The sequence below is a fragment of the Neolamprologus multifasciatus genome, chromosome 12 (assembly GCF_963576455.1).
Source record: "Neolamprologus multifasciatus chromosome 12, fNeoMul1.2, whole genome shotgun sequence".
NCBI lineage: Eukaryota > Metazoa > Chordata > Actinopteri > Cichliformes > Cichlidae > Neolamprologus > Neolamprologus multifasciatus.
Genome location: NC_140450.1, coordinates 19,740,165 through 19,811,795, shown reverse-complemented (window position 1 = coordinate 19,811,795; position 71,631 = coordinate 19,740,165). Strand labels below are relative to the sequence as shown.

The following is a 71,631-nucleotide window of genomic DNA, read 5'->3' as shown; positions in this document are numbered from 1 at the left end:
TTTGCTCGGCTGCTGCCAGTAGCTGTCCACATCATGCACCCACCAGCAGTACTGCTGAAGGGAGTCCACATGTACAGTCATGAAAAAGAAAGCTAAGTACACCTTAACTGCTTCCACAGGAATTAAGATGGTAAGTAGCAGCCAGGCCCCGCTAATCACATGGAGTCGATTTAATGATCATCAGCAAGTGTGACCACCTCAAAAAAGCAGAGGTATTGGGAAGCTGCTGCTCTGGAGCATTCAGGTCTGTGTTAACATAATGTCAGAGGTGAGAATTGATGAAGTGCAAAAACTTTGTTTCTGTGCTCAAGTATAACTTTCAGGTATCTATACTTTATTTGAGTATTTTTTTTCCTAACAACTTTTTTTTCCACTCCCTACATATTCTGGACAAATATCTGTACTTTTTACTCGTTACACTTTCAATACAGGCTCATTAGCAGTAGGGGAGACTGGGGATAGTTGTAACGTGGGTCAGTTGTAACACTTCCAATTTCTCCAGTCAGGGCTAAGTTTCAAATGATGTGACTCATCCTGTGCATGCCCAATTCATTTCTGCTATCACATGTGAAAAATCAGCACATTTTGTCAAACACAGACAATTTAACATGAAAAAAAGTAATTTGTATGCCAAAAAGTAAGTTTTTCTACTTTATTTCATTTTCTAATAGCATTATCTGCTTTGCAGTTAAACTCATCAAACTTAAATTATGTTATTTGTATGTCCGTGGGGATATATTCTGTGTAGGTCTTTAGTGCTAATGTTTTAGCCGTTGGCTGTAATGTTAGCTAGTTCATGGCTATAGGAGTCTGGGTCACTTGTAACAGCAACAGTCTGGGTTAGTTGTAACAGTAATGCAGATGTTACAACTTACCACACTATTACTTTAACTTATATTAAACAAGTTGGGGCAACGACATCAGCAGAGAGAGGTTCACTGGTCGCTTTTGTATATGCGGTTAATGCCATTGGCAACACAATTCCTCCACTGTTTGTGTTCCCACACATACATTATGCAGACCACTGTGTCAGAGATGGACCAGTAGGAAGTATTGGTAGTGGAAATAAATCAGGATGGGTGCAAGAAACAGATTTCCTCATCTTTCTGAAGCACTTTGCAAACCACACCAAGGTGAGCCATGAAAAAAAGTAATGGAATTGCAATGCTGGTGAACAACTACATTTTTCAGCTTCATTGTTATGTTCAAAATTGGTGCAAGAGTTGTAGGTTATAATGCCCACTGAGCCAATGAGGCCAAACTCAAGGAAGACCAACCAAAATTAATGAAATATTCAGTTGCAGAAAATTCCATAATTTGTCTTTTTTGGGGGGTTGACATATGTTCAAAAGCTAGATTTCTGCATTCTGTCACACAAACACATAGTTACATAAATGGCTCTAAGTGCATTCATGTGTTGAATAAACAAAGATTACATGTTAATGTTATGTTAGTACCCTTATTTCATTGTGTTACATTTCACCCCAGGATATGTTACAACTAACCCAGACTATGGGGTTAATTGTAACATTTCACTCTTTGTGTTTGAGACCATACCATGCAATGGGTAATTGTGCTGCAGAGAAAATAGCTGCACTATTTAATAGCAGAGACATGTAAATACTTTGCATTACATTTTGAATCCACTACCTTAAAAGAGCTCCAATTTACAGACAGAAATGTCAAAAATGTTACAACTATCCCCAGTCTCCCCTATAATTTATAGTGTTTATACTCAGGGATCAGAGTGGGCTGGAATGAGTGCAGGTATCTGTAAGTTGTGGTCTCGATACTTTAGCATTTAGCTAGCCCTGCCCAAGAGGAGTGAACGTTAAGGAAATAAGTTTTTTTTTTCCCGATGTAACGTTTTTATCAGCTCAACAAACATCAGCAAACACAGAAACTGTTTATGTGCAGTCTGTTGCAAAGTGTTCTGGTAACTAAAGAGCCAGGTGCTGTATTTAACAAGGAGAGAACAAAGTGCAAGTTAAGTTCAGCGTTTGTGAACAGAATTTTGATCCTATTTTTCTTCCTTTCATCTGATTGGTCAATGTCATGTCAATCACAAATTTAACTATCCAATCGGAGAACAGATGGGTTTGGCTGTTGGAGGGGCGCTTTTTTGAACTGCAGGTCCTTGAAGGGTAATACAGTTTGAAGCTGGAGGGTCTCTACATAAATATCTAGAAGCTATATCCCCTAACTTTCAGCAGCTGTTGAAAGGATAAAGTTGTGGTATATCAGTGGTTAGAAATACCATTATTACTTTAGGATTAGTTTAATACAAAGTCAGGGCAGACCCGGGAGCATTGCTGTGAGTCACTGTGCTCAGCATAAAAGTCCTTTCACATCGGACTGCTAATGCTAACTAAAAGAAAGGATCCAGAATTTGTTGTGCCGGCTGTTGAGCTCTGTGTAGTGATGGTAAATTCGATTATTTTTACTGAATCGAGTTTTAATGAGTCACTCACCAAAGTGAATCGGGTTTCTTGAGTCATTTGAGTCAATGAGTCAGTTGACGAGAGAGTGCAAAAATGTATATTTTCACTCAAACTTAATTTGTTTCTCTTTTCATGTAAATCCTACTGCTAAGATGAATGATTGTAAAAGAAAACAATTATTTTATAGAGCAAAAAAGAGCAAAAAAAAAATTCTAAAGGGAACATTTATTAATTTCTATTTAATTTTATTAGTATTTTCCTTAAATGTGTCAAATATATATTTTCTCATCTAAATGTCCACTGAGCTGTGAGCCAGGGGACGGTAATGCGCCTTAACATTGGTTGTCAGCTAAGAAGAAGAAGTGTACCCGCGAAACGCTGTGCATTTATCGAGACTTTCAACCCCAGGTAGGCCAATTATGGATCTTCGGATTCACATTATGTCAGCAGCTATTCTCCTCCGTGAACTATGGTAAAAACAAACACCACTCACGCCTCACAGATGACAGCTTACAGTCCTGCATGAAGATGAAAGTAACTTCGTACAGCCCCGATTTGCAGACGCTGTGCGCAGAGGTTCAGGAGCAGAAGTTCCATTGTAAACATACCACGGCAGACCCGACGCTGTTTGCATGAACACGCTTTTCAGCATCTCTTTATTGACCACTTTTCACACAGTTGCTGTACGCATACAGCCGGCTGTAGCTTTGCAGCTCACAGCCCGACACATACCAACACAACAGCATAGATAGCACAGACGTTATGGCGGCGAGGCGTGATTGTGGGTGCCGCTCAGGTGCGTCCGACTCCCCTGCAGCAGCGCTGCAGACCACGCCCCGCCACACACATTAACCAGGTAAAATACATATTTAGGCAGAATTTTGCAAACATCTATTTTTCTTCTTCTTTTAGCAGCATAGTGCTTTTTTTCCAATAATTTTTTAAAAGTCAGGTCAAGGCTCCAAAAGCCCAAAGGCGATATAAGGGTGGCGGCTCACAACAGTTTTTGTTTGCTGGATCATTTTAGTTCAGCTGGGTGTCTTTCCTTTTGTTATATTTCTTTAAGAGTTCAAAATGTTTTAATTTTGAGCTCACTGCGGGCGACCGTGGCTCAGGGGATTGGGAACCGTATCTGTAACTGGGAGGTCGCCGGTTCGATCCCCGGGCTCTCTGTCCTGGTCGTTGTGTCTTTGGGTAAGACACTTTACCCTACCGCCTACTGGTGTTGGCCAGAGGGGCCGATGGCGCAATATGGCAGCCTCGCTTCTGTCAATCTGCCCCAGGGCAGCTGTGGTTACAACTGTAGCTTGCCTCCACCAGTGTGTGAGAGTGAATGAATAGTGGCATTGTAAAGTGCTTTGGGTGCCTTGAAAAGCGCTATATAAATCCAATCCAATATTATTATTAATTACATAAATAAAATGTAATTTTCTCTGTAGCACTTCAAGGATTTCATAAGCAACACACCTTAGTTGTTCACACAAAGCATAAAGGTAAAAAACAATTTATACAGTGTTATCTTCATTTTAGATGTCAAAAAGTATTTGCGGCTCCCAGTGTTTTCGTTTGCGTGGAAACCGGGTCCAAATGGCTCTTTGGATGTAAAAGGTTGCTGACCCCTGGTCTATGCTACGATTCAGCACAGGAAGGGAGGGGGTGAGTGAGTCCTGAGTGATTCGCTAACGCTATGATTCAGCACAGCAAGGGAGGAGGTGAGTAACTCAAATGTGCTGTTAGCATGTTAGCTGAGCAATGCTACTGTGAACCGAGGAGCTATTGTCTTGATGTGAGCTTCTACTCAGGGTTTTTTCTTCCAGTTCAGAGCAGAAATGTTTTTGTTAAGAAACTGGTTGTTGTTTTTTTCCCCACAATTTTAATTATAAGCTAGATATATTTCTACTAATGTAATTAGTTTGCTAACAGCAACAGGGATGAGTCAGTGAGTCAGTTGCGCTTGTGAATCATGATTCACGAGTCAGTAAAGTGATTCTCGAGCATTGAACGATTCGTTCACGAATCAAACATCACTAGCTCTGTGAGTTTTTGCAGCAGCTCTACCTGTACTAGATGCACCTGCTCCTTGTTGTGTCTATCTCAGACTTTATGTCCTCTACAACAGCGGTCCCCAACCTCTTTTGCGCCACGGACCGGTTTATGCCCGACAATATTTTCATGGACCGGCCTTTAAGGTGTCACGGATAAATACAACAAAATAAAACTAGTACTGGTACCGAAAAAAAGAAGATTTATTCATAACACACATTAAAAGACCCAGGAAAACTGAGTTAACAATAAAAACAATAACAAAATAACGCTGAAAACTGATAAAAACCTTGAAAACCATACATTTCAGACCTGAGCCTCAACTCTCGCGGCCCAGTACCAAACGACTCACGGACCGGTACCAGGCCGAGGTCCGGGGGTTGGGGACCGCTGCTCTACAAGAGTTTCTGTTTTTTGCTAGTTCTTCAAATGTTCAATAAAAACATGTATGCTAATTCATAACGAAGAAAGCTTTGTAACTATCCCCACTAGTGAAGACTGTCATTTCCAAAACTCTGCACCCCCCGCGCTCCGCAGCGTTGTTGAAAAGGCTGTGGAAGTCCCTGTATTAGGCACGTAAACCTGTGACACAAAAATCACCAAAGGTGATGGTGATGAAGGAAAACGCTGAGCTGGCATGTAAAAGGGCATTTATTCCCTTCAAGGACCTGAAGCTCCATAAAGCACCCATCCAATAGCCAAACCCATCTGTTCTCTGATTGGATAGTTAAATTTGTGATTGACATGACATTGGCCAATCAGATGAAAGGAAGAAAAGTGGGGTCAAAATTCGTACTTGCAACTTGCAGAGTTTCACACGTATTTCTTTTGGCTAAGTCCACATACAAATCTTTTTTACTCACACACAAATTCTTTTTACACATACAAAACTGATTTACAAGTGCAAAATATTTATGACCACAATTTGAGCTCATAGGTTTATTATCATGTGATCCTTCGAGCACAATTCAGTTCTTCTTGCTTTGTAAGTGCAGATTGCTGTTCGAGCTGCACCTGTATATAAGCATTTTAAACACCCCTCTGATCTGACAGACTGCTGTTTGGTTTGAGACAGAGGTCCAGCTCTTTTCCCTCCAACTCAATATGTTTGTGAGCTGCTCTGCAGTCTCTGCCTTACTCTATGCTCTGCCCCCATTTATTTCCCCCCTCGGCCTCTCAGTATTTTTGACAAGCTGGCATACTCAAAGGGCATTGTCAAACCTTAAGTTATGAAATATAGATATGGAAAAAGATGTACAGAGACTGAGGAAAAGTGGTAAAGATGATGAATAGAAGGAATGTGAGAGAAGTGTGAAAAAGAAGGAAGATGGAGTGAGAGAGTGAGAAAAGAGATATGAGCTCTCTGTGGTAAAAGACAATAAAGTGTGAAAGGTTCTCCCTTTGTTGGATGTCCTCCCCTCAGGGGCTCTATGACAGAGAATGCTGCAGAGCTCCAGTTAAAAGAGGAAAAATGACAGGAGCCATTTCTCTCCTTTTCTCTCTATGGTCTGCCATGATGGTTGACTGTGTGTCTGTATATGTGAGTGTGTGTCAGAGAGGGAGAAAGAAGAAGAATATGAGACAGACAGAAAGCAAGCAGGAGGAAGCCCTTGGGGTCTAATAAATCAGGCCTGCATTGGACAGGAGAGTCCTGGAGAATCTTGCGTGGGAAGACAGGTGTCCATAGCATTCTGGGGCAAAGGTTAGGATCAGACACATCACTCATTTTATACAACACGCACACACACACACACACACACATACAGACAAGACTGAACTTACTAAGAGTCAAACTCATTTCCTCCTCATGTACCTCATTACCATGTCAAGGCACTCGCTTCATATTTGGTTCAGTTTAAAATGTGAAATACTCCTGTGATCAAATACTGAACAAAAAGCAATGAAAGACACTACCGTTTATTGTCTTTCACAGTGTTCCTCATTCGTTTTGTGAAGAGACAGAGTCTGACACCTCAGCGCACAGCTGTGGTGATTTTCTCGACATTAGTATAAAAACAATTCACAAACTGAAGTTAGGAATAAAATAGATATTTTTAAAATGGTCTCTTATTCTGCAGCAGAATTACAATAAGTTATCTGCACGTAACAAATAGGAATTAAAGTTTTAGCTGGAATTAAAGTATTTGAGTGTCCAAAAGAATTCCACAATGCTGCCTCTGCAGTGTTTGTGTCTGCATGGCATGTGTTTGTGAACACATGTTCATATGTGAGAAATATGTGGGTAAATTGTGCAACCCTGGATCGATATTTTTGTTGCTGTTATATATACAGGAGGTCCTGGCAAAATGGAAGTTCATACTTGCTTCTGGGATAAAGCCAGAGAAGCCATTTCTGCGTGCATGCGCGTGTTGCATGAGCACGCCTCGGGGTTACGGATAGGGGAACGTTGCGTGCCTCTCTTCTCTGTCCTCCTTTTCACCCTCACAGATGTGGAGAAATGAAACTGCTACATGCCACAAATACGCACAAACACAAATTGTGCACGCGTGCACACGCACACCCAGGCCCAAGTACACACATGTGCACACGTGCAGACAGTCAAAGAGTGAAGGGTCCTGCAGAGTTCATGAGCTAGTGAATAATAAAAGCTCCACACTGACTTGGGCTGTCTGTCTGCTGTAAAAATGGCCTGTCTATGACATGAATATGATTTTTGAGTGTGTGTGTGTGTGTGTGTGTGCGTGCGTGCGTGCGTGTGTGCGTGCATATGTGTAACTAGATGAATTATTCACTGTTTACTGAAGAAGAAGCATTTATGTTCCCAGGAGTGGTGTTCAGAGGCAGGCCTCACCTCTCTCATCTGGCCCTCTCCATTCCTATCATTGCCTTCTCTTCCTTCTTTCCTACACAACCCCATCACACTTTCATCAACTATTTCCTTTATTCGAGGGCTTGTTTCTGGCATGCTGCTTCTATGGGATAACAGCACTGCTGCAGTTCTTCCTTTAAGTCCTTCTATGCCTTTAGCTCCATATCTATGCCTGTCTGATTCCACTGACCTAGTTGAGAAACAATGTTCTGATAGTGAAATCTCTGAATGAGGAATCCATTTGCATGCATTAAGTAGAGGGATGGGTTTCATCGCCTCCTCTTTGGGGCTACGTTAGCTGAATTAGCATCACTTCACTGACTACTCGGGCGCACAGTTTTAGCCTCAAAAGCAAGCACAAATTGCTGAAAGCCAACTTTAATCTCTCTCCTATACACACACACAGAAGAGGGTGCGAGCAAATTCACACACCCACAGCCACATTGGTTAAAACACAGTTAATACACCCACTAATCAAGCTCCCAAATTACCAGGAAGAGGCTTTCACACCTGGGGACCAAACTCCTTGCATCTAATTGGTCCGCTGAGAAAATTGCTAAGCTTCAGCACATCTGCAGGGATACATACGCACAAAAATGCACACGTACATACACACATACACATGAATACACATAGAGGCGGTCACTCTGAGCCAATCAGCAAAAAGCTCCTTGGGCAATGTGCACAGTTCCATCCTTTCCTTTATCCATCCTTTATCCCCTGGTTCATCCCTTGCTTTCAGCTCCATCGGTCCCAATTACCACAGCCAGGCACCCCAATCCCTGGAACAGAACCTCAACACACTAAAACACACACAGACACACACACCATCACATGCACACATAAATACAGTGCACTGACCATAACCCAGATTCCACCATAAGAAACCAGTGGTCCAAATTTTTTTTAGCCTATATTCATATCTTTACTATGTGGGTGTAGTGTTCTGCATGGGTGTGTGTGTGCATATGTGTGTATATGTGTGTGTGTGTACGGGAGTAGGTGGTTTCCCATCCGGAGCAGCCGTTGTGCTGCTTATTAAACAAAGCCTGTTTAAAGCTGTCCTAATCCTTTCCCATAGCTATCCCTGACTACACATATGGACACACACAGATTTCTGCACAGATGTTGAAGTCCGGTGCTCAGCAACACATTTTGTCCTCTGCAACCCCAGACGACAGAGAAAGAAAGGGTTAGCTGTGCACACAAGCTCAAATAAACACACACATATACACACATACACACATACACTCCACACTGCTACACCAGTGGGCATCGGAGGGTTATCTTCAGTCCCAGATGGGCGACTAGCCACCAGACCCTTAACAAAATATGGTGTGTGTGTGTTTAATATTGTTAAATATGCTTTAGAAGCCCTTGTACAACCTAAACCGGCACACCCAATGCAACACAACTCCAACAAAAGTCTGCATCATCTTTTAAGTAGTACTTATCAAGATAATTTCATTGCATAATTAATTGCGCACACAGTGAAATTATCATGACAAAAGAAGCATGAGCAATAAAATATATTGCTTAACAGTAAAGCTAGATTCTAGCCTATGAAGCCAACTTGTTTGGTTTGATTAAACTGTGAAATATATGCCTTGTAACAAGTAGGAAATCCCTGATTCTATCTTTTTGGCATTCGAATGTTAAAAATATTTTAAATTTTTACATTTGGTAAATTTGCAACATTGCAAAACAACATCTATGGATGCCCTAGTCATTTAAAACATATCACTGCATGGCATTGACCCTTAAATTTGCCAAATGCAGTTCTGATTCTGTGATCCTCCAATCAAAAGTAATGATTTCAGTTTGTTACAGTTCTTACTATTTGCTTAGATCATCTTATAAAACTGCCATAGAACCAGTCAAATCTTCTACAGGTGCTCAAACTGTAAAGCCACCTCCTACATTTCTCCTGTATTAGATGTGGGTGATAGCAGACTGTGTGTGGCTCTGTAATCAACATAAATAAAAAATAAATTATTACAGAGCAATGTTACATGCCATCAATTATAATAAACTTATGTGGTGGTACATTCTAAACTAATAGCTCAATAAACTAAAGTATTCAAATTAATATTCAATTACAAATCCTTGCATTTAACAAACATTAAATGGTCCTGTGAATGAGCTTGATTTGAGTTTTACAAACTGCTGTTAGGTGATTGCTAGGCAACGTGGTGATATCATAATATAATCATGCGTAATGAAGGTTATGTGGCTACAAATGAGATGTCGCTGTTGGGAAATTAAAATGACACAATGCTTTTCTCAGGTGTTGTAGGTGCAAAAACATTACAAAGCAGTCTTGTGAGTAGGTTGCTATGTGGTTGCTAGGCAACATGATAACATCTTAATATCTGATATAAAGAAAAACCTCCAGGAGCCTAAGATGCACCTGTGAACTCAGTTTGATTAATTAATTAATTTTTTTATTTAGCAGAAATCACAGCAACAGTCACATCAAGGTTCTTTTTATTGTAAGGTAAAGACCCTGCAATACTAAAGCCCAACAATGAGACAACCTTCTATAACCAAGCACTTGGTGACAGTGGGAAGGAAAAACACCCTTTTAACAGGAAGAAACCTGGGGGAAAAAAAGTTTATCAATTGACTGACCTGTTTTTGAGTTGGATTAGTTTGTTAGTACTGGGTGAAAAGGTGTAAACAGAAGCTATTGGCAAGTCACATCACACAAGCTGCATGAAAGCTGGAGTTTACCACACACATCTGTTGGAACTGGCTGAGAAGACAGTAATGGAAGTCAGTGTTTGAATAACAACTAAGGAAGCTCTGAAATGATTTGACTTGCTGATTAAGTTTATGAAACAGGCAAACATTAAAAAATGAATATATTTCAATTCACCTACATGTTAATGTTTTCCTTGCACCATATACGCAGTGCTTTGCTACAATGTACATTGTACACTGTATACAAACAGCTAACAACAATGACCTTGACTTGGGTTTCAGGTTGCACCTGGAAGGTCTGCTTGACGCCCAATAAGAAAATCCCCTCTTTATATCTACATCTCAGACATAGTTGTTTAGCGTGTGTGTGAGTATGCAAATGCAAATGTGTTAATGAGGCTTATGTTTGGAGCTGATAAATGTGCGAATAAGACATTTGCCCACATCTGTTTGTCCACAGCTATTTGCTGAGGTATTTCCAGCTCTGGTTTGTGAGAGCACACTGTGACATGGGAGATAATTGAAGCACATATGCCGACCCCCACTGAGTGTGTGTGTGTGTGTGTGTGTGTGTAGGTGTGTGTGTGTGTGTGTGTGTGTGTGTGTGTGTGTGTGTGTGTGTGTGTGTGTGTGTATGTGTGTGTGTGTGTGTGTATGTGTGTGCAGGCAACATTGACCAATAGACATAATTACCTCAAAATGTGTCTGCGCTCTTGAGTCATCACTTATGTAGATTACATCCCCGGACATGTTCTGTGCAATAATACACATGCGCACGCGTCTCTTTAACAAGCGCGAACAGAAGTAGAGGTGATTTGAGGAGGTCTGGGGTCTGTTTGAAGAGCTGCTTCAGAAAACATTGCCAATAATTGCAATGCATCTCAATGAAGAGTCCTTAACATGGACGCAGCTGTCAAAGGCACACACACAGACAGACACACACACGCTCACAGTTAGAGCTGTCTTTTCAAAAGTGTGTATTAGTATGTGCGTGACCACAAGGAGCGTGGCCACAAGCTGCTCTTCGTTTCGAGACAAAGAGCGGGTCAAAAACATCATTAGTCTGAGACTACAGGACACCCACACTCACACACGTTGAACACACACTGTTTCCCCAGATGCTAATACTGATGCCAGCAGGGGCTCTGTACCGCAGTGAGACCCAGTCAGGCAATCGCTCAACCCGCAGTAGGAAAAACATCACATAAACTCACAGAAGCATTTTTAAATTACATATTTTTTATGAAACTGATAAAGACAAAGAGGAGGCAAGAACAGATCTGTGCTACATCTGTTGTTTCAGCTTTGACAAAGCCACAAACCTGAGTTGTAACGAATCAAAGCATAAATCACTGTTCAATTTGTTTGTTCACCTCGGTGAGGCGTGAAACAGTGCAGTCAGCACCTATGTGCACACCATCACCTCATACATACACACAAACATACACATCCAGCACTATTCCCACCCATTCAGATGACATTCCATTCATTTAGAGGTCCTCACACTATCTCATATTCATCACCTACTGGAAACCATCATTGCTGCTTTTTTAATGAAAACTCTACATTTGAACCTAATGTTAACCCAACAAGCTTTAAACAGTTCATGCTGAGCTTGCTGTTTGTCCATAAAAGAAAAGCCAATAGCCCCCCCCACACACACACACACAAACACACAATGTGGCTGTATAAATAGATTATGTCTTCACAACCTGACCTCAAATGTAAAGCTCTGACATCAGCTTTTAGAGGCCAAAATATTTAATCCAAAGCATTTTTTTTCTTGTCACAGCTAAACATTTTATGCTGCAGAGCTGGAATATTTATTGTTTTATCTCAGCTGTTATTGAAGTGAAGCTTAGGTGAATTCATTCATTAGACACCCTTATTTTTATGCTCCTGTTTAACCTTTCCTCTTTCGCTTTTTGTTTATTCTGCCTTCCCTTTCCCCTGCATGACTGCATAATGTAATCCCAATCAGGGCAAAGGAATGAGGAATGCTGTGATGCTGTGAGCCTGTCCATACAAAAACACACACATGCACGCAAAGTACGCCTCTGCCACTATAAACACACCGAGCGGAGCGTCAGGTTCGTGCGGAAAAGAAGGGTGATGACAAAGAGATGTTACAACTCTCTGTCTATCCTCCTCCACCTCCTCCTGCAACTCTCGTCCCTTCCCCCATCCTTTATTTCCAGTCACCAAGGTCGGACCACGTTACAAATGAAACACTGCTCCACCTTTCTCTTATCCACCCCGCATGCACACACACACATAAACACACACGTAGGCTGATAAATGCCCGCTGCTGTAACTCACTCCCAGCTGTGACATCATTAATACGACATACTGTCCACTGTGACATCATTAATAAAAGCCAGGATGCTGACTCTCCCTTAATGGCTCTCTAAATATGACAGGCTTGACATATTGTCCGTGTGGTGGTCCTGTGTTTGTGTGTGCATGTGTGAGTATGTGTGTATAACGAACAGAGAGGCCTGTGCATGCACTGTTACCTGATTTACACTGCAGGCAGCTGTTTGCAGGGTGCAAGCAAATGTCAGCCAAAGCAGGCTTCCTGTCTTTTTCAAGCAATTAGGGAAACAGTTTCTGTCCTACCGTGTGACACATCACCGTGTGCACACACACACACACACACACACACACACACACACACACACACACACGTATATGCAGACTCTGCTAGTTTGATGGCCTACACTGAGCTGAAGATGGATTTTGAATAATTAGGGAGATAATTGCCCAGGCTGGGGAGCTAGAGAAGATCAATGACTGATCTTTGAGCAAGGTCGTGTGTGTTCCCCTGTAAGTGGGGCAAAGAGCAAATATAACTATATACATGGTTAAAAATCAGTTGGGTTTGGCTGTTATAAAATGCTCCACATGCTTTCAAAACTTCAGACAGTGTCCTACTTAGGAAATAAAAATCAGCATGGACGCAAAACAATGGTAGCATGTATCACAGAAAAGTAGGCGGAAAAGTGGGTTTTTGAAGCTGTGTGCACAAAAGGCAGTGCTACTACAAAAGAGTGTTTCATCCTGTGTCTTTGTTCAGCCTGACATCAGGAGAAACTGACTTCCTTGCCTTTGTTTGTCGGGAGGGGGATAAAATAGGAAAACCAGAGTGATGCAGTGGGGAGAGTGCGGCAGGTCAGCCTGCACCTGCTAAGCAACGGATATATTGTCATGGCAAAGCTGCTTCCCTCTTGTTCTGTCTCTGACGCACACACATAGACATACAAATCTCTGACAAAAAAAAGAAAAAGCTTGATCAGAGCCTCCTGATTCCTCTTAAACTTCGTCCAAATCTTCATCTCTCTCACGCTCCCGCTGCTCTCCGTCTGCGCTCCTCCCTCAGACAAAGGTGAGCACATGTCAGACTGACAATCAGACTTGGAGCTCGAAGCGTGCGTATAATTAGCACGCGCGTACACAAAGCGCAGACTGACATACATGATGAGTCGCAAACCTCCCATGGCAGCCAAACAATGAGCCTTGCTGACATTCATCTCCATCATATTTATCTCCTGAAGGACTAGAAAAACGCGGTCTGCTCTTCTATCTGGGACCTCTTTTCTTCTCCTTTTCTCTGTACTGCACATTTACATTTCAGGCCTTTATCATGCTGCCTTATTCACAGTTGCTGGATTTAGAATAATTAATTTAGTATCTAGGCTACCAACAAAGGCAAACAACTGGGACAGCATCACTGTCATCACTATTAATAGAGGTTCCTCTGCGCTGCGTGTTGTTATTAATATATATGGAGCAGACACAAAGGAAAACAGCCTAACAGAGGAGGAAGAGAGGAAGACAGAGGGGGCGGCTGCAGGTGTAATGCTGTACCATATATGCAGTGGCAGGTCCAAGCCTGAAGTCGTTAGCTACATCTCCATATGAAAAGGGCTCTTTGCCACTCTAAACACTATGTATGCATTTGTAATGCAGCTCAAACACAGGACTGGGAATTCATCCACTTCTGCATGTGTGTGTGTGTGTGTGTGTGTGTGTGTGTGTGTGTGTGTGTGTGTGTGTGTGTGTGTTTAAGCAGGTGCTCAGAGGACATATAGTAATCAATCTGATTTCAACCAGCCCTATTTCCACCTGGCACACAAAATAGCCATCAAATCGAACGGCCCTGAGCCCCATCACTGACAAAGGACACAGAACTTCAATGATATTAAGAACTGACTTTATGATGTCTGCATTACTTTTGCACAGCATGACACCTACCCTGTTTAAATCATACACAGAAAACCTCTGGCAGTGCAGGCCGGTGCGTCTTTGCGCCTCCATGCCTGTCAGCTGATCCATGATCTCAGACTGGAACGGTGCTGCTTTACAGTAAAACTGGCAGCTGACTGACAGCTGAAGTCAAAGAACATGAAATATGTTATGTTTTAGCATCTCCTGACAGTCACCACGCTGGGGAAGGATAGTTAACCTTAATGGTTTGTTTGGTTTGGAGGTGTGTATGTGTGTGTATGTGCGTGTGTGTTCCTGCATGTGTTTATTTTGAAGCATGAGGGCATTCAAACTGCAGCAGGGCTGTGTGGGCTGATGACTTCACGCACAGTTAATTGGCCAACTCGGTTATTTCCGTGCAACGCTTACTTCCACGGGCAGACCTGGATCTACCACACACACACACACACACACACACACACACACACACACACACACACACACACACGAGCAACACACACATGCTCAAATCTAAACATAAAGTCTCTTCGAGCCAGATGTTACTTTCTGCTTCCAAACTTTACTACTGGCATATGAGAGCTGTACTGATGTGACACACTGTCATGCAGTCTTGAGATACTCATATGACACTAATCTCCTCTTTCAAGTGTGGAAAACATGTCTGTCTGCGGAAACTGATGGAAGAGTGTTCAGCTACTGCAGCCAAATTGTTCCCTTAGAGATTCAAAAAGTGTTCAATAGATAGAAAAATCTCCTGGGGACCTTTATTCATTTAGCTCTAAAGGGATGCAGCACATTACTTTTTACATGGCAAAACATTTTCTGCAAAGTGACATTTCTGAGTTTTGAACAGGGCCAGAGGTATTATTGGAAACTATATCAAACCTGATGGGTAAAATAGCTTTTTCAGCAGAGTAATGTAATGTGCATGGGGAACTGTAAGTACGTACTGCAGCAAAAAAGAAAAAAATGGTAACCACACACAGTGACAGAAATGAGAAATAACACCATTATGCCTTCTCGGGAAAACACAGAGGGCCGTAATGGAATAATCCGCTAAACACATTAACTAAACATTATACTGTCACAAGGTGGTTGATACGCTATTAACATCCACCACTATTACTCAACTGTAGGGGCAGTATGATCATCTGTAGGGGTTCTGTGGCTGCAAAAGTTAAAGATTTATACACCCTCACTCTCTCTCACACACACACACACACACACACACACACACACACACACACACACACAAGGGTACAGTTTATTAGCTTCTTATGTTATTGTGTTTTTCTGTCCATAAACAGATCTGTCAGAGCAACAGAACACAACAGACTGGCAAATCCAGTTATCCTCCATCCACAGAGGAAATGACCTGGACCAGGCCATCTGTGAGTGAAGTGCGTGTGTGTGTGCTTTAGCGAGGAAGAAAGAGTAGGACAGGGCGGGGATAAGAGTTTGCCGTTGATTCTCATGTGTTATTCATGAGAGCAAGGAGAATTTGCGAAATAAAAGCTCTTTCAAACATTAAGCAAAAGAGAGGATGGCAATGGAAGGAAGTGTGTGTGTGTGTGTGTGTGTGTGTGTGTGTGTGTGTGTGTGTGTGTGTGTGTGTGTGTGTGTGTGTGTGTGTGTGTGTGTGTGTGTGTGTGTGTGTGTGTGTAAGACTTCACTTGGCTTTTTGCTGTTTTATCTCTCTCCCTCCATCTTCTGCTCTGCCTTTTGTTTCCATTCTGAGGCTGTCAGACAGAAGACAGCAATGTAGGGGACTGGAGGAGTCCCAGTCAAGCAGAGGACAGGGAAAGAAAGGGAAATAGACAAGGGGGAACATTTATGGAAAGGCCAGGCAAAGGAAAGGAAAATGGGTGGTGAGAGGCTAAGAAAGAGCTACTGGGAGGCAGATGGGTTAAATGAGGACAGCAAATTGTGTGACATCCTAAAATGAATGAGCAACATGCTGTTATACTGTTATTGCTGTGGTCAGGTCTAAATTACATTTCAGGAAACTGGGGACAAATTGGCTGTCTTGGTCTTTTAGAAAATCTCACAAATTTAAACAATTGTCATGCAAATATTAATATAGAAATGTGACGAAAATAAGACAATATCTAATCAGACATGAAAATGATATCGCCACCACCAGCAGCATGTAGCTGGAAAGTGGTCATCTGTGCAGCAGTTAGAAACCTTCTGGCTAATATTTTATGGAACATTAAGGTAATAGCGCTGCGTTAAAAAAAACCAATCGTGCTAATTTTAAGTTTGACATGCCAAATTTTTGTCTGGCAGTAATTAAAATGTGTAATTAATTAAATTCCAATTAGATTCTACTAACTAATTTCCCCTCCAATAATAGAATTTTTAATTGCTGTGATTGGGCTCAAGTAACTGCCGCAAGGCACATGTTCATGATAAATGTTGCTATTAAAGTTTTTCCACATACAAAAAACACTAAAAGAAGTGCAATCAAATGCACAATCACTGTCAAACACTGATAAAACCAAACAATGTCTTAATGCAATTTGTTTTAAGGAGGATTTCACTGATTTTACATACTCTGCTTGTAGAGTACTACTGCACATGTAATTAAAAAAAACAATTTAAAAAAAAACCCTGATAACTTGAAATTTGAAAATCACTCTACAACCTGAAATGGTTTGAGGAGAGTACACTAATGTGTGTTTTTTCTATACAGTTTCTTATTTCTCTCTTTACATTGTGAGATAGCTAACACCCTGATGCTGGTTCTTTCCTTTTAAAAAGAAGTCTTTTAGCTGCCAAAGGCAGAACCACAAAGTACCATCTTGTAGCAGTCTTAATCACCTTAAGTCAGATTATGTACATTAGCTCTCTTGCAGTCATTTTACTAGTTTCCTACAATCGTTTGATAATAGCAACAAGGTTTGGAGAGATTGGGAACAAACATTGCAAAGAACAGCTGTCTAATTTGACCTTTCATGCTTTTTGTTTTCACTAAGGTATTGGATCCAGCAGAAACACAAAGGGACTTAATAATTTGGTGACAGCTTTGCCCTTAACGTCAAACCAAAGCATGCCAATAATGTAAGGTTCACAATTATAAATCTGTGAGAACAAAGTAAGAGTAACAATGAGGGGAGTTACTCATTGCTTTGACATATATTGTCTCCAACTCTTTGGCCTCAGTCACACAGTGACCATCTGGCAACCGCTGCGAGTGGTTGCTGGAGGTTTCTGGCTGGCTCTGGGTGAGATCAGTCACACTATTTTATTGCGAATGCATTTGCAGCCAAGTTGGTGTCACCTGAATGGAGTCTGCCATGTATACAAGTGACTGCAGTAACCTACAAGCAATCAAAACAATTGGAAGGAGGAAGCTTTGTGCGCCTCTTTGCAGCTAGTTTCACACTAGTAGGTGTCAGGAACCAGTTGCCAACCGGTCACAAAATCCACATTTTTCTGTAACAACCACTGGCTGTCATATGGTCACTGACCAGTTTATAGGCTTGAGTGAATAAGGCTTTATATCAGTCCATTTCACAGCGACTGCCAGCAACGACTTGCAACCAGCTGGGGAAAAGATATTTTTCCCTCATGACACAAGTCTCTAGGTTTGTGTTGCTGGGGGCTATGGTTGGTTTTTGATATCAAAGTTTGGGACAACATGAATCTTGTTTTCTATTTAGCTTCTGATAGTTTGCTTATGTTACAGAAATTAAACTTGTTCTGAATTTAGCCACTAATTAACAACAAGGTATTTTTAGGCCATCATGGAGCAGTTTCTTTCTCCATCTGGGGAGTTTCTGTTTTCCGGCCTCCCTAAAACGGCCTATTTTAATGTAGACAAAAACCACAACATTGACAGGAATTAATAAAGGCAATATTTCTGGTTTTCCTGCATTCATTTTGATACTTTCACTCTGCTATCAATCCCAAGGTTGACAGTGTTATATAGGAACATTGCTCAGTCTGTGCAGTACTCTTAAAATCCCAAACAATACAGCTACACAGTAATCTCAAAAGCACCTCGCTGCCTTTTAAATGCCTTAAAACAGAACAATCAGTGTCTGGAACCATGAATGAGTAAACTTATTTGCACAATGATGTCAAATAAAACAAACTGCTCAGCTTCAGGCTGCACATGCTGTTTTTCCATCTCACTACCACCAACAAACTGAGTGCATTAAACCTGCGTCTGGAGCACAGTGAGTGTGTCTGTGAGGTCAATCCCATAAAAGTGCACCAGCAGGTGCCTGATACAGTACATCACAGAGAATTACACATTCAGTCATACATAAACACGGATGAGTGGATACATCCAGATGTCTGGCTGAAGGGCTCATGGATTGTAAGAGCTACTTGCTCCCTTAAATCATCCTTTAGGGAGAATTGTTATTATTTTTTGCTTCCTTGAGAGTATGATTATTCAGATCAAATAAGGTGTAAGGCACAATTTACCAGATATGTATACCATTTAGAAAACCCAGACATATGACAGATGAATCTAATAGCTGCAGCTTCTCCGTTTGATTTAGATGATACACTGTTATGCTGTTTCTGCCAGGGGGAGGTCTGGTGAGGACTTTACTACAAGCTCTGTGACTGGCTGGCCTCTGGGCGACCTGGAGCTGCTGTGAGTCTAGAGATTCTGAGGAGAGCTACACGTGAAATAGCACACTGTTCAATGTTACAGTAACATGTTTGGATTGATGCATTTTTATGCTTAAGGGAGAAAAAAAGTGGGGCAAGAGCCTTCACGCCATTGTTGTGGGGAAAGTGTGTCATTGTGAAAATTGGCTGCTTGTGTGACAAATGTATTCAGAGCTGTTCCACAATGCCACAATGCTTCAAGGTGAAAATGCTCATTTGTACACCTCCTAAAGATCCCTTCGCTGCTTTGAAATTTAGGCGCTCTACTCCTGTTGCTATCTCCTAAGAAGTAGAGGAGACTCAAAAACAGCCATGTCCAAGACAAATCAGGTGACCACTGTGTGTAGGTTTCACAAAAATTTGACCAATACTCTCAGACAGGGATCGACATCAAAATTTCCCATCTATTCGATATTAATTGTGTTTCTTCATAAACTTCATAAAATTTACTAGTAAGAGTAAATTATACAATTAGGACCTAATTGAGGAAAATGAAATTGCCCACCGCTGGCAGCAGTTCTTATGAATCGTGGACAGATGCTTCGCCATCACAGTGAGTCGAACTGAGCCAAACAGCACCTTGACTTGGCATTATTTCAAATAACAGGTCATAGACATAAACGTGACATAATTGGGCGTACATTGGGTGTACCTGTTTACTGGTGGTAAACCTGTAAATAACTCTGTGTTTTATTGTTGCATGCAAAAATTTTTACCCAGATATGTGTAATATAATGTAGCACTCTAAAGTCAACTCAAGCATAATACAGTTTGCTGGCAGGGTTTTTGAAACAAAGGCACAATGAATGCTCTTACCCGCAGTGCCATAAATGGATAAACAGAGGAAAATCCCAGATGCAAAGAAACTTACATTTCAGATTTAAAAACAAAAAAACATCAGCACAACAGAGTTGAGAGCACATTTTATTGATCTCCAGGAAGAACACTGCAAAAAGCAACTCAGCAAGGATCACTACACAAAACGCTGACGGCCACTTTCAGGCTCATGTATGCCTTCGATAGCTGTGCTACTGATAGCACTACTACAGAGGACAGTGCGGCTAAGTACTGAAACTACATGACTGTAAATAACAGCTATTCTGACAGACCTGAAAAATAACTACCAATGAATACTGTTCATCCATGCATGCATGTGCGTAAACATTCGTAGAATCAGTTCATTCATGCAGGCAGTGAAGGCAGTGAGCTGCTCTCCCCTGGGAGAGGCATAGCTGCTTCCTGCAGCCTTCAGTCATATTTTAATGCCAAGCCTGAAATTTGGGCTCCTCTTGTTCCCCCAACACATAGAGAGAAAGTTTGAAAGCTGTCTGAAATTGAAATAAAACCGTGCAGGATGCAATGGTTTGCAATGTATTTTATTTTGCTGTACATTACTGCATAAAAATTGCACGCACTGCATATCAGCAGCGGTGACCTCACACATATCTCTGCCTCATTTCTAGTCTCCTCATTTCTCTTCTTCCCCATTTCTTTATTCAGAAAAACATGTTTCTTCCACATAAAAGCTCACATCTCGCCTCCTGTAAAAGCTGGTTATTTTTCCTCTCCGTAGCATCTTTTTTTGTCTCGGTCTTCCTTTTGTCCCTTATCACTCTGCTCCCCAGCCTGTCGCTTTTTCTTCCCCTTTAATATCACCCCTCTACTCTCCACTCTGCACCCCTTTCCTTCGCCTTCACATATTTTCACATTTTCTCACTTTCACTCAGTAATGTCACGCTGTCCTGTAGCAAATGTCTTTGTGTAAATGTGTGGATGTGTGTGATAGACATAGAAAGAGGGGGGGGGAAGTAAACTGTGATCAGCACAGATGGACGGACACCTGCTCTGTAATGGTGTTTTGCTCCCTCTGTCACTTTCATGCCCACACACACATACAGCTACTTCAGAGAGGCAAAGCTGGGCACAACATGAAGGGACATCCTCCTCCTCCCATTGTGCAAAGAGGCAGAGTGACTGATGGGAAAGGAAGGAATGGGATTCAGATAAAAGAACAATATGGACCCATCGATGCAGGTCCAAAGGGAGAGGGGGAGAAGAGAGAGATGGACAAATGTGGACAGACAGGGAGTATTTGGCAGATTTGGCAAGTGAAACTAGCCGTGATAAATCCACAAGACTGGGCTTATCTGTGTTCACTTGTGTATTTCCCTGTGGTGTGTGTTGTCCTGTATGGCTAAGGGAGCAGATCTGTCCAGCTACAGGCCAGACAGTGATATATATCACAGCGCTTATATGTCAGCGCCTGAGACTGGACCTGATTCCTGTGATGCTGTTTTTGATTTTGAACATTTATTAGTCCAAGATAAGATTTCAAGTGTCAGACATCGAATTAAGCTATGAATGAATACTCAAAGTATCTCATTTTTAGTATTTCAGGCAGAAACAAAAAATCCAATAGACAGAACTTGCAGTCGGACACACAACTGACTCCCTCTCTTTCACTCAAACACACTCTAGCAATACAGTAGTCTTCAGTCACAAGTTATTTCTTTATATCTTGCTTAGAATTTTTAAAATAGAGAATGGGGTCACAATCTACCAAAATATGGCAAATATGAGCTGATCCCACACTGCTTCAATAATGTCGAGGTCTGGGCTCTCTGGAGGCCAATCCATGATTTATGGTGTTCAGTTGTATGTTTTTCTATCCAGCTATGCTCTTATTGCATTTGCATTGTGTTTGTTGAGCTGAAAAAAAGAAACCATTGGCAGTCAGATGCTGGGTTGTAAAAAGTTTATTTCTTAGAAAAGTGTAAACAGAAAACACTTGTCCAATGAGCTTATGGTCTCCATTGCTAAGTCTTCTTCAAACAGCACAATCATTTTATATTATAAATTATGGTCCTGTATAATGAAAAAAATACATGATAAAGCATGTATGCATTAGGGAATGGCTACCTTTTGATTGACAAGTTGCAACCCTACAAGAACACATTGTCCTTTGTTTCTCAGTCAGGTCTACCCCTCAAATGTTATTGTTGGTTTAAAAAAAACAAGACAGCAGTGATTAGATTTGCTGTATTCAAGGCTTTACAGCAGAAATGTTATCACAGTAGCTATCTCCAATTTTTATACTGTGTATTATTCTCATTTAACAAAAAAGATATAATGTATTAATTAGTCAGATTTAGGGGTATTGATAATCAGATTTTATTACTGATGGGTTGAGTCAGACATCCTGTTTTTATGCTAAGCTGAGCTAACCATCTGTTAGTTTTAAATATGATAATCCTATAAAACTCTACAAGAAAACTATTATACATGTTTCCCAAAATATTAAACTATTGCTTGAATGCTTTATGAATGACGCATGCAGTTCATCAAGTGCATCTATTCTGCATGTTAATGCAAATGTCTAATCAGCCAATCACATGGCAGCAGCTCAGCGCATTCCGGCATGTAGACACAATAAAGATGAGCTGCTGAAGTTCAAAGGAGCATAAGAATAAGGCGGATAGGTGATTTAAACTATTTCTAACGTGGCATGGATAGATACATTTATTTCTGTACCACACAACCATCTCTACAGTCTGAAAAGGAGAGAATATCTAATGAGCATCACTTCCCTGATTGAAAACGCCTTAAAGTCAGAAGCGAACAGCCAGACTGTTATGAGCCAATAGGAAGGTAACAGTAAGTCAAATAACCATTTGTTACAACAAAGGTATGCAGAAGACCATCTCTGAATGCGCAACACATTGAACCTTGAAGTAGAGGGGCTATAGCAGCAGATGACCACACTGACCAAACTGAGGCTACAGTTCATGCGAGCTCACCATAATTAGACAATTGAAGAATGCAAAAACATGACCTGGTCTGAGTCTCAATTTTAGCTGCAAAATTTAGATGGTAGAGTCAGAATTTGTCTTAAACAACATGAAAATATAGATTTGTCCTGTTTTTTATATACAGTTCAGGCTGCTGCTGGTTATCTAATGGTATGGAGAATATTTTCTTGGTGCACTTTGGGCCCCTTAGTACTAGTTAAGCATAGTTTAAACACAAAAGTCTGAGTATTCCATCTGTTCATTCATTTATGACCATGGCAGCTTCCAGTAGGATAACACACCATATCCCAAAGCTCAGATCATCTCAAACTGATTTATTAAACATGACAATGACTTTACTGTTCTCATATGCCCTTCACAGTCACCAGATCTCAGTCCCATAGAGCTCCTTTAGGATGTGGTGGAACGGAAGATTATCATCATGGAAGTGCAAGTGACAAAGCTGCAGCAACTGTGTGATGCTATCATGTCAGCATGGACCAAAATCTATGAGGAACATTTCCAACACCTCACTGAATTAAAGCAGGTAAGGTATAGCTAATTATCTGGCCAGTGAATGTATGACAGACTCCATAGATACTGTCAGATCTATAAGCAGTTTTTACATGAACATATAGCATGCTATAGCTTAGTGCACTTGAAAGTAGATATTTGAAATAAAACATTAAATAATTACAGTTTGCATTTACTTCAAGTGAAGGAAAAAACATGTTTCGGTGCAAAGTTAAAATTGAATTAGGTGTGGTGAATTTTCAAACAATACTTTAGTTCTCAGTTGTGAGGGGCAGTACAGCCCAGCAGGCAAATACGCAGTAAAACCCATTACCAGTAGTTCAAATGAGGTCCCTGACACCATGCATGTCAATGAAGAGAGGCAGTGTGTGAAAACACAGACATGCACACACACACTGTACCAGCACACTCAGACAAGGACGCAAATACCCTCACTGACAAAAAATCAGGCAACTCTCAAAAATACCCACAATTACGCATGCACTTCACTATCTCGTTTTATTCACTTTTGAGCAGATTCACTATAACATAGCCCACAGGTGTCATTAACATTTCAAACGTGAAAAATTATGCAAACACCCTGCCATGCTGTGGGGGCAAGCAGCTCTGCTCATTTAACACACTCCTCCAGCCGCTCAGACGGAACCGTTTTCTCATCTGTCAATGTTCCACAAAAACAAACATCTTGTCAACATCGTGCACTCTCGCATTTACATTAACACACAAGCAGACATCAGGGGTGGCAAGACAGACAAAAAAAATAGCACAACCACTGCTTTTAGGGAAAGCCAATTTCAGGAAACAACACACACATACCAACATCTCACACATGAAAGATGGTATCAATGAACATTTTCTGCTCCCATCATCTTTTCTGACCCTATTGGATAGACTGTCCAATCTTGTGCCCAGCAAAACCAATCTGCTCTTATTTCATTTCATCCAAATCAATTCTTTTGCTTGGATGAACTGACCATAGAGTGTGTCTCTATGTGTTTGTGTATGTGTTTATGTGTGTTTTTGTGTGTGTGTCCATCAAACCCGGTGGAGGTCTATGCGCAGGCCTTCAGAATATGAGGTAATCAATCACATCATATGGCCTTAGATTAGAGCCACATCGATCTGGTCTCAGCTCTGACAAACAGCCTGACCTAGAATATGTCCACCTGGACAGGGCGCACACACACACACACTTACACACACACACGCACACACAGCGTCTCTTTTTTCACAGCATTTCTAGACCTCCACACAGCACCTCCTCCCAGGGGTAGACGGTACCACATGCACACATACCAAGAATATTTAGTGTGAACCGCAGTCTCGCACAGTGCAGTCCCTGTGCAGTAAACATCGAAGGTGGGATGATTTTCCCCGTGGGTGGCTGTTCATTTGTATGCCCCTTTCACTGTCCATCACCTCCACTGCCCCTGTCCAGGAAAGCAAATACTCACTGTCACATTTTGATGTTCTCATCATAATTTTCAGCAGACCTGGGAATGTCAAACATATTTCTACCTGTGTGACTGTGTCTTCTCTCAGGTAAATGTGCTTGTTTTATTTACTAATGCTGTGTATCATCCCAATCAATGCCCAGTGTTTTGATGAAGGTCCTTGCCTGGAGGGATTGACCAACTGGAAAAGGCTTTGAGATGTGCAGCGCTCACAGAATTGCTAAATCTGAGCTCATGTCTGTGTGTTTGTGTGTGAGTGCTGTGTGAATGTTGTGCTTAACAAGTAATCATTAGCACTAGATACCCAGTGAAGGTGTGAGAGCTTTTTTCAAGCTCTCTAGATGCTTACCCTGTAGTGCAGTTTCCAGAGAATCAAAGCCGTGTGTGTGTGTGTGTGTGTGTGTGTGTGTGTCTGTGTGTGTGTGTGTGTGTGTGTGTGTGTGTGTGTGTGTGTGTGTGTGTGTGAGAGAGAGAGAGATAGAGAGAGAGGAGAGAGAGGTCTTCCAGCATCCCCCTGCAGGGCACAGACAGAAAAAGGGGCTGAAGGTTGTCCAACACCTGTTTTACAGTCTAAGGCAGTCAGCAAACAGTACAGTTAATTTTAAAATTTGATTCAATCTCTGCATTCTAAGTTAGCAACAAACTGCTTTGCAAAGGTCTTATTTGTTCACACAGGCCAAATGTTTGGAGTCCCTTTCATCATCTCGGTAATGTCAGTTCAAGTTGTTTTTGCATTTTGGTTTTGTATGGATTAAACAAATAAAACACAGCTGGTCAATTAATCGAATCTTGGCAGTCAAGAGGATCTTCTTTTGGGACATATAATATAACTTCTCAGCTTGCAAAGAAGCCCATTAAGAGATAGATACTATAGTTGCGATCACTTCAATACACAGCTCGAGTTTTGATAAACTGGTACTCTATTCCACTCTGGAATTGCCTTCGGTGAGAGGCAAGGTCCAGACATGAGTATATCTGAGGGCACCAGTTTACTGTCTGTATGTTAGCAACTTCCTCAGGTGATGGAAGACTTGTTTCTATACACTTATGAATCAGGGAACAAGTCACGACTTTTGTTTCGAATTGCTGAAGATCAGTTGTAGTAATATCAAGTCCCTGGTTTGGGTGCTGGAAGCTGCCCCAGCTGGGGACTCCACTGGAGAACATGAATTCCATGAGTTCATGCTGCTGGTGGCCTACTGGGAGGAACAGTCTGCCTCAAATGAACCTAAGCAGTGCAGTGTTATTGGACTTATGTGCTAATCAAATTGTCCATAAAGAACACCATGTTCTTTTCTTCTTCACTCACTTATTTTTGGACACCACTTTACATTCAATCATTAGTTATTATTTATCTCTGGCTCTCTTATGTCCTGTAGATGTCGCGCTGCGTGCAGTAGATGGCTGCTCCCTGAGCCTGGGTCTGATTGAAGTTTCTTCTTGTTAAAAGGGAGTTTTTCCTTCCCACTGTCACCAAGTGCCTCCTTAAAGGGGGCCGTGTGACTGTCAAGGTTTTCTCTGAATTTACAGTTTACAGTTTACTTACAATATAAAATACCTGAAGGGGACTGTCGTTGTAACTAGGCTCTATATAAATAAAACTGAATTGAATTGTTTCAATTTACCCAAATTACTCTTTTCACAATTTAATTAGCCAGCTCATATGAAGTTATTTCTATTTTTACTTTCACACAGGAGCCTGGAGGCAGTTATATCACTTATATGCCCTGGTGAGCAACAGCTGATACAAGACCTACAGAGATAAACAAGTGACCAATGCAGTTCTTCTGGAGGCGGAAGGAATGACCAATGAGAGAGCAGGAGTGATTGGAGTTGATTTACGTTCCTGCCATCTTTAACCAAATTACCCAGCATCCTTTGCGCTGTGATTACTGTAATGCAGTCTGTGCTTGTGTGTAAAATGTGCATTTCTGTGCCTGTGTGTGTGTGTGTGTGTGTGTGTGTGTGTGTGTGTGTGTGTGTGTGTGTGTGTGTGTGTGTGTTAATTCACTACTCACAGGGCAGCAGGCAGCTCTTGCAGAACAGGGAGATGGATTTGGACAGAACAAGCAACATTTAAGACTAACAGACAAGAAAAAAATAAGTGTTTTGGGGATGAATTTGTCTGATTTCTACTGTCTCTGGCAGATATCAGACATGCAGAGGAGGCCCAGACAACATGTTTAGGGTTTTATGTGGTAATGTCATTGATTGCATGCCAAGACTGCGGTTAGGAGTTCCAGCACTTCTTTGAATTCACGACAATGTAAAAATCTAGTGTTTACACTTCTCAGCAGTGAAAGCTAATTTCACACAAGATCCATTCTCTTTAACAATCTGAACTTGAGTTTATATTGATTTATGCTAGAAAAATACAATAAAACTATGCTGGCTCTATAAACTATGTGGCCTGACAATTTTGAAATAAACTGGATGCAGTCTGTTGACAGTCAGAGGTACATCTCATGTTGTCCATAATAACGTAACATGCATGGTATGGTTTTTTCTGGTTCAGTGTGAGATGACTCTCTTCTCCAGTTTCTTTACAGCTAAAAGGCTCATCTCACAGACAGCCTGCATGATTCATCACTTCAGTTCATCCTTTGCTCTTTGTGCTCCCCTCTTAAAGACAGATAGTGGGAGACCATCTCATTTCACGCTTGATGGAGTTAATGCTATTAAACTTGACACACAGTTACACTCACATGTGCATACATTCAAACAGACAGACACGTGTGGCCAAGAACACGCCAATACGATGCAGCTGCAACCTCAGTCGCAGTTGTTCAGATCCTGATGTTCCCTCAGCATGGCAGCTTTCCTGTTCCAGTCACTCACAGCCATTTTTAGCCTCTAGATGATATGTCTGTACATATATTTGTGTGTGTGAGCACAAATTTGCACCTGTGCTGTGACTGATGCAGGACCAATCCCTCACTGATCCCATTACAAGAGTCTGCCACGCAAGGGTTGCAAGTGTGTGAGTGATGGGGAAAATCAGCTCAGAAATGCTGTTAGTTAGCAGCATTCTCGATCACTGTGGCATGTTATTATCTGGCAAAAGCCTATGTGACATCACTCATGCTTACACACAAACACACATGTGTGCCTGTACGCACATAAAAACATGCACATCTACAGTCAAACAGAAACAGATTTGTCTTGATATTTTTGTATATACTATCCAGTCACCAAATCCTCTCTTTTCATGTGTTGGGAAAACCACCTTTTAGTTTTATGGTCAAGACTTAGATTAATTGACTGCCACTGCTCACTTACCTCTCTATTATATATGAATAGGTGGATCTCCAAGTTTTAATATAGCTGTCGATTTCAGAAGCTCTCAGAGGGAGCAAAATGCAAACATAAAACTCTTTTTTTTTTAATAACACAATCTCCATTTTTCAATATTAGGAAGGTTTAGTCTGCTTTCACAGCTAAAACAGAAGAGCTGAACGTTTAAAGGACATTTTGCACTGCAAGCATAGTGATAGTTGTAAATGAATGAAACAGAGCATATGACTGCATTTTTTGTGCACCAGAGGGACAGATAATAAGTTATTATGGACCTTGAATCAAGGAGATATAGCCACCATCCTGGACATGATCCAGGATGGGAAAAGAAAGCTGTCACAGCTCTGTCCAAAAGCTGTACTTGTTTAATCAACATGATCATATGTGTTTATAAAGGGAGTTACAAACTGGGACCGTTTCTTGGCCAGCCCCATTGGCTCTTTAGCATCTCCACTGTTAGGCTGGTAGTCTTGGCAAAGACATGTGCCAGCATGTAACTCCCAGTAAAACTGACTGAAGCTTGTTGAAACTCTATAATCAGTGAAATAAAATTTTAATCTCCAAAATGGTCATTATCATTTTGGGAGACTGAACATGTGTCACAGAGGCTCAAAAATTTAGTTAGAGTTTTAATAGTTGTTAGTTTGGTCAAAAAAAAAAATAAAAATAAAAATAATAATAATAATAATAATAATAATAATAATAATAATAATAATAATAATAATAAATATATATATATAAATATATATATATATAATATATATATATATATATATATATATATATATATATATATATATATATATATATATATATATATATATATATATATATATATATATATAAATAAAGTATGTGAGCCAACTGTTTTCCTACAGTTTCTATTGTAAAACCTGCACTGATTCTCCTAAATGTTACTTCTGACATATGCCCTCCATGCACTAATAATTCAAACTAAGACTAAAACTAATAAAACTAAACTAAAGACATTTTCCAACAATAAAAACTAAAGTGAAACAAGAAAATTCACACAGGAAACCAAGTGAAGCTGAACTGACTTGAAAACAAGAAGTCAAAATGAAACCAAAGTAAAAACCATTGGAAAATGGAAAATACAAAATTATAACAACTGGTGTGGCACTGTGTCTGAACTGTACTCCCAGCTTGTTACTCTGCAAACCTGACCTCCCAGTATCTTATTTTTCTTGTGCAGATTCAAGAGAGATTGGAGCACTGCTTCACCAGACAGCTCCGACTGAGAGACACTTAAATGAGACATAGAGACATCCACTCACATAAAGTGCAAACACAGTGATAACAATGTAATAATTTTATACATATATTACGCAGGAGCTATCTTTATAGTGGATGGCTACATATTATGTTTTATGTGCATTTTAACAGTAGAAGAAACACGCATGCAGTTTGCACAAAAGAAATCATAAAGTTTCAGATATAAAAGCTGTGAGGTGTGAAATTAACTTATCACTTGTTTGACTGTGTATGAGGGTGATAAAGGCTCCCTGCACGTCTAAATTGTAAAGTGTTTATAGAGCTGATGTTTTAGGAAGACATAAAACATATGGAGGTTTTCTGTCAGCCTTTCATGGGTTTATGTGTCTGTGTGTATCTCCAGACTAGATTATGTTTCCCCTCCACATATTTTTCCTCAGGCCCTTCATTTGCTGGATGCTTGTACCAGCACCTGAGAGCAGATTATTGTTTAAGAGACTGGCAGCAAAAAGGCAAAGAAAGTGGATCTGCTCTCCTCCAATCTAATCAAATTTGATGTTTCTAAACACACAGCAGCTGGCTAAAGGCACAGTGATGATAACCCAGGGACAAAGCCCACGCTTGTTGTTGGAGACTTACCTAAGCTTCTCCAATTCCTGCCTCAATTTAGCGTTCCCTCCCTGAAGCTTAGAGCTGGAAAACAATTTATCGGCCTCTGTGTGTGTGTGTGTGTGTGTGTGTGTGTGTGTGTGTGTGTGTGTGTGTGTGTGTGTGTGTGTGTGTGTGTGTGTGTGTGTGTGTGTGTGTGTGTGGTGATAGGTAGCAGGCATCCTCTGCAGGATGATGGAGATAAGTCTGTCATGATCCCATGTTTACGCTGTAGAAACACAACAAGGAAACGTAAACTCCTACAAACACCACAAAGACATCAACCCTTTAAATATATACCGCTTTAATAGGAACACTGGGTTCTTCATTGCATAACTCCAACAGGGTGCTCTAAACAATGTCCAAGAATTTTGGTTCATGTTGACATGATATTTTTCATCAATAAGACGTTTTCTCCCGGAGACTACCACAGATATTTTTCTCTTTTTCAGGTCATTCTCTGTAATCTCTAGTGATGGTCATGTGGGGAAAAGCTCAGAAGATCAGCACTTTCTTACTTAAACATTCAAACCAACCTGTCTGGTGCCAACAACTTAAATCACCTTTCTTTCACATCCTGGTGCTCAGTTTGATCTTGAGTATGCATCATGATCACGCCTATATGCCTAAGCACACTGAGTTCCTGCCATGTGATTGGCTAATGTAATGTAATATTTATGTTATCATTTAGCATTCAACAGTTGAACAGATGTACCCAAAAGAGTGGCCAGTGATGCATTTAATTTTGGCCCACGTGGTCAAATATGTACAGAAATGAACTAATAACATTTGCAATAAGGTTTGCAGCTAGTTTAGTTGTCTCTGTAGTCTGTGTTTATCCTTAAATCTATGGTAGGTATGCTTTCACTTTTAAGTTCTCATACATTATTAAAACTCCATCAGTAATTTCTTTCTTTATGTACATGTTGGGGGTGGGGGTTCATAGCTTTGATAGACTACGTGTACTTCATTTCACTTCAGTCAGTACTCCAAAGGTCCTTTCATCATTTTGACCTATCCAACTTTAACTTTCATCTTACGCTAACGAGGGGTTCATTAATTTAATATCAAAGGAAGCTGGTTCACTGCAGATCCACTGACAATAAACCAGCTCTGTATACACGGAAAAAAAGATCAGTTGAACACATTTCAAACAATACATTTGAATTCCACTTTGCACAACAAAACACATTACCTGGAGGTGATCCAGTATTTAAAACACTTTAATGTATTAAATTCTATACTCCCAACGTTGGAAAGAAGGAGAAAAAAGGAGATGGCCAGGGGGGTGGAATGGGGCTAAAATTGAAAATAGAGCTGCTTTGTGTTGAAACATAGTAAAATGTTCCCTCACCACATCTGGAAAGAAGACACTATCTCACTGTTTCAGAGTGTGTGTGTGTGTGTGTGTGTGTGTGTGTGTGTGTGTGTGTGTGTGTGTGTGTGTGTGTGTGTGTGTGTGTGTGTGTGTGTGTGTGTCCGTGTGTCCGTGTGTGCTCAGGTGTGCATGCAAGAATGGCTGTTTCACTACATTCCAGTTAATTCCACATTCAGGCGGGGCCACACTCTCCCGCTGTGCTCCCAGTCTGCATGGACGGACACACCACTGACCACATTGTCTGGACTTGTATAACTGTCAAGTCTGTCTGCCATTGGCTGCTTAACCAGCTCTTTTTTCTTTTCTTTTTTACCAAGAACATATGCAACAAGACTTTAGGTTTGCCACAACTGAGAGCCAAACAAGCAATCTGTATGTTTTATTAATGATACAACACATTCAGCCTCTCCATCAATCAAATTTCTAACTATTGCAGCACCAGAATATGAAGAGAATTCCCTCGAGAAATTGAGTTATGGGATGGTATGATGATCTAATCTAAAACAGAGATGGTCTATGATTATCCAGTGAACTTGGAGCGTTGTCATGTGCTTTAGTTTGATTCCAGAAAGGGAAAAAAAAGAGAGCAAAGTACGAAAAGCAGGTAACAAGAATCCAAACACTTTGTCAGGATTATAAAGGAGCATTCATCATCATTGTTCAAGACCATTAAAATGATATCAGCATTATCTATGAGCTTAACTAGGAAAATTTCACCAAAATAGCAATGTTAAATTACCCGTCGTTTCTCTCCTTAAATGGAAGGTCTGCCTTTTTTTCCAGACACAGTGTGTTTATAACTCAAGACAGAGTCGATACACAGACAGCGTTTGAGACAAAGGACAGCAGCTCAGAATCTTCAGAGCTCCCTGTGTCACAGTGCCATCTAGCTGAAACATGAAAAACTGCGACGTATTAATTGATAGCACAGTCTGTTTTTATACACTGAGATTTAAATATCATTAAACTGAACCTTTAAAATGAACTGTTTGTATAAATTATGGAAGATGCTAAAAAAGCAACATTTTTTGGAATCGTTAAGTCAAAATTTCAGGTTATTCAAAATATCAATTTAACAATTTGAAATATCTTTTTTTTTTCTCTCATTGGCCCGCAGAGACGAAATAATAACTTCCCTCAAATGCCTTAAAACAAAAGTAACAAGCCCATTTTACCTGAAAATTCTACTTTAGCACAGTAATGAAGTATTTGTACATTACCTCCTACCTCTGCCTAGTGGTGGCTCAGATTCGCAGTATCAGTTTCCTAATGACAAGATCTCCACTCAGATTTGAAAAAAAAAAAAAAACCTCAGCCAGAAATGGCAGTGGTAACCCTGCACACCAAGGATGCTCCTGGCAATTAATTTCTTAGTCGGCTACACAAGGGGGGGAAACAAGTAGACTAATCAACTAGTCTAAAACTAAGAAACACACAAAAAAAGAGAGATCCTCCAAGAGAAAGAACAGCAGGACATAGAACCGAGAGACATGCAGTGCAAACTCCAAGGCATGCAGGAAAAATACAGAGCGCTGCAGATGAAGCACAATAAAACACTGCACAAAAATCAACAGTTGCTTCAAGAGAAGAAGCAACTGGACATAAAACAGAAAGAAATGAACTGCAAGCTTGAAGACATGGAGAAAAAATTCAGAGTGCTGCAAATGAGGCTCGATAAAACACTGCACAGAAATAAAGAGTTTCTTCATGAGAAAGAACAGCAGGACATAAAAGAGGAAGAAATGGATTGCAAACTTGAAAAAAGAAAAAACTGGAAAAACAATGCTCAGAGATGCAGAGTAGCATCAATGAAATGCTGAGAAAAACATAGAACTTGAGGAACTTTCTAACAACTTGAAGTACAAATACACTAAAATCCAGGCGCAAAAGCAACAACAACAAAAAACACATGAAGACCTGCAGTGTACACTTCAAGAAATCCAGAAGAGAAACCAGCAGTTAGAAGACATGCACAAGAAAGTAGAACAGATAAATACAGATATGAACAAGGCAAAGCTAATAGAGGAGGCAACATCTAAAGAACTGAAAGACAAGCTTGAAGAAAAACAAGCACAATTAGAAGACGTGGAGAAAAGATGCAACCTCCCCCCCAACTTTTTTCAATTTCCCCCATCATCTCCTAATCCTCTGTTTCCTTTTGAGAACACAGGGCTGGGAGATGGGGGGGGGGGGGGGGGGGGGGGGGGGGGGCGAACGACAATAAACACAATTGGCCACATTTTACATGTGTCAGATCAATGTCTTCATTCAACAATAGCTTGTTTCCATATTCTATGTGCTTAGTTTACACTTCCCTGTGGCATCATTATGTTCATTCTAGTCGGCTGTTTCCTCACATGTTTTTACTTCCCTGATCACCTCCTTTAGTCTTTGTGTTTCCTTTCAGTCTTTGTCAGATCATTTGTGTTACCACCCGTCTCGTCGAGGTTTTCTCGCGTTTTTATTTCCGTGTTAATCTGCACCACACTGCAGCACAAAACCCTTGCCCCCTCCACCACCATTATTACCATGACCACCAAAACATAACTGTTTTAGGGCCCCCCCGCTAATGGGTCAACAAGTGACTTCTTCAATATTATCACTATTTTGCATTGTTCCATATTTGTTTGATAGCTTTTCAACAGTAACACTGATATAGCTTTTAACTTACTGTATTTTCCAACAGAATACAAATGACAAGCAAAGTTCTCTGGATCCAGATACATTGGAAAATGAGGGGGGGAAAGAGCAGGGAAAGATTTACCTTTAACTATCAGTAAACCAGAAACCTTTGATTCTGAGTTTAGACATATGTGGGAAAACATGACAGCAACATCTTTAAAAAAGATGCCCACTGTGAAGCACTGTTCATATTTAAGCCAGGGAATAAGGAACAGCCAGCAGCAGAGGAAGGTTTTGGCCAGGCCATTGACATCTGTCATCAGGTTCTCCATGTCTGGCCAGAGAAATGTCAACCACTGTTTTGAGCGGCTCTCATGAGGACATCAAGGCTGTGAAAAAAGAAAACCTTTGTCCCAATTTCCCACAAACTAGTGGTGCAAGCTTCAAAGGATGTCATCCAGTGAAGACAATTTGGAGACAAACTTACCAGCAAGCTGAACTCCAGCCTTCCGGTCTTGGTTAATGTAAGTAATTCAGTGATAATCCAGACTCAGGCTGGGAATAGCATCCATCCATCTATCTTCCACTTAACCAAAGACAAAAACTATTATGAACTACATAATATTGTTCACAGTTTGTGAACAAACTATCTTTTTGTTTATATAATGATGATGAGTTTCTATAGTCTTTGGATTTACAGGAAAGCTTTAGAACAAATGGTCAAAACATGATATAATTGTAAATGCATAGGTGCTATTATTAAGGAAGCACATTCATGTACCCTTTGCTAAAGTGGTTCTGTGCGTGTTATCATATGTGTTGCCAGAGAGGTTCCTGCACCTTGAAACATCTTTTTCTAGAGCTTTCTGCCAGTCTTACTGTGTTGTTCTATACTCAACTTTCCCAAAGAGGCTCCAGTGTGTGGGAGAGCAGGATGAGTAATGTGTCTGTGTACCTAACCTGCTGTAGGGCATTGAAAAACCTGCCAGTAAATCTCTGTTCAACACTTTCTCCCACACACACACCTGACCTTCAGATTTCACAGGGTTGACACAGTGTTTCCTGCAGTTCAGCTTTTACAGATATTTCTTACTTTTTTTTTCAATAAAATGCGCTATGCTTTATTGCTCCTGTGCAAAACCTGTCTCTTATTCACAGCAGTGAGCTATCCTGACAGCAGGACTCCATACCACTCTAAAACAGAGCGACAGTATATATTTTCATATATAATGTTAGCAAAATAAATAACAGTATTTATAACATTCAAACCTACTGCCATATTTTTATTCTATACTCTTTTACAAAACATTTATCTGGCCTTTTCATCAGGTGAGAAAAAGGTTTGGGTGATATTGGACCGATCGGTTGATAGAGTGAGTTGTCTACCAATTGGAAGGTCAGTGATTTGAGCCCTGAGTCATCTAGTTGTCTACCAAGGCATCCTCAGATAAAATACTGAATCCTGATTTACCCCTGAAGCATCAATCACAGCATGACTGTGTGTGTGTTAGAAAGTGCTTAGGCTTAGATAAAAGGGGCGTGTGTGTGTGTGTGTGTGTGTGTGTGTTTGGGTAAATGTTGAGGAAACCACTTTGCATGCTTAACTGTGTAGAAAGGCTCTATGAAAGTACCAGTCCATTTACCAGAGTTGAATTGCTTATAATAGGGAAAACACAAGTGTTACTAACAGAGATGGGCAGTAACGCGTTACTGTAATCCAATTACTTTTTTCAAGTAACGAGCAAAGTAAGGGATTACTATTGCAAAAAAGGTAATTAGATTACTGTTACTTTCCCGTGATCACGCTGCGTTATTGCGTTACTAAAACCTGATTACTTTTTTCAAGTAACTTGACAACACTGGTTACTAATAACATTACCAGTGACGTTATTCTGTCTTCCAGTAAGCCACTGTGAAGGTGAATCACACCTCATTTGTATTCCCTGGCTCTTTTTTTTTTTTTTTTTTACTTATTTTTGATTATTATTGTTGATTTGCTTTGATTCACCAAGACAAAAGGCTGCAGAAGATGGTGAAGTGCAGGGACACCCGTCAGGTGAGTGCCTGGAGGTAGCAGGGGAGCGTTCTGATCAGTGGCAGGTAGAGTTGAGAGTTCTGCTCACCCAGGGTAAGTACTGACCCAACTGACAAATGAGATAAGACTAGTATTTAAAAAAATAAATGACAGCCGATGTTCTTCTTTCTATTAGTAGTTTGGGACTGAAGTAAGGGATTGAAGAGGATGTTTGGGGACACTGGCTGTTTTAATATTTTAAATAGACTTTTAGTGTTTTTAAGGATTTGTGCAGATTGTGTCTACTAGAATTTTATTTTTATAGTTATATTTTAATTTCTGTTGCTCCCTGGCCATGACTGTTTTTATTCCTTGTTTTATTATAAATAAACAACATTGTAATATGGAAAACTAGGGTGACACTAGGCGGGGGGGGGGGGGGGATTATTTTAGGGTGGCACATGCCATCATATGCCCCTACAGTAGATGCAGCAGATGCAGTAGATGCGCCCCTATGTTGCTAATAAGAGTTAAAGCTGTGTCCCTCCAGCAGATCCAATCTGGCACGTTTCCATCTGCCGGCGGGACACAGTGGGCTCTGCTGTGATTGGAGGTCAGGGTATTTGCAGCAGCTTTGATCCAATCCGGTGTCAGTTTTTCTAGAGCCAGAAGTGACGTATTTTCCGCTCCTAGAACTTCCGCCTTGCACGTGTGTTTACAAGGAATGTGGCACCTTTAGGTTAAGAAAAGCTTGAAGAGCTAGCTCAGTGTAACCGTGTGTGTGTCGGCTAAAATATGGGAAAGTTAAATGTTGTGATATTGAGATATTTATCTCGAGATGACTTCCGAGTCCTTACTGCGGTAAGTACAAAGCTAACTGCTAATTCGGTTACAGTTGGTTAGCCTGTGCTAAGCCAGCGCTTGGTCAACTGGTTATTGCTCATTAATGAACTTTTACACATACCACTGTTACAGCAGCCTGCGAGATGTTAATGTAGTTGTAATGAAGGCGAGCACACATACACAGGCATTCATAGTTCATGTCAGGAAAACGGAACATCGTTACAGTGTACTCCTGTGGTTTAGTGACTGATGGTGGATTCACAAGACGCATATTTAAAACAATTAATTTCAAAATATGAGTGTCAGTGGTAGAAATATTCTGAGTTTGGGATCTGTCATTAGTAACAAACAAACCACTGGCGACATTGGTTGCCAAGCATACGTACTTGTCCTGTGCACACTAGCTCTGAAGAGTCGCTTCATCTGCATATGTATTAATCCTTGCTTTATCTACCTCATATCTGTAATGTGAAATTGCTGCTGCAGCCCTTCAGTTACCCTATAGGGATTTGTCTGTCATTGAGGCTAATATATTCCTTGTGATATGTGTTAGACCATTAAAGCAGCTTTCTTCTATAATTAGTGTTTGTTTTCAGTCTTTTAGGCACAAAATTAGGGTCCTGGGTTTTGCTGCATGCCCTCCTTCATTGATCTATGGATCATCGTGACCTATGACGTCTGCAGATGATATTATGAACTCTGTAGTGAAAGTAGGGAGCAGGTGGAAGAGAGTCTGGAGAGGGAGAGGTAGAGGTATAGGACAAGGAATGAATGTGAGTAGAAGCAAAATGGTGGGAACAGCTCTCCAGGTTAAGGGAAAGGGGAGGTTTACAGTAAGACCTGCTATAATGTATGATTTGGAGATAGTGGCACTAAAAACAGACAGGAAGCTGAGCTGGAGGTGGCATACCTGAAGATACTAAGATTGTTGTTGGGAGTGACCAGGAAGGACAGGATTAGAAATAAGTACATCAAAGGGACAGCTCAGGCTGAGCAGTTTGGTGGTGGTAGTGAGGCAAACTTGATACATGTGCAGAGGGCTAATAGATATATTGAGCGAAGGATGTTGAATATGGAGTGGCCAGCCAGGAGGTAAAGAAGATGACCACAGAGTATGGATCTAGTGAAGAAGGACAAGCAAAGATTGGTGTGTCAATGGAGGATGCTAGGAATAGGGTGAGATGGAGGCATATGATCTGTTGTGGTGACCCCTGAAGGAAGTAACTGGAAGAAGAATTTAACATGCAAATTTTAAGGACATAGACAGAAAGAATGAGCAAAGGCTGTTTTTCCTGAAAGATACATTACAACGCAGATAAGCTTGTAATTTAATCTGTTAGCTCACTGGTGATGATAATTTTGATGACAATAATGATAATTTTTCACGCAGGTTGAGATGGGGATGAAAAACCATGAGATTGTTCCAGTAAGTCTTCTGTCTTCCATTGCAAGCCTCAGGCACGGTGGCTGCAACAAGATCCTCAGAGAGCTTGTGAAACACAAGCTCGTGGTCTATGAGCGCACCAAGAGTAAGAAAACTTACAAAAAACTAGCTTTGTCTCAGAAGTTATGATGTAAGTGATTAGCTTTCTAACATGATGGCGTGTGTTGATCTCAGCTGTCCAGGGTTACAAGTTGAATTATGGAGGATATGACTACTTGGCCTTAAAGACTTTGTGCGCCAGAGAAATAATCATTTCTGTTGGCAACCAAATGGGTGTTGGCAAAGAGTCGGGTAAGTGTTTTGTTTTTTAAATTTATAATCATAATGTGTTTTCTTTCAGGTTTTCAGGCTTTTACCGTCAATCTTTCATGTGCTCATGTTTATATAAATATTTCTTTCTTTCTGTTCACCTTGCATGTAGATATATATATTGTGGCGAGTCCAAGCGGAGAGCAGTATGCTCTGAAGCTGCACAGGTTGGGGCGTACATCTTTCAGGAATCTGAAGAACAAGAGAGATTACCACAAACATCGGAAGAACATGTCCTGGCTCTATCTCTCCCGCCTCTCTGCCATGAAGGAGTTTGCCTACATGAAGGTAATGAACCAAATGAGTGAGAGTCTGTTCTGGACCACTTACAAGTGTGATAGAAAAAACTGTTTTGTTGGAGGATTTTAATGTCTGTCTCCTCTTTAATCCCAGGCATTGTACGATCGAGGCTTTCCAGTTCCCAAACCTGTGGATTATAACAGACATACTGTAGTGATGGAGCTCATCAATGGATATCCACTGTATGTTAACAAGCCATTGATTTCCTCTTTTTATTTGTATATTAAAATAGAAATAAAGTACTGTTCCTACTGGGGGGGTTTTCTTCCATAATTTGTGTGCATTGTCTCACTCTGCTAGGTGTCAGGTTCATGAATTACAGGATCCATCAGCCCTGTACAGTGAGTTCATGGACCTCATAGTCAAACTGGCCAATCATGGCCTGATTCATGGAGATTTTAACGAGTTCAACCTCATGTTGGATGACCAGGACCACATAACAATGATTGACTTCCCTCAGATGGTGTCTACATCACACCCCAATGCTGAATGGTGGGTTTATTTGCTTGAGTTTTAAAGTTGGCAGTTAAAAATATCAAAGCATACAACTTATAATTGTCCACTTTTACGACTCCTTTTTGTAGGTACTTTGATCGAGACGTCAAATGTATCCGCGACTTCTTTGCAAAGCGATTCAATTATGAAAGCGAGCTCTTTCCAACTTTCAAAGACATCAGGTAACTGCTTGTACTTTATTTTAGTCAAAACATAACAAACATGTATGAATACAGGGAACTGAATTACATTTTAAATGGTAAATGTGGAGGTCAGACTCTGAAAGGCGAACTGAAAAGCAGTTCTAACATGATCTCCTGTTTCTTTCCAAAGGCGGTCATATTCTCTAGATGTTGAAGTCTCAGCCAGTGGCTTTACGAAAGACATGGAGCGAGATGGTGCATTGCTACACCCAGCTGGACCTGAGGACAATGAGGAGGAGGACGACGATGACAATGACGACGAGGATGCCAAAGAGGCAACAGATGAGGAAAGAGAGGAGGCTGTGGACATGGAGGAATATAAACATGCAATGCTGGAACTGGAGGGATTACGAATCAGCGAAACACCTGCAGAGACACAAGATCAGGACGGTGAAAAGAGTAAGAACAACGTTCAAGAGGATCAAGAGACTGAGACTGCATCTTCGCCTCCAGGTGATGAAGAAACAGAGAAGCAGTTAGATGAAGAATTGGAGGAAGCAGAGGATGAGTTCCCAGCGCTGGCAGATCTTTCTGCCTCCAACAAGGAGTTTAAACCTTTCAGGTAAAAACAGTGGATAGCCAACACAATAAAACCCCCAAAATTAAGATTATTCTTTGATGATTATGTGCCACTATTAGATAAATGGTACTGCAGGAAAACGACATATGGGAAATATAAGACAACTGCTGATGAACTGCTTAGCTCATCAGTGTGGTATGTCCTTTTATGTGATCATTTGTGTTTTGTAATGTTCAAATAACTCTGCAGCTGGTTAATAAAGCCCCAATCATAGCAGTCTAAAGACCAGTCACAGACCTTCTGGCAACCACTGGTTAGTAAATTTTGTTGTACCTGACAGGTTAACAAGTAGTTGTGGGGGTTGCTGGTAATCTAAAATCAGTTGCTAAACCCTATTGACTCAGGGCTAGAGACTTGTCTGTGATCCTCTGGCAGCTGCCACTTACTAGGGAAAAGGGTGTTTTCTGCAATCGGTCAGCAAGTGTTTGCTGGCACTCACTAGTGTGAAATCGGTTGTAAAGAGGTATAGTACTGCACTGAAACCTTCTTGTTATTGCTTTGGTCACTGCTACATTTACAAGTACTCTAGACAAAAGATGCCAAGTTTTCTGCAAACAGTCAAACTACGGTAGTGAAACTATGTAAGACTAATGGAACATTTTCCTTTTGAAACGTGTTGGTGGTAACAGTAATCTGCATCGTAAACCTTGAAGCTGTGCATTCGTTTTTGGTTTGTCCCATGCTTTTTCAAGTTTCAGTACAGCTCAGAGTAAATGGTGAGTGTTTGAGTCCGTGTCTTCCATGCAAACTACAGGCAACTGCAGCAACCTGCTAGCGATCAGAGCAGTTAAAAGGTTTCTTTCTGGTGCAGCAAAGCAGCCTAACGACAGGCAACAACTACTCGGCAACCTGTCAGAGAATATACGTTTTTCCCTAGTAACCAAAGCAGTCTCTTATCCCGTGGATCTGAGGCTTTAATAGGATTGTTTGGCAAACTATTATTGAGACAAGCCAGAATTTTTTTTTCTGAATTGTTAGTGAATTATAGAGACAATGAATCAAAATTTATGCTAATTTGTGTCAAATTAACCTGGTTTAATGAAGTATGTACATTACATTACAGTACATTTATGTGCTTTGCTATCATGAAATTTTTATCTCCCTGCAGAGATGCAGATAGTCTTCTACAAATTGTAGAGCACAGGAGGAAAAGGACAGACAGTGAGGCCACGATGGGAAGCACAGGGAGCTGCTCTACCATACCACCAGTAAGTATAACATAGATTTACACTGTTGATATATCTGGTTGACAGGGACACTCTGTTAATCTACCCAGTAACCAGAAACATGGTGACAGATTTGATATCTTCATTATTTGGAAGTTTCAGCCAATGCTGCAGCAGACACATTATACAGTTTTGGGGAAAATCTTAAAATGTCCCGTAGGTGTTGCTAAAGAGCTTCAGTTTGTAAGAAGGTGAATTAACACAGAAACAACATGCCAGCACAGTGTTGTGTCTGACTTTCAGAGACAGGAGGTGAGTATATTCATCTGTTATGACCTGTTGTTGTTATCGTGTGTCCTGCAGGAGGTAATCCGTCAGAAGGTGCGGAGGCAGCTCACCAAACAGCAGAAGGCGGCGCAGAGGAGACGTCTACAGAAGGGTGAGGCCAACTTGGAAACCAAATCCAGGAGGGAAAACCAAAATAACATCAAGTCTAGCATGGAGACCAGCGAATTCTGGGGATAAAGAGAACAGCATTGATGAAATTCATGTTAACACCCTTTTTTTTTTCTTTTTTTTTTTCTTTTTTCTTTTTTTTTTTTTTTTTTTTTGGCTTTTTTAATTTTTTTGTCTGTTGTAAACACAATTAATAAATACTGTGTATTTATTCAAAAACTCAGCTTATTTGAATCATCACAGAGAAATCAAAGTGGAGGTCACATAAAGTGAAAACAGTTTTGGATGCTGTTCTCATAAAATCTCTTGGTTTTCTTTTTGAACTTAAGTAAAATTTTGTTGCTTGCATACACAAATATGGACTGCCTAATATAGCAAAACAGTATGATTAAACTATGGAAGTGTTTTTCTTATTAAATAAAGGCACTTGTTTTCACAAAACACTTGTTATTTATCATTGTGTTAGTGCTGCATTTTTTGTGTGTGTGCTGATACCTACATGAGCTCTACAGCAGATTGAACAATGTTAATTAGCTTCCTGTTACAGACTCAAAGGCTCATGCTCAGTCTGGATGTGCTGCTTACAAAGTGACTAACGTGGACAGGGATTTAAAATTCAAATGGTGCACATTCATAGAGAGCACACACCAACGCATTAATCATGAAAGGGTGACGGAAATGGATGGGCTACATATTGAGGCAGTCCGAAGGAAGAAAACGAAACATGTTTTCTTCAAATTCAGTTAATTTATGCGTAGGAGGCTTTCAGAGAGCGTCTGAATTCACACATGAACAATGGCCTTTCATAGTGAACAGAGTGAGTGAAGCTCAGTGGGCCCAAATTTGCGTGTGAAGTCAGAAATATCCCACCCCCCACATATCCAAGAAAGGCCTGGGTAAAATTTTCGCTGTAATGCTGAGAACGGGCATTTTTTTATTTTTAAGCTGGACCTCTTCACATAATTTCCTCTTCTGTTTTTTTCATTATAAAAAATTGTGGTTTCAACTTGGCTGCTAGGTCGAGTTTAAACCGTCCGACTGTGCTCAAGGATTAGGCAGCTGCACAGTCCCAGAGGAGGGGCTCAGCATTCCAGCTCTGCACCTCTGTGTGTGTGCATGTACAAGAGGACCGAGGGGCCCTCTGAGCTAATTGGCAGAGAGGGTGACAAAGGTGGTCTGCTTCAAAAGAGAAGCCCTGGCGAGATGGTCAAACAGACGAGGAGGAGGGGGATTTGGGGAGGTGGAGAAAGGGGAGTGGAGGTTCCTTCTCATTTTGAGCCATGGTGACGGTGGTGGCTACTCAGTTACTACTCTACTTAGCTACTCGGAGTCAGACGTGCTGTTTTGGTGGATCATTTTAATAAGAGAATGGTCTGAACGTGTTTGAGGCAGCAGGAACTAAATGCTGAGAGAAAATGAGTGACGTGAAAGTGGAGGAGAGCATCATGTCATACTTATCACAAACTGAGACTGGCGCCGGCCCCAAAGACTGTGAGTAGGCAAGAAACTTTGTGACAAACTTACAGGTTAGTTTCAACAGCAAAGATCTTAGGGCACAGCTACAAGTCTTACTGCTTAACAGTGGTTTTTACCACTAGCAAGGACATAATGCATCACATTAAAAGAAAGTCAGGGGAGTGTTTCATTGTTTTACTTTGTTACAGTTCCTCTAAAGCTCAAATAAATGCGAGTTAAGTTCTCCCTGTTGCCATAAATGGCCCTAAAGTGACTTTCCTGCCATGAAGTAAAGGACTCTGGGAACATTTAAACCCATTTCTGGGTCAGAGTGAGCACAAAAGTGTTCGGAAATGCTGATATTGTCAAGTGGTGAGGTGCTTCCCTTCAGTTCCCGAGCCTACTTTAATATAAGCTGTCTGGGTATGCAGATAAACACAGATGTCTGATTTCTATTTTAAGTCAAAATTTCTGCTCAGCAAGTGTGATGACACAGGAGAGTTAGCAGAATGATATAAAGGAACCCCAGACAGATGAATAACATCTCCTTGATACAAACTCAAGAATTCCTAACAGTGGCCTTTCACAAACATTTTCAATCTTCATGCTGACATGCATGTATGTGCAGTAAACGTGGTGGCCATTCTTCATAACTTCTGGGAGCAGAAGCAGCTGAATGGTTCCTCCAGTGACTCGGATGGTTTTGGTGGGAAGGGAGCTGGCCAGACAGAGAGCCTGCTGTTGTACGAATCTGCACCTTCTCCTGGACCTCCGTACGTCTGCTATGTCACGCTTCCTGGAGGAAGCTGTTTTGGTAACTATAAGGTGTGTTTGACATCAACAGTGCTCTAACGACACTTTCATCTAATGTGCTTATATGAATAAACAGCTGTTATCCTTAAAGCCCTACAGGAAATATATCACTATATGCTAAAGGTTGAGTACATAAATAACAGAATTAGAGCAAGTAATAGTAATAACCAGTATTAACTTGTGCTACATTATCACTTGTTTCACTTTTTAATAATATTACAAAATTCAATTCAACAAAATTACCAGCAAATAAAAGCCATAGCAAGCTTTTATACAAAATGTTATTCTTTTGGTTTTATAGAAGTGTTATAGAATCAGATTTCACATTGTCACACTGAATTTAAAAGTCGTTTTAAAATGATGTTGTTCAGTTTAAATCTCATGATGCTTCTCAATGGGCTCATTGTGATCCAGACAGCAGCCCCCAGCTCAGAGGCAGCATATGATTGGGTATCTGTGAATTCCTAATCTCAATAGTGATGTGAGTTCAGATCCCATGATTAGCTGCAGTCAAGTGCAAAATTATCAAAAAAATAAAAGACTGGGTGCCCATTTATGGACATGTGGACGCAGCCTGAGGCCCGCACACTCCTTTTGACGCACTTTGCTGGTTTTCTGCTCATACTCAGGTGTGTGAAACTCAAGCAGAAGCTCGGAGGGACGCGGCTCGTGTGGCTCTGATGAACTCACTTGTGAATGAGTTGCCATGTCGACGCATTGACCCTGAGTTCATCGCTCATAGTTTGTGTCAGGCGGCCAGAGACAGTGCTGTATGTGTAAGCTAGTTCAAACACACATTATTACAACTTGTATGTCTCAGTATTAACAGGCTTTGTGATGCGTTTAAAGGTTTCTGTAGAAGATGCATGTGATTCGGGTACCAGTATAGGAACCTACAGTTTGCTGCTTCACTCCTACATTGGAAGGAGCATGCTGGAGTTCCAGGTAAAGAACAAAGAAACATTCATTTCTTTGCTTTACATAAATATGGCTTCATGACTAGATAGACTGAAAGATCCCAAGCATTACACTTACAATGTAAAGTGCTACTTTGCACTATAAATAGAGTGTTTATAATAACACCCACAATTTAAGTATCAACAGTCGATTATAAGGAAAACATTTTAAAAACAACGCTACCCACAGGGTGGCAATTCTGCCCTTCCATGGAATCGTTTACCCCTCTGGTCTGCTCTTACATATCTCTCAGACCCTGGCAGAGACATGTGTTATTAAACACCTAATATTTCTACCTTTTGTATAAATAAGCACATGCCTGCAGACAGAGGGGTTATTAGTAGAAGGAAATGGGGTCATTATCATTCTTGCTAAAACTCAACTCATAGAGATGGATTGTGTCCAAGTAATACACACACTATCCACATGCACATGGACTGAAATGTAGTCACACTTGTGCACAGGTCTGCACGCAGCATTGAGTATAAGCTTTGCAGCTGTCACTAGAATGTATAGTTTATAATTGCAGTTAATGCAGGAGGTGTCAAATGGTTTTGTAGTGCAACAGAATTGTAAAGAGAGCAGCAGGTACAACACGGATGTCAACCTGAAACAACTTTCCATCTGCGTCTAATTGTGTTGGTTTAAGTTTATGTATGGACTCTCTGTTTAACAGTAATGTCACTAGTTTCCCAACACATGGCAGCTGTTCACCCAGTTGGTGTTTTATAAATCGAGGTGAAACATACCTTGTGCTTGAGGATTTGTGATAGTTTTGTCAAACCAACCACTTACATATTCATATTTTTGTCTTTGTCAAACTTACAACGCTAATCTGGTTGCATTAAACTTTCCTTTCTGACTGTGTTTCTTTCTCAACCTCATCTTTCTGTAGGAGATGATGACAATTTTCCAGTTGTTGCACTGGAACGGGACTCTGAAAGCTCTGAGGGAAAGACAGTGCTCTCGACAGGTATGGGTCCTGCTTGATTAAGTGTCAGCATCTCCGTAGCAATGAAGTGATGATGGCCTATTTTCTCTCCTCCATCTCAGAGTGTGATTAGATATTACTCTCAGCGAGGACTTGATGAGTACGTGCGCAGCAATATGGCTCTGGATTGGCTCGGACGGGAGCAGAGATCACCGGGTCTCATCGGAGCTGAGTTGCAGGTGGTGCAGAGGGAGCTTGTGTTGGCCCGGCGTCGAGGCGTAGAGCTGCGCTTCTACAAGGAAAAGACAGAGATCCTTAGCTTGGCTCTCAGCCAAGCATACATTCACCACACACCTGAGGTCTTCAGCCAATCGCTGAGTCGCAAATACAAGCAAGAGCACCTGCCTTTAGACACATTTTACAGCCAGGAAACAGAAGCCCAGCGAGCCCCACCCTTAAGCCATTTGCCACCGGTCCATAAAAACACACAGCAAACAGTCTGTGAAGCCTCTGGACTCTCTGATAGTCCTTCACCATGCTCAGAGCAAACATTTGAGCCTTTAGATGACTTTGAATAAACTGAATCAGAGAGTAGAGGATGGGCAAAACATATTGCCATTTAACTCTATACCTCCTAAAGGCCCACTAGGATTAACCATGAAGCTCTTTTCTGTCATATTTTACACATGAGAAGTTAGTGAGGGTATTCTTTGCCTATGCAGCTAAAAAATTCTTCTACATCTACATTTGCTACACAGAAGGCAACTAGAATGTTTTTTGTCAGCATGACTGAGAGTTTAAAAAGAGGTTTTACAAAATTGGGTCGAAGTGTTATTATGATGCCCAACCATTATTAACATACAGTTTAGTTTGTGACTATAAATGTATGGCTCACTGTAATGTATAAGCAGCTTTAACAACAATAAATGTAGCATTCAAGTGATTTAGATTAAATAGTAGAAAACTTAATTACATTTTTAATGTGGACCTGTTTTTTATTTGGGGTTTTTTGTTTGTTTTATGAAGAGCACTCTGTCACTGTCCTACATTTTATTTATGCACATTCTTGTAGCAATGTAGCATGCACAGTCACAAAAAAGAGCATTTTCATAGCACTCTATGCAGTCCTACCTAAAGCACCTCTAGCAGCAGTAACTTGACTTTATCAGTCTTTTTTTTACAACTTTGCTTTAGTTCATTTAGGTTTGTTATCATTTGTTATCCACAGCTCTCTTGAAGTCCACCTGCAGTATTTCAATCAGGTTTAGGTCTGGACTTTGACTCGGCCACTAAACACATTGATTCATTCCTTTTTCAGCTATTCTGTTGTAGATTTGCTGTTGTACTTGGAATCATTGTCCTGGCACGTGACACAATTTGATCAAAGTTTTAGAGCTCATGGTGGACTCAGGGACTGCAAGGTGCCTAGGTCCTGTGACTGCAAAACAAGCTTAAACTATCACCCTTCCACCACTGTGGTGACAGTTGTGTTTGTGCTGATATGCTGCGTTTGGGCTTTGCCAAATGTAGTGCTGCGCATTATGAACAAATAGCTCCACCTTGGACTCATCTCTCAAGAAGATTTGTCATTTGTTCTGATGCAACTTTGCAAACCTAAGCTGTGCTGTCATGTTCTTTTTAGACAGAATAGGCTTTCCCCTGGCAAACTTTCCAAACAACTTATACTCTTTCTGTCTTTCTTTAATTGTAACACTGAACATACTGAGGCCAGTGGAGTCTTTCTGTTTGTCAGTTAATCAAATGCATTTGATTAACAGCACCTGGCTGCCGCTCACCCTTTTAGTTCCTATGGAAGCAGTCAGGGTGTCCTTAGTTTTTCACGGGAAATCAAAGACTGCTTAGACACTCTTTTTCACATGACTGAATGTAAACTTGTTCTCCCTGCTTCACTCCTCCCTGCATGTCTAGGCTGCCATGTAATGTGTCAGTTTTTTTTAAGAACAGTGAAAGATCCTGACCTATTACATGTTATTTGATTGTTTTACATTGATAAAGGACACATAGCAAATGCATAGTTCAGGGGAAACGTTAATTTCGTCATTTTAAAAGTACATTTCAAAATGAATGTTTTTTTCTGCCCTCGTAACCTGTGACTTTTTTGTTTGTTTGTTTTAAATATCCGATGTGTCATTTCAGACTGTGATAATTTGATTATGTCATAGTGCATTAGTCAAATTTTAGATTTTAAGTATGTTGATGGAGGAAATTATGCAGTGATTCCACTAACTTGCAGATAAAGACATTTATGACTTTGTAGTGAGTGAAAATAATTATCTAAGGCAGGAGTGTCACACGTACAGCCAGCGGCCAGAGAATTTCTTATGTCAATTATCAATGGCCCGTCAGTATGCAGGAGCAGGCAGGGGTGAGACTTTATATTGATAGGCACACCATGCAAAGACAGACTGTCATCATACCATTATGCGAAACAAGGAATAGGGACTGATGTTCAGTCGTATAGGCCAGGTACACAAGGAGACCGAAGTTGGATTTAAATGCAAGGGTGTTGGGAAAAGGTGAAAAAATGAGCGAAGACCAGTGGTGTGCGATACTGTAAATTTAGGTATTTATGATACCAAATAAATAGAGGGCCAGTATTGCCAATACCAATACTGATACTGATACTTTTAACTTAAAGGCAGTTTATGTAGGGAAGAGTGCTGTGTAATGATTTATGAGATAAATCATGATGAATTTGCAAATTCTGATTTTAACTACAACTAAATCTGTGAACAATTAGTTAACACAACAAAACACACCCCTCAGCTTTTCATATATTTTGAAACTGGGTTTATTGAGACCTGGAATGTGAATGTTTATGATTTATGATTAGGCTGATGATCAATAATGGGTCAATGACCCTCCTAGGGACACTCCCAATAAGGCTTAAAAATCTGGGACTCTTCACCAACCGCTCTTAGGATTAAAGAAGCTTCTTGGACAAGAGATGAAATATCTTCAATAAACTTAAAGAAGTCCAGTCGCTTTTCTTCCCAAGTTCCTTAGATTGCTTATAAAGCAGTTTGGGTCCTCTTCTGTAGTTTAAATGTGTTATAGGACATAAATAAAAATAGACATGACACTCACTTTCAGATATTTTTCATAGTGCATGTTTGAGGTATATTTATTTATTTCCTAAAAAATGATCTATTTAACACAATTAAGTGGGCTACATGCCGAACTTAAAGGATTGAGTATCGATTCTATTACGATAATACAGATCTGATACCAATACCAGCATTGGTATCTTTTATCGATATCTGGATCGATCTGCCTATCTCTAGCAAAAACGTAAAATAATCAGCAACTGGCTGTATTTCAATGATATCGGAGACTGCAAAGCTGAGTGCAGAATTTAAAAAAATCAGAGCTGGATACAATGATACCCGTTTTTATTTTTAGCCATTTTCCATTGTGGAGGGCTAAAGGTTTTACACTTGTCCATACCTTAAACCTCACGTGTTGTCCCTAGTAGTAAATGCATAACAATAAGGCTTTTAGGAAAACACTTAATAAACATTTGCTGCCTTGAAAAGACTCAATTTACATTGCAGTAGTATGAATATTACTTATTATTACTTATTAAAATAAACTAAAATATACAAGGTGTCTTTGAACAGGAGCGATTCATAAATGTCTGCATGTAGTTTAAAGCCATTTGGCGCAGTGTCTTACAGTTTCTTACAGTTGAAGTCCAAAGAGTCGTGCTGACACGATTCTTTGTTTGTCACAGCAGATTTTTCTTTATCGTGTAGAAAAACAGTTAAATATGTAACTTCTTTACACTGACAGAAAGGGGAGTTTCACTGGTCAGGCCACGATGTAAAATGAGTTTGACACCCGTCACTAAAGTATGAACATTTGACAGAAAATCGTCTTTGCCTATTAGGTTTGGCCTATCTGCTACTCCGTAGAGAGGTGGAGCAGTCACGTGATCAGAGATTTTGATCGAGGAGTTCCTGGAACAAACAAAACAAACAGCAGCCTGGCAGCGGACGTGGTTGTCACTGCGTCTCACTCTCTGGGACGAGTGGAAATTTGATTTCTTATTATGTGAGCAGCAGCACGGAAAACCGAGAGCCGCTGGTAAATAAACAACTCAATAGAAACACCGCCTAACGGGCGAGTGGCTCGGCGTTAGCGTAGCTTAGCCTTCGTACAGTGTCACCAACTGTACCTCCGTGGGGCTTCATGGTTTCGTTTTCCCCAAAATGTGCTGTCTGAATATTTTGTTCACGCGAGGTGGCCTGCTAATGTTGATATTCTCCGCAGATGAATCCTGTCAACGGAATATAAAAGTGTGTTTTGTTTACAGTCAGTGACTGTGTTTATCTTGTCAGCACAACTAGCCACGGGGTGCTTATCACAGGAAATACCTCGCTGTCTGTTCCAGCTAATGGTCGCCTGTTGTTTTTGGTATATTTAGATCACCTATAATGACTGATCAGCTGATCAGCGGTTTTCAGGTGATCGGCATCATTTCCACCAGGAAACTCCTCAGTCAGCTGTTTGTGAGAGTGATCTGAGCTCTAAAAACAGCTGATGCGGACACGAACAGACACTAAAAATGGAGGCTGTGAGACCAAAGAAGAACAAAGCAAAGGCCAGCGGAAAATCTCAGGTGATTAAACCAAGTACCTTACAGGTATTGTTTACCTTCTTCTCTTTTCACGAGGGAATGAAGGGCCTTCAAAGTATAAACGTCCCAAACAGAGTGAACATCCCAGTAAAATACATTTCTCTTCACATATAGGGACAGTTGCAGGTATCCACTTCGATACAGACAGGTGACAAGAATGAAAGTATTGAACCCGTGAACCATCTAGAGAGGGGATCTGCTGCTTTCCCTTGACAGTTTATAATCACTCATCATGGGCATGATTGTCATTGTAGTTTTGAGCTTTTAATGTTTGTTTTTTGTTTTTTCGAACTGTTCTTTTTCAGGTTTGATGATTGTACAGAATACATCTTAAATGAGTTTAGAAAAAATCAAGAATTAGGTACACACACTTGAATTTATTTTCGATTTTCACTAATCCACAGAATGTTGAAATTTTACATACAGGCTCTTACATATCCAAATAATATTAGCAAATTACACCTCTACCAGACACTTTTTGTGCCTATCAACAAAGATTCGGGGATAATTCTGGCTGAATATTTGACCACTCTTCTTGGCAGAATTGGTAGAGTTCATTTAAGTTACCTAGTTTCCTGTTCTTTTAAGCTTAGTCCACAAATTTTCAGTAAGGTCAAGTTTGGGGCTTTCGGGACTCGGGAGCCAATTCCAGAAGCTTAATATTAACCTGCTTTATCCATTCTAAAACAAATTTGGATGTGTATTTGGGATCATTGTCCATTTGGAACACCCAGCATTGTCCAAGTTTCAGCCATCTAGCTGTCGATTTGAGATGAAGTTGAAGTATTTTGAAGTGGTCCTCCCTCATTATTCCATCCACTTTGTGCAATGTACCAGTACCACTGGCAGCAAAACAGCCCCAGAGCATGATGCTACCTCCACAAGACTTGACAGTTGATACAGTGTTCTTCAGGTCGAAAGCTTCACCTTGACTTCTCCAAACATACCTCTTGTCATGTTACTTTAAAACCAGAGAGCATTTGGCCTCTTCATGTAGGCAGCTACAAATTTCAGTTGATCTTGAAGGTGTCGATTTTAGAACAGGAGCTTCTTTCTTGGACAACACCCTCGCAATGACAATGTAAAACTCACTTCACTGTGGACAGTGACACTAGTGTTCTAACACTTTCCCATTCATGGCAGAGCCACGTGAGTTTTGGTGGTTCCTGGGTTGTTGCTGAACATGCAATTTCCTGCCATCTGAGGGTAAAACAAATCACAAAGCAAAGAGGAACTATCAGTTATAGTCAGTAAGTATAGTAACCCCATCCATGGAACCAGAGAGGTTCAGTAAATTGGTTTGATTTTTTTGTAAATGATGCGAGTCATATGCTGTGGTTTTTTGCAGTGTCCAGGTCTCATCCCTGTTAAACCTTGTTGGGAGATTTTAAACTGAAAACTGAAATATTAGACACTCTGCCCCAGTCACCAAAACACCACACGGGTAGCTATCCTATGAAAAAACAGCTTGATCCCTGCTTGATCCTCTCAGAGACTTGGAGCGTGTACCAATGCAAGTTGAAGCTGTTGTGAAGGCACTTTGTTTTTCCTTTTTCTTTTTTTTCTTTCAGCCTGTACTTTTATTCTTTAGAGATTGATAATAAATCAAATGACTTGCAAAACACATAAATTTAACATACCACCATGATCCAAACAACAAAAATATCCATGATTACAAATGCAGATTATTTTTTGGCACATTCATAACAGTGTTTGTTCTGTACTCACATGACTATGGTCACATGTAAAAAGCTGTTACACAAGCTTGGTTGTCCTCCAAGGAGAAATTGATGCGTCATTGTTGATTTTTTTTTCTTTTTCTTTTTTTTTTTGCACACAGCTGGTCAGGAAGCAGAAGCAGGCAGAGGAAGACAAAAGAGCCCCAGCTCCCTCAGCTGTACCTGAGGCCTCCACTTCTGACTTCACTGAGATCCCCCTGAGTCTGCCCTATCAGGAAAAGGAGGAGGAGGAGAATAAGCTAGACACTGTTCAGAGTCCTGAAGCCACAGCACAGTCATCAGACCTGCCCTCTGAGAAGCAACAGGCAGAAAACACAGCATCATTGCTGAGTAAGACTCTACAGCCAAGTCTGAACTCCTCAACAGTGACATCACAGGTCACAGCGCAAGAGTCCAAAAAGGAGGAAGAGGAGGCTGATGTGCAGGAAGCTCAGGGGGCTGGGCTTAAAATTGTGCCACAAACCACTGAGCTTGAAAAGGATGAACAGTCATGGAATCAGCTGTGTGTTTTAACTCAGTTTGAAGCTTCAAATGTCCCAAGTGCCCCAGCACTGTATCCGTCTCTTCCTACACTAGAAGAAGCTTCAGTGATACAGTTCTGTGGGGAAGCTGTGGAAACATGTGGAAAGGAACCTGCAGTTTTGGCGCTTCCTGAGCAGGAATCTTCTCCTCCAAGTTTGCGGCCTTTGGAGTCCGTGGCCGACCTTTCTCGGAGCAAACTCTACCCAGAATTACCCAAAACAGCTTTAGAGGTTCAGGTGATCTAATGTACCATGAGATCAAATTTATTGCTAATGCTAAGTTTTATTTACAATAAAATGGTCTGTATTACTGTATTATTTCATCTTTTTGCTCTGTAGCCGTTCTCACTGGAGCAGCTGAGTGTTTGGGAGCCAGGCGGAGGGTTGCGAGCATGGCTGGAGGGGGTTGAGGTTTGTGCAGCACAGTTTTGTGCTCTGGCGCGGCAGGAGAAACACGAACTGACTGAACTGTTGCAGAACTACTGGCGCTGCCGCAGACAGCTGACCCAGTCGCACACACAGCTTCACACACAGTCATCTGAGTGCAAAAGCACACAGAATCGTCTGTGGAGCTTCAGAGATGAACAGCTCACACTTCAGGTGTGTTTTACAAAACATCTATAGTACAGAAAGATCAAATGTCCCACTATTGCATTCGCACTTATAATTTCTATCCTACAGGGTGTGTGTGCAGATCAGACAAAGGTATGTGGATATCACCGCTTCCAGCAAGCAGAGTTTAGTGAGAGTGTGCAGGCTGAGCTGAGAAGACTGTTTGAAGCTTGCAGTGAGCTGCTCCATCAAAAGGTCGTGCTGCATGCGTACACCGCTCTGCTGTCACGTCTGCAGGTGGAATCATACCTGTACAGTCTTATAAAAGGTGGGAAGAATTATTTTACCTGTACTTCTGATATTACTAGTGTAAAATGTATGTGTTACATCAGTTTTGTCTGTTGCTGTCTCAGATTTTCAGTTAGATGGCCAAACACAGCCGTGTTCTCTCCAACCTCTGAAAGAGGCCATCAGCGTCCTGTTTAGTTTCACACGAAGAGTCCTTGATGACACACAGTTCCAGTCAGACATCCATCACTGGCTTGAGAGATTGGTATACACACAAACCCCAAACCATTTTTCAAACTTACTGCCCCAGTGGTCAAGGCAATTTGATGTTGCAATCCTTCATGTGTTCCTGGTCTATTCTCCAGGTCGCCGTCCTGCTGCATGTTGGAGGGTCAGGGGAGCACCTGTACCTCCTGTGCCATCTTCTGTGCTGTCCTGCTGGGGTGGGAAAGTGGGCTGCACACTTCCTTCAGGTTAGTTAGGAACACACGCCTGTCATTTATCATTTTATCACGTCAATTGCTATACATACAGAGGAGTAGAGTTCTTCTTTATTATCTTACCCAGATCCAAGTTTGGGGGAACACCTCTGGAGTTCAGCAATTTATGCAAGCTCTGGCCATTTTAATGTCACCTGCCAGGTAAAAATGCAAGTCTCTACATGAGTTTCTTCTTTTCACCCACTGACTGTGAGCTATACACTGCAAATTATGCTTTTGGCTTCCATGAGAATCCAGGTCATCTTTTTAAGGGCCAACAGTCTAAGATCTCAGAATGTGTAGCTTTTTTTTTTGCTTGTTTTGACTCAGACATCGTGCAGAGTTCCTGGGCCACATGAAGCCGTGTGAGAGCCAGAGCTCAGGTGCTTTGGGACAAGAATCTGGCAACTGGACCTTAGTGGATGAAGGTGGAGAGGAGGTAAGTTTATTAATGTAACAATTTCATTTTGAAGAAAGAGGCACAGTTCACTTCTTTTTGCAATAAACAACAACAGTGAATCATTTAAAGTACGAGGTGCAAGTTAACCATTTCAGATGTACATTTGTACCATAGAAATTGTAAACATGACATGGCAATAAAAAGAAAATAGTTTTAAATTTTAAAAAAAGTTTTTTTCAATTGAACTTCTCATGCAGTATTGTTAGCTTATTTGTGAAAATAAAATTATTATTATTATATAAAATATCATTCAGAAGCAGCTGTAAATAAATGTAGGTACATTAACTCCTCACTGACTATTGTCTGCCCCGTAGATGGTTCCTTGGTGCCCTCTAGGTGAAATGTGGCCAGTTTTGGTGCATACATGCTTACAAAATAAGAGAAAGAAACTTCATCCTCTTTTATTTTTAAGGTTTTATGTATCAGAACACACAAAAAAAATTACAGGAAGTCAGCAGGTCTTAAAATTAGCACTCTTGTTCAGATGTAGCTCTACAAACCTCAGCCATCCTGCTCTTTTTTAGAGAGGAAACGCTTTCCTCCGTGAACACTCCATGCCTGTTCAGTCTTCTCGTTGTACTGTCATGAACTTTCTTACTGAATAATGGATTTCTTTTCCCAGGTTAATTAGTAGAAACAAGTCCTTTTTTCTTTTCTTTTTTTTTTTTTAATCAATGCTGACGTCTTACCTCCTTGACATTGTGTTAACACACCTGAACGCTCCAGACCAGCTAACTGCCAGAACTTCTGTTTTTATAAAGGTGCTCATACTTGCCGATGATCAGTTAATCAAGTGCATTTGATTAGCAGCACCTGACTGCTATTTACCCTTTCAATTCCTGTGAAAGCAGTGAGGGTCTACTTGATATTTTTAGACACTGCTTCTCCATTTTAGCTTTGGTTTTGTTAAATAAACAATGACATGGTGTAGTGGGTCATCTGAGGTTGTATTTATCTTATTTTAGGACCTGCTAAGCAACAGGTCTTAAAATCAGATACATTTTCTATTATGTTTATTGGAAATAACCAATAAGTTTTTAAGAAGTATCAAAATGTTATAGTCTCTGAAAATAGGGTCTCTTTTTCTTGTTTTCTTTCACCAGTTATGATGCAGGCGATAATAGATTTTCAGTCTGCTTGTTTGTAAAGAAGAGCTGTCACAGATTGTAAATTTGTAGAGAGTGCTTTTTAAAACAAAATGTTCTGGTCTGTCTTCTGATCTTGAGTCACATCAATGATCTACAGAGAAATTGTGCTAAATGAACACCTATGACCATTTAAATATCAGTCTGCTGGCTTAAAACCACAACTGCTGCCAGTACTAATGTGTTGCCTAGGAACTGTGGTGTTTTCAAAGCTTTTAAAAGTCACATTATTTTAAAAAACACATTTGTGATTATTTTTCAACATGTTATTACTGTGTACTGTTAAAAAAAAGCAAGTAGCTTCTGCTTTATATTTTGCCAAAAAAACAAAAATTAAAAAATGCCAGTCGTAGCATATTGCAAATACACGCAACATGTAGTAAGTCGGCCCCTAACGACATTGTTGTCTTCTGTGTTTAGGATGAGGACCCAGAAACCAGCTGGTTGCTACTATGTGAGGAAGATCTGATTTTATTGATTACCCAGTTCCCCTTCCAGCAGCTCTACTCATACATGCTTGGGATGAGCAAGCAGGGTAAGAGAGTCAGTTGACCCATCTGTCTGTTAGTTTGTTTGACTCACGGTGTGAACTAACAGGTGCGTCTGTCCCCAGGTGTGTATGAGCCCCAGGCCTGCTCCAGTCAGAAGATGATGCGGGTGTTTGCTTTCGCTTCCTCGCTCATTGAAATTCTCGCTCTCGGCCTACAAACCTATAACAGATCCCGATACAGACAGCTAGTCAAACGAATAGGGCACATCATACGGTCAGTTCGCCAAGCACATAAGCAGCTTCTATGTCCTGACACTTCTCAGGCCATATCACAAAGTCAGAGGATGCATTAATAAAATGTTATGTTTGGCTTTTCTTTTCTGCTCTCCCCCAGAATGACAGTTTGCTATGTGAGTGATCACTGGGCCCAGTACGTGAGTGTGACTGATGCCGCTGGATCTAGCTCTCAAGTACACTCTCTGTCTTTGGAAAAACTGCAGATAGAATATGATCATCTTTTCCTCCGAGCTGTTTTACATGTACTCAGAAACAAAAGGTGAGGAGTTAGCCTCAAGTTTCCATTTTAACTGGGAGCAATTTACTTTACAGACTTTGATATTTGATATTTATTTTGTGTGTTCATCCTCCACAGGCTGGGCATTTGGTTGTTTATGTCTGAGATGCCATATGGGACTTTGTCCAGCTCCATGCTCTGGAAGATCCTTTATGTTATGCAGAGCGCAGAGACTGCAGGGCTAGAAACACTCAGCACAGCTGGTGACACATACTCCTGCATTCAGGCTCTCAGAGGTACAATTAAACACACATAAGATACACAAAATTTTAGCTTTCACATCCTTAAAACTTGCCTGTTGAATATGTTAATGCACAGAAGTGTCCACTCAGTTTCATCATCATATTAAAAAGGAACTTTTTAAAATATCCCAAAAACATTCAATTTGAGCTTTGAACAAACTTGTTAAACTAATTTTCTATTGTGCTTCTTTCCTGGATCTAAAGTTACATCATGTCGGTCTTCTTAGTCTGGAGTTGTCATTGTGATTTTATTTTTTCTCTCGGATACAGACCCACAGCATCAGGCGAGTTTTGAACAGTGGCTGTGTGAGGTGAACAGCTCTGACGGCATCTCGCTCCTCACTGCATTAGCACAAATGGCGACACCCACTCAGCGCTCTGACTCACAATTCATCACCACTATAACTCTCCTGATTTACCAGGTAGGGGGGGCTAATTTTTCTGAAACTAGTATCAACTTTGTAACACAACACAATTCATCATCCCTGATTAGGATCTGTACTGTCTCCACCTGACATCCATTTCCTCATTTTTGCTTCAGGTCTCTTATGTGAGTGTGTCCACCAGAGAAACCTACTCCAAGGTGGGGAGGGAGTTACTGGCTGCTATAGCAGCAGCCCACCCATATGTTATCTCGGTGCTCCTTGAGAGACTGAGGGACACCATACAGACTGTGGGAATGGTTGGTATTGTGATTTCATATTAAAGGTTTTAGCTGTACATAGTTTTTAGTCATCAAATGTTGCATTTGATCCATGTGACACTCGTGTGTTTTTATTTGCATGTTTCGTGTGTGTGTAGGTGGCTTTGTACTTGTGTAAAGAGCTACCTCTGAGTCTTTGGCAGCCGCAGCAAGAAGAAATATGCGTGATTGGAGCGTGGCTCCTTCAGCATCCTCTGTCAGCTGTAGAGAACCGGCTGGCCTGTGTCATCCTTGAGGGTCTGAACTGGGGGTTCAACACTCAGGTAGAGAGGATGTCTTAGACTCCTGACAGTGCGTTCATGAGTTTGTCACTACCAACCTTCACTAACCTTGTTTCCTTATGTAGGATGGCTCTTTGTTCCTGCCTTCAATTCTCCACAATGAGGTGGCACTGCTGGTGGCTGAAGCCTATCAGAAGTACCTTACAGACAAACCATACAGTGGGCTCATATCAGAGGGAATCAAACAGGTGACACATTTACACTTGCCTCACATCTGCTGAAGTCTTTAATGCTTATTTCTGCATTACACATCATTCTCTCTCTTTCGATCTCCTTTCAGGTCTCTTACCTTGCAAGTGTCCTTCGTTTGGGCGTATCTCCTGAAGCATCCTTTAGTCAGTGGGCATGGCAGCTGCTGCTGAGGCTGAAGCTTCATGGCAATTCTCAGAACCCTAAAGGAGCCTGGGTGGTCCCTGCTTTGGCATCCAACCCACCTCCAGAGCTTACGCACTCTCCTAGCATGCACTCTGTTCTGAGGGCTGTAAAAGCAGGCATACCGATTGGATGCTACCTGTCCATTGCAATGACAATCGTGGGACATAGGTTTGTATTCACACACTAGGAGAACATTTACGGCTGACTTACACATTGTGAAGGATTGAACTGGTTAGAGATGGGTGTAGTTTTTGAAAACTCAGCCTTGTTTTACCCAAGAAAGGCAAAAACAATTTGAAAATAATACAAAATATGATAAAATAATTTAACACAATTTGATATACAAATATTAATGAATTAATGTTGCAAATAGAACTCTTGCTTTTCAGCAAAAGTGTATCAGGGGCTAATATAGCTACAGTATATTATGTAAGGTGTAGATGCGCGAGGTTTCTAACTTTAGTTGTATGGCAATCACATGTATAAGTTGAATAATCTTGTGTGGATTTTGTCTTTATTTTTTCAGCCTGGAACATTTCTGTACTGATGGTGTTGGCTTGTTGAAAAGTCTGATTCAGTCTCGCCATCTGAGAGCTGCTGTGCATCTGTTAGATAACATCCTACCCCCAACCTATCCTCTTAGCTACTACCTGCTCAACAACGCTCAGTAAGAAACAGGCATCCTTCGTAACACATGTAAAATCTGCAGCTAACTCGAGCACTGACTTTATTCCGACATCTCTTGTCTTGCTCTTTGTTAATGGCAGGTTTGTAAGCTGTATTCAGTTGTTCTTGCAGTACGACAGCGTGTGTCCTCAGGGCATGACGCAGCAGGTCACGCATCGAGTGGCGCCACTTCTCACTGGAACCAGTTATGGAGACAACGTCCGTCTGCTGAACAGTGTCATTCAGGTGCATGGTGAAACTTTTGTGCATGTTGTGTGCAAGATTCCTGAATTTATATGAGAAACGATGAAAAAAAAAATATGGAAAAGAAGCAGATTTTAATTATTGTGTGTCTGGGAAAATGCAATAATGTGCATTTATTTTTTGTTGTTTAAATTACTATGAAACAGTAATTAAATTACCAAGTCTTTTCCTCACCCTCGACATTGCTGCCCCTCTCTAAGCCTTTTCTGGAGGTTTCTTCCTGTTAAAAGGGAGTTTTTTCCTTCCCACTGTCACCAAATATTGCTCATAGGGGGTCATCTGATTGTTAGGGTTTTCTCTCTATTATTATAGGGTCGACACCTTATAATATAAAGCACCTTGAGCTGACTGTGGTAGTGAATTGGCACTATATAAATAAAGTTCTATTTAATTTAATTATTCGGGGTAGTTGAACAAATTTTGAGGCAGCTAAACCATGTTAGAAGGGTTTTTACATTTAAACACACTCAATAATTCAGTCCTTATTACTTTGGGACTCATTACTCATTTTCTAATTCATCTTTCAGAGTCATGTGGTAGAAAGTTCGAAACCAGGCCTTGTTGGAGCTGCAGCAGTTCTGGAGTTTTGGGTGGGAATTCTGACTCAACAGAACTTGTGGTACAGAGACAAAACAGTCCTGTTCCTCATGGATCAGATCTGCTGCGCTGCCTTCACTTACCACCAGGAGGAATGTGTCCAAAAACTCCTGTACCAGCAACATAAGGTATTTACAAAGTGATGTTTGATTTGCATGATTAAGCAACCTCTGAACTTCACATTAATATTTAATGAGACACAAACCAAACAGACCGGGAATAAGGTGAGGAAAGCTAATTAGCAGCAATGTTTGGGGGGGTTTCTGTTTTTTTTACTGTTTTTCATACTTTCTGCAGACTGCTTTGGGTTATCATGGAGACCGGGGTCTGCTCTCTTCTCTGGTTGGCTGGATTTCTGGAAATGCCACACCCTCCTTCATCGAGGGCCAATCCTTGAGTGCTGAGGTGAGAGACAACAAGGCAACAGCCGCATGTGTAAATACAATTGATCACATTAGTAGAATTCTCCATCCTCACTGGCCTGTTAACATTTATGTTTTCTTTAGATCTGGTTTGCCTGGATGGTGCTGAATATGGAGGGTGTGTTTGAGGAAGATTCTCAGCTGAGGCGCTGTGTTGAGCATGAACTCCTGTCAGAGTTTAATATCTCCCCCGAACAAGCCTTAAAGGTAGACAGTTTATCAGTAATAGGTTCATTATCTCATCACATGATGTGACATTTTACATCCTTCTTCAGAGAAGATGTACTCTATGACCTTTGAATAAAAGTGAACAGACTTTGCAAAACTAAAGAGCAGAAATATCATAGAAAGTACTTAGGATCCTGGTCTACTGCTGTTCAATGATTTGGAGTGTTGTGTTTAGATGATGTTAACAATATTTCTGTTTCTGAGCCAGAAGGCTCAACAGAGGCTTAAGTTGCCGGTAGCCCCGTCTCTGCAGAGGCTTCAGGTATATCGTTGGGCATATCAGGCCGCAGCTACACCACCTGATCACCCCCTCCTACCCCTCATCTGGCAGAAATTCCTGCAGCTCTACCTTAGACAGCCTGGACCTGAGTACGGGTATGATAAACATGCTCATGTGTTATGATCCCCAGTCAAAGAAAGCAGAGAATAGGCAGAATCTGTATCTATCTGTCCATGTGTCTCTAACAGGCTGGCTGCAGGAGGATGTATCGGCAAGAGGTTCTTCCAGGCCTCTTCCCAGGCTGCTTTCCTCCGAGATCTGAGGCAGAGAATACAGGAAGTGTCTGACTTCCACCACGCTGCCAGTCAGGCCCTCCGGGTACTCCCACCAAACACACCCTCATCAGACCAGGGTGACGAAACCCCCAATAATCCCGGGCCACCTTACCTCACTTCTCCTCAGCTACATACAGAACTGGTCAGGTATGGTGCTGATCCTGACACAGAGCTTTTATAAAATCTTTCTTATTTTTTGTTTAAAGATCATTTCCTACATTCCAGGCTATGGCAGGCTCTAAATTCTCAGCTGCTTGTTTGTTTGTCTACAGGTTGTTTGGAGTATTTTCTGTGTGGCTGGATGACGAGACTCTGCAGAAGCAAGAAGTGTATCTTCCCTCTCTTCCTCCAGAGTATGAACCACACAGACTGGCACAGGTCATGCAGCGGCATCAGGTGAGTATAATTTTTTTTTAAATATATATTACAATATATTATCCATTTATTAATTGTTTTTGTTTTGTGTTGTTTTTTGGGGGGTTTTTGTAGGAACTTTGGCTGGAATATGTGGACCAGGAGCGTCTACAATATGATCAGAGGGAAGTTTTGTCTCTTTGGAAGAAGGTGCAGAGTGAGCCAACATTCCTCCAGACTCAAACCTCTGGTTTCACTGACTACACCAGCCTCAGCAATGGTACGGAGCCAAGCTTTATAGCCAAACGATTAAGCAGGGGTTAATTTAAAAAAAAAAAAAAAATACAGATACCAAAAATGCAATTCTGTAAGAAGTTTATATACTGTGTGTCAGCTTCAGAACAATAAATAATATATTCTCTGTTCGAGATATTTTTCACAGGAGACATTTTCACTTTTTATTTGTTAGTGTTTTTCCTGCTATTACATGTCAGAAACTCTCCTGTAATGAAGAATTGTTCTCTTGTTGATTTAATTCCCTTTTCTCCTTTATCTTTGAGACCAAAATTATGTAGACCAACTGTACACACGTGTATTTGTTTCACTTTTCATATGTGCCACAATCTACTTTTACTTCCAAATCTAAAAATGCTTGCATTTGATATTGTCTTAATTCAGCAAGGGAGCGTATCCTGTCCAATCTGCAGAAACATCCAGTTCCCCATTTAGCTCCTGAACTGCATAAGCTGAAGTCACCAGTACCTGAAGTGCCTACCGCCTGTCTCACTGACTGTAAAGCTGCCTGTAAACTGTTAGAGCAGGACCTCAGCATTTTGCAAGATCAAGCTAGGTATGTGTAAATCATAAAATAAAAGTTTTTATTTTTAATTATCTATAAACATAAACAAGCCGCATGCAGATTCCCAAATAATTTATCTTGGCACCAGGATTGCTGTAGCACGTGAAGCCCAGCAGGTGGCAATGGAGCAGGAGCTGCTGGAGAGCCTTCCTTTACTGTTTAAGAACCGACCAGAGCAAGTCACCATGGCCCTGGAGTGTAAAGGGAAGGGTGGACAGCCATGCCAAGGAGCTGCAAACATCACTGTCACAGTAAGACCTCTCACACTGCAGGCTAGCCACGTTTTAAGTTACAGCTTTGGTATGTTTTATTAATCTATGTGTGTGTGTGCCTGTGTGTGTGTAAATTTGTAGTGTGAGCATGTGCAGAAGCAGGAGGCAGTGCAGACTCAGATAACATCACTGCGCAGGGACATCAAAAAGCTTCAAACCGATGCTATGGCTCCGCCACCTGAAATCCTGGCCCAGGCTGCCGTTCACACTGAAAACTTCATCACGTCAGTACAATCAGATTTTATATCATTCATATCAAGATGCATTATATAATGTATAGAATTTTCCATTTGACATATATGAAGGTAGATGGGGAATGTCTTGACTCACGTGCACCTTGTTTCATGGTCTTAGGGCTTTGGTGAATATGCACAAAGCACAAAAATCTCCTGCAGTCCAGAAAGTTGGTGTGTCTGCTTTTTACAAGGTGGTCTCCTTTGTATGTGAGGACACGCTCCGTCATCCACCAACTCGTCAGTACCTGTCTTCATGTGTGGAGGTACTGGGACAGGTGTGTATATGCTCTAACAAATACATGCACATATTGCAGAGTAGCAGTGTTTTTATTTATTGTTGTGTGGAATATATAAGTACAAATATAGAACCCTATATAGAATAACCCTAACCACCTTGAATAGAGGGCATAAAGCATTATTGTGTACATAAAGAACACACATCATAGATATGTTGGATGGATTAGCTGCGATTAACTACTCAAATTAAAGTGTATTTAATTTTGTGTGTAGGTATTTATCCAGGGAAATGCAGAGGAGTGTGGCCGTGTCCTGAAGACTATCCTGGAGCAGCGGCGGCTTTGCCCTCTCATTTCCCCCTTCTTCACTCCCAACGCAGCGCCCAGTCAGCTGGTGTTTCTCTACCAAGATGTCGTGACATCGCTGTCCCTCGACAGCGCCGATGTCGTTTTCATGCTTCTCACTAAGGTTAGTCCACATGCAAGTGGAATGGAGAAATGGGATGTATACACCTCAAACCACGTGCCAGTTGCAATGTCCACTTCTGACTCTTTTCCCCTGCAGTTTGATTTGTCTCAGTGGCTGAATGAAGCCCATCCTGTGTTTTCGGAGAGGACACGTTTGCTGGAATTGGTCCATGGAGCTCTCTGCGTCTGCGGCCGAGACCCCGAGCCTGAGTTTCTCACGCCTTTTCACCTTTTCACCAAACACTGGACCTGGCTTTTACGGCATCATTTCCCCGACCATTACAGCGATTGCCTTCGCCTCCTCATGACCAGTGAGTTGATCTGTTCTGAAGTGATAAATTGCGATTACCCTCAATTTTTTTTTGTCATTTCTTTCCCTTCAGTGTAGTAAAGAATGAAAATTTCCTTAAGAGACATCTTTCTTGGACTCTTATATTAAACAGCCATTTTTCCCTTCTTGCACATCACGTTAGACCCTGACTGCTATTTATTTTAGAAAATGAATCTAAGAAAATGCATTAATCTTCCTGAAAGGATGCAAGTTACGATTAAACTGATTAATGAAAAATGAAGTCAGTTCATTTTGAACAACAGATGCAAATTTATTGTCCGTGTCAGTGAGTGATTCATCATTGTTTGGCTTTTGTTTTTCTGGTTTTTGTTAAGAGATTATTCCAAATGGAGCCGCTGATGTCAGCTGTGATTACAGAACTAATCAAGAATAATCAGTTTGGGTGTTTTGTTGGGAACTTCTTCAACAGAAGGATTTTTTTTAACCTCCTCAGGCTCATCCAACCAGCTGCTCAGTCCGGAGTGCTGGAAAGTGACTCTGCGAGTGCTCGGCTGTTTACCTCCATCCCGCAGCACCAAGGGCAAAGCTGAAGCAGCTGTGTGCAGCACTGAAGTCTCCACCCGTGGTGTCGCACCCCCAGCCTCCACCTACAGGTCCCCCATCACCCTCTCTCCTCAGCAGGTAGTCTTGGCGTTGTAAATATGTGATTCACATCTCTATTAAGAGTCAGCATGCTGCGCGTTAAGCCGAAGTTTCTTGCGAAAATGCTAGTTTGTGTTTTTGTTCAGTTTTATGACGCTTAAATCTTCGTTTTTGTATTTTATTTGTTGCTAACAGGTGGATGAGACAGTCGATTGGCTGAGTGACTACTTTTTACGAAGTCGTCTCAGTAAGACGGACCTCCGCAGCTTCGGCCTCTATGCTTCCTGGACTCCCTACATCGAGGACGTCGTTTCCTTCTGGGACCATTTGATCAGTTGCCTCATCAATGTGCAGCTCAACAGCTGCGCCCGAGAGTCAGTGGGCAGCAGCAAAATAATGAAAGGTAGCTGCAGATTATTAGCTTACATTCATGTCAAACATCTGATCATTTATAGAGTTTAACTTCTAGTTTTGTGCATATCGGTTGTAATGCATCATTGTGAAAAAGAAATATGGCACTCTCACAGCTCTGCAGGACCTGCACAGTAAGACTGTGAAGTTATTTAAGCCATGGATCTTTCCTGTGGACGCTGGCGAGGGCGGGTAAGTGTCTCACATCTCAGACAGGAACAAAGATCTGCTATCAGTTAGCAAGAGTTAAAACAGATGTGAGCATAGATAGAGCAAATTTTAGACAGGGCAGTTATATAAGCTGATCTTTCTTAGTTTTCTTAGTTTCTTTTCACAGGGCAGTCATTAAAGGTTATAGTCATTACTTAACTGAATTGAATCTTTCAAACCTCTGAATCACTCTACACATTACCCAGAATAAAGCACTTCTGTAGCATTGTTCAGAAAAAAAGAATGCATTAATTATTTATTGAATGGCACACAAGAACGTCAATAAAGTATGTCCTTTACATCTCATTGTCATTAATAGAAGGGACCTGATAGGTGAATCTGCAGTTTGATTCTAATTTTAGAGGACAAACCAAGAGTAACAGCAAATTATGGACAAATAATCTCAATAACTGCATCTTTATCTCAGTAACATCAAGTGTTACCCCTGGCTGGAGACGGATGCGAGTGCAGCAGGATGTATGGTTGGCCTCTACATTCAGATCACTGACCTGCTTCATCACAAGTTCAGAGGCAAGTATGCACAAGTAACAGTTTAAGCTGCAGTGATCTTTGTCGTCTGTGCTGTAATAACACGGAGAAGCTAGAACCATAAAGGATGTGTTTACTTACACGTTGTGTGCGTGTTTATGTTGCAGATCGTCTGCTGCCTGGTCAGAGGGGTGCTCTGTGGCTGTGTATGATGCAGTATTGTGAGAGCTGTACCTCACCACGCACACCGGAGTACCTGCTCTACCTGTATCACACACACCTACGCAGCCTGCCCTGGAGACACCTGCACCCTGACACTAAGCTCATGGAGCAACTCTTCAGTGTGAGATACTTTGCCCCTAGACCCCTAACACCTCACACTGATTTAGACATGTATGTCACAGGGAAGCTTGTTAACCTGAGACCATGATCCTTGGCCCCAGCTTCTATTAGTAGCCTGCACTTACAGAAATACAGTCACAGCTCCTTGTTCTTGGAAAAAAGCTGTGTCTCAAGGCCCCTATCAATCAATCTTTGAAGGCCATCCTGTGGAATCTATTAGCATAGATAGGATACTTGAATTCATAATAATAAAGGTCTGATTTAAAGATTGAAAATAATGCATGCTTATCTGTGAACACTGAAGAGTAGTAGAAATTGATATTGGAAGCATGAAGAAGGTTACCAAGCAACCTATTACATTATTCAACCTAATATATTAAACTTTAAACACTTTTGATATGTGTGCATCATTATGGGGTTTAATACTCCTACTACTGAGATGTTTAATGATTTGTTATAAATAAATGCATCAGTGTATTGATATTTACACTGTTATAGCTACTTTCACAGTAACAGGAGCCTAAAATGTGCATTTTGCATTTACCTTGCATTAAGTAGATGTTGCAACTGATACTTTGAATACAGTCCAAAGCAAAAGGGTTTGATTTGTTTGGCGCTTTTTCGATTACTTGCGCTTCTTGTGCCTACAGGTGGAGAGAGGAAGTCCCAAGAGCTGCTTCCTGTTTATGGGAGAAGTGTTATGTGACGTTAACTGGGTCAGCGTCCTGAGTGACCACTTACAAACACCTCCCGGCTCCACAACATATCCAGCTGTGTCAGAAATGGCCACACAGAAAGAGTCGCACACTATGTTGGTATACCTGCTCTACATGCTCGTTTTTCTGGCAAAGGAGGAACAACTCCTGAGTCAGCAGGTGAGTTCAGGCTAGTGTGGTGTCGCATCAGAATCAAGAATCAGACCTGTTTCCTTTTTTCAGTCATTTTTCTTCTTTTTTTTTTCCTATTTAACCTCCAGGACTCGCCTCTGTTCAGTCTGCTGGTTCAGTCCACATCTCTACCCTGGCACAAACTGGACCTGTCCTCGTACCAGAGCATTCTGGGATACGTTAGCACCCACTACCCTCCCTCTTTGCTTCTCAGTGCTGATTCTGCACCTCAGCTGCTGCTGAAATCACTCCGTAGTGCTGCTGGGCTCCACCCCTGCCCCGGTGAAGCTCCACACCAGGTGAGACATTACAATCCTGTTTGTTTTCTGCATCAGATTTGTTAAGGTGCCGTAAATCTCTTAAGGCAGGCTAAACCAGCAAATGGATTACTCTGAGAACGTTTCAACTCTTGCTTTTGACTTGATCAAACCAATGACAGAAAATTATAAAATATAATTATTAGAATAGTATTATGCTGTATAAAATATATGGCTTGTGTTGAAGAATATAGGAATTTTTGAACAACTTCTATTACTGTCAGCATCTCGAGTTCACTAAACTGGCATGCCTGCTATAAAAGTGCAAGGTTTGGAACATACACATGAATCTTAAACTTAAGCAGTTGCAGCTTTCAGGGAACTCAGGATGTAAGTCAGAGCCTTGGTCTGGGGCAGACTGACAGGAAAACTCGCGTGTTTCATGGCAGAGCTCCTTGACCCAGAATCCTACCACAGAGCCACTGTGGTGTCCATAACACTCAATCTGTGTAGTTGCTTTAGATGTATGTTTGCAGTACGACATTTTATACATAATCTGATTTTTTTCCCCAAAATATCCAGTGTCCAAAAAATATATTGGCAAGCTCTGTACAATCCTTCTAACTTTACATACGACTGTTTCAGGATCTAGCAGAAATACATGGAAAAAGCTGTGAAACAAAGAATACATTTAACATAAAGCATGAAACTCACTGTAAATGTAAAACAGACATATTTTACTTATTATCTACAAGGTTTTCCTCTCACAGTAAGGAGCAATAAACAGTTCCTCACTAGTCTAAAAAATAGTCTAATTTTTTGACAAAATGCGATCGTTTACTTCCATTTATTGTGGGCTTGGTAATTTAGGGCTTTTTACAATTTTCTTTAAACAGTTATTTTCCAAGGGTGGAATGATTGTACAGCATCTTTAATAACTTTAAAAAAAAAAACAAGAATAGGACTTAATGATGTAAAATAATCACGTCCATTTTCGGCCTGAATTCATTTAAAGTGTTTCATCTGTTTTAGCAGTCAGGAACCTTTAGTTTACCGAAAACTGATATATATTTTATAGTCAACAGTATAACAACAAATAAAAAAAGACGAAAAAACCCTACAATTTCTTTTGTTTTGTTTTTTTTTGTTTTGTTTTGTTTTTCATATCAGGAAGAGACGCTAAAGGCTGGAGCCTACATTTGCTGGTGTGTACAATCTCTGGTGACTCTGGAGCAAGGAGGCAGCATCACCCTCACCAGCCTGGAGGCTCAACTGGAAACACTTTTGGAGAGTATCATAACCTTCAACCCACCAGGTGAATTGTCCTCACCGTCTTGCTAATGAAAATCTTCAACCATCAGTAAAAACAGTCTTCTATAACAGAGATGTCAAACTCATTTTACGTGGTGGGCCACATATACAGCCCACTTTGATCCTAAGTGGGCCAGACCAGTGAAAGTTTAACTGAGCATTTAATCTCTCAAATATCTAAATATAATATAATAAATGTAATTGTAAGAAATAAATGTGTGAGTTTCAGTAAAAGAAAGAAAGAGTCTGTTAGCTCGCAGAAAATATCCCTTTGCTTTTTACTCTGAAGCTTTTTTATTAAAACAGGACTTTCTATTGTAAAGAATTGTTAAAAACAAACAAACAAACAAAACAGGAACCTTTCTGTGATTTTAATTGGGGTTTTTTTTATTTATTGTATTGCTTAATTACTTTGGTGTAGTATGATTGGTCATGGGGGAGGTCTTTATCAGTAGGAGAAGCTGCTAAACTTATAAAAATACAGTTAAAAGTCCAAACTGCATGCCCTCCTTTTTTTCAAAGCTGGGCCGAATTGGAGTCCTTGCCAGGCCAATTCTGGCCCTGGGCCTTATGTTTGACACTCCATTTCTACAGCCTTATTTCTACTCCTTCCTGTTCCCTTTCAGAGGTGGATTTGGAGCAAAGGCACATGGCGTTCTGCAGTCTATTCAGTGATGCTTTGGCTTTGCTCAACGGCGTGGGCGTCTCAACAGGCGAGGCACTCGCTGCCCATGTCATTACCTGGCTGGACAGGAAGGGGAGGGGCTTTCCAACTCTTCCCCTTCTCACAGCCTGCTCCCGTTGCCTTGCATCAGTGCGACACATGACACGCATCATGGAGGCATGCATTACAGGGTACTTCAACCATGGTAAGTAACAGTTTAGGGTATGCGGCCCTTTACTTCAGTTCTACCATTTCCCCTGAAAGTTGGTTTAGTCCTTTTCTTTTCAAAACATTTGAAGAGAACGAGAGGATGTCCGAAAATTGACTAATTTTTTTTTCCACATCCGTGATTTCAATTCAGCCGAGGAAGAGTCTGTAAGGTGGGGACCTGTGTTGGCATCGCTGCAGGTGCCCGAGCTCACGGTAGATGACTTCCTTTCTGAGAGCCAATCAGGAGGCAGTTTCCTGACGCTCTACGCCTTTATTCTGCAGCGTCTCAACAGTGAATACACAGCAGCCAATGAGAGGAGGACTCTGGCTCTAATTAACACTTGGACCAATCAGGTCTTTCCCAGGTTTGTCCCTTTTACTTGCTCTTGCGTAGCATGTAGCGTTTGTCCTCTGTGAGCTGTAAACATATGAACATGTTTCATTTGTCTCTAGCGGTCCGGCTGATGAAGCCAAGCTGTTTCTGTGGTGGCACAAATCCTTGAATCTTTCAGCGGAGCAGCTGCAGCCACAGGCAGGCTTGACTGAAGTATCAGGTGTGGTCTTGGGCCTGATGAGGTTTCAAACTAGGCTGCTTCAACTGGGAGAAGAAAGACTGAACTCTGGCCTGCTCGGAGCTATAGGCCTTGGAAAAAGGTCTCCTGTTTCTAATAGGTGAGCTGGCTTGCACATTAGTAAATCAAAACACCTGTAGTCCATAAAGAGTAAAAAATGTGTAAAACAAATTTACAAATGTTCATAACCTAACTGTTTATGTATACAATGCTTTAGGTTCAGGGTGGTGGTACGCAGTCTGGCAGCTTTTCTGTCCATTCAAGTGCCATCAGAGAGCGAGCTTCGACTTCAACCCACCACTGACTTGCAGCTCTCTGCAAAAGCACAGCAAGTATGCAAAAACCTGAAGTGTTTCATTTTCTAGTTTGTAATTATCACCTAAAAATAACTTCTTTTTTTCCTTTCCGATGGTTTCAGATGTTGGGGACGCTGGAAGCCATGCCCAGTAATAAGCAGTATGCCGAGTTAGAGGACTCTGTGAATAAGGCTGTCCAGTTCATTCGCTACCCAGGACATTGTCTCAAAGATGGACCCCGGCTGCTGGCCCTCCTAGCTAACCTCCTATACCCCGACCTCAGATACCTGCACATTATCCGCTGACTGTGAACTCACCTTCTACCTGAGAGTAAACAGTTTTTCAATAGAGTCAAAAATCCTGAAGGAGCACAAAGGTTTTAAGTGATGAAGACACTTGTTCTGAATTGCCTTTTTATTGTGTCAGCGGGGGACTTGTGTGACAGAAACTTACTCATTAAAGCTGACTGAACATTTGTGAGGAACAAACCTCTTGACTGCTAGAGTACAGTGAAGGAACACAGATCCGTCAGAAGTTTAAGCAATCATGTGTGCTAATCTTTGACATTTAGGCACTTTATTTTCTTCTGATGTTCATGCCTTGTTGCTTTTTGCATAAGTTGCCTGTTGATTTTCAGCTCCATCGGTCCTGTTCTTGATTTGAGAGGATGTTGCATGTATTTATTGAAGTGGAACTCATGAATCAGAATTCAGCAGCAGGCTCTGTGGGTGTGAGTTTCACACCTGTACATGGAATCTAACAGGAAAAAAAGATGAAGGGTCCACAGATTATTCAGAGGATGTTAAAGGACTCATTTAATAGACCTATAGGTTTGGTAGTACCTTCTTAAAATAGGGTGTGGGGCATACCAGGAATGCTGGTATTTGGGGTTCATTGCTTAACCTAAGTCTTGTTTTTTGCTGCTGATGCTTGCATATCCATGATCCGCAGTCTGAAATATTTCAATCCAAGGTACTGTATACAGTAGGAGGTGATCATGTCTAGTAACAGCACATTTGCCAGTATTATGTTCATTTCCAGCCAAAAGTGCTTTCCTTGTTCTGCCAAAGAGATGTTATTTTCATCTGCTCAGCTACTTAAACCTCCTTAACCGTGATCTCTGGTTGTGTCATCAGTGTCCGTTAAGTCCAAAACTACAGTCTGGAAAAGCGAAGTACAACTTGTCTTCCTTGTAGAATTGTATGTGCAGTGTTATTCAAATTGCTAATGGTATAACGAGGTTTTAATGCTGTTGAAGCTAGAACAGAACTGGACAGCTTTCTTACTTTAATTACTCCTGTCAACTCACCACTTCTGTTGCTCTGTGCCATCTCAGTAATCATCGAGCTGCACTTCAGCAGCCTGCAGCTCGCCTTATTGCTGTTATTATGTGGTGACTGTTAATGTCAAAAGCGTTTCTTTTTTATGAGTCAGTGATCAGGAATGGGTCTGTAAGGACTGCTGCAGGAGGTGTACTCCGTAACCAAGCAGAACAAAAGAGACATGACTGCTCAATAAAGGGAACTGAACACCTCACAGCTGGTATTTATCAATATAACGCAGCAATCTGGGACCAGATGTTGCACATGGAG

At 41.0% G+C, this 71,631-nt stretch overlaps 3 protein-coding genes across 4 annotated transcripts; all 3 read left to right on the top strand.

Annotated features, from left to right (window-relative positions):
• The first annotated feature begins 36,506 nt into the window (after positions 1-36,506).
• Positions 36,507-42,075, top strand: riok2 (RIO kinase 2 (yeast)). Its single transcript, XM_085179746.1, has 10 exons — positions 36,507-36,699; positions 38,072-38,210; positions 38,300-38,416; positions 38,547-38,722; positions 38,828-38,916; positions 39,035-39,226; positions 39,319-39,411; positions 39,563-39,994; positions 41,121-41,220; positions 41,542-42,075. Exons 1-10 carry the CDS (start codon positions 36,634-36,636, stop codon positions 41,701-41,703), a joined length of 1,566 nt encoding a protein of 521 aa, XP_085035872.1. The 5' UTR covers positions 36,507-36,633; the 3' UTR covers positions 41,704-42,075.
• Positions 42,076-42,182: 107 nt separating this feature from the next.
• LOC146506872 (protein limb expression 1-like) lies at positions 42,183-49,005 on the top strand. Its single transcript, XM_085179748.1, has 6 exons — positions 42,183-43,125; positions 43,718-43,914; positions 44,532-44,672; positions 44,752-44,847; positions 45,755-45,832; positions 45,913-49,005. The coding sequence occupies exons 1-6, from the start codon at positions 43,050-43,052 to the stop codon at positions 46,366-46,368; spliced, it is 1,044 nt and encodes a 347-aa protein (XP_085035874.1). The 5' UTR covers positions 42,183-43,049; the 3' UTR covers positions 46,369-49,005.
• A 714-nt stretch (positions 49,006-49,719) lies between these two features.
• epg5 (ectopic P-granules autophagy protein 5 homolog (C. elegans)) lies at positions 49,720-71,237 on the top strand. Of its 2 annotated transcripts, none has more exons than XM_085179734.1 (45): positions 49,720-50,432; positions 52,291-52,941; positions 53,050-53,310; positions 53,392-53,590; positions 53,676-53,815; positions 53,916-54,023; positions 54,118-54,191; positions 54,360-54,468; positions 56,055-56,169; positions 56,248-56,398; positions 56,519-56,680; positions 56,777-56,934; positions 57,211-57,362; positions 57,482-57,622; positions 57,742-57,906; positions 57,990-58,112; positions 58,205-58,467; positions 58,826-58,966; positions 59,067-59,211; positions 59,757-59,954; positions 60,124-60,231; positions 60,333-60,455; positions 60,685-60,851; positions 60,945-61,178; positions 61,304-61,427; positions 61,521-61,665; positions 62,064-62,235; positions 62,333-62,495; positions 62,598-62,740; positions 62,871-63,027; positions 63,263-63,457; positions 63,554-63,767; positions 64,242-64,429; positions 64,586-64,793; positions 64,918-64,993; positions 65,439-65,542; positions 65,668-65,843; positions 66,493-66,717; positions 66,819-67,028; positions 68,157-68,301; positions 68,924-69,166; positions 69,323-69,536; positions 69,625-69,843; positions 69,961-70,075; positions 70,162-71,237. In XM_085179734.1, the coding sequence occupies exons 1-45, from the start codon at positions 50,379-50,381 to the stop codon at positions 70,342-70,344; spliced, it is 7,761 nt and encodes a 2,586-aa protein (XP_085035860.1). In that variant the 5' UTR covers positions 49,720-50,378; the 3' UTR covers positions 70,345-71,237. The 2 variants fall into 2 exon arrangements, with proteins under 2 accessions (XP_085035860.1, XP_085035859.1); XM_085179733.1 differs by having other exon boundaries at positions 52,291-52,947.
• Positions 71,238-71,631: the final 394 nt, after the last annotated feature.

Bases quoted from the DNA above. Each gene is read 5' to 3' on its own strand.
- riok2 (XM_085179746.1), top strand. From the start codon at position 36,634: ATGGGAAAGTTAAATGTTGTGATATTGAGATATTTATCTCGAGATGAC. The intron at 38,417-38,546 runs GTAAGTGTTTTG...CCTTGCATGTAG, and splicing joins GGGTGTTGGCAAAGAGTCGG to ATATATATATTGTGGCGAGT. The intron at 41,221-41,541 runs GTAAGTATAACA...TGTGTCCTGCAG, and splicing joins GCTGCTCTACCATACCACCA to GAGGTAATCCGTCAGAAGGT.
- epg5 (XM_085179733.1), top strand. From the start codon at position 50,379: ATGGAGGCTGTGAGACCAAAGAAGAACAAAGCAAAGGCCAGCGGAAAA. The intron at 56,399-56,518 runs GTCAGTTCGCCA...GCTCTCCCCCAG, and splicing joins CGAATAGGGCACATCATACG to AATGACAGTTTGCTATGTGA. The intron at 61,428-61,520 runs GTGAGTATAATT...GGGTTTTTGTAG, and splicing joins AGGTCATGCAGCGGCATCAG to GAACTTTGGCTGGAATATGT.
- LOC146506872 (XM_085179748.1), top strand. From the start codon at position 43,050: ATGAGTGACGTGAAAGTGGAGGAGAGCATCATGTCATACTTATCACAA. The intron at 43,126-43,717 runs GTGAGTAGGCAA...ATGTATGTGCAG, and splicing joins TGGCGCCGGCCCCAAAGACT to TAAACGTGGTGGCCATTCTT. The intron at 44,848-45,754 runs GTAAAGAACAAA...ATCTTTCTGTAG, and splicing joins GGAGCATGCTGGAGTTCCAG to GAGATGATGACAATTTTCCA.